This window comes from Cetorhinus maximus, chromosome 8 (genome assembly GCF_964194155.1).
Source record: "Cetorhinus maximus chromosome 8, sCetMax3.hap1.1, whole genome shotgun sequence".
NCBI classification, from domain to species: Eukaryota; Metazoa; Chordata; class Chondrichthyes; order Lamniformes; family Cetorhinidae; genus Cetorhinus; species Cetorhinus maximus.
In genome coordinates, this window is record NC_135886.1 from 19,823,776 (window position 1) to 19,884,723 (window position 60,948).

At 41.4% G+C, this 60,948-nt stretch overlaps 1 protein-coding gene across 1 annotated transcript; it reads right to left on the reverse strand.

Annotated features, from left to right (window-relative positions):
• Positions 1–35,838: 35,838 nt before the first annotated feature.
• Positions 35,839–60,378, reverse strand: LOC144683498 (uncharacterized). The gene is made up of 4 exons (XM_078546558.1): positions 60,191–60,378; positions 52,759–52,960; positions 42,830–43,034; positions 35,839–38,405 (listed from the first exon to the last, which is right to left on the reverse strand). The coding sequence occupies exons 2-4, from the start codon at positions 52,882–52,884 to the stop codon at positions 36,979–36,981; spliced, it is 1,758 nt and encodes a 585-aa protein (XP_078402684.1). The 5' UTR covers positions 52,885–52,960; positions 60,191–60,378; the 3' UTR covers positions 35,839–36,978.
• Positions 60,379–60,948: the final 570 nt, after the last annotated feature.

A 60,948-nucleotide genomic window follows, 5' to 3' on the forward strand; every position in this document is an offset into this window, starting at 1 on the left:
CCTAGTCCTTCCATCAGGCACTGAGTGCCTTTGAACAAGGAAGCCCCTGGAAACATGCAAGCAAACCCAACAGAGTTTACTTATCAGGGTCCCCATGTGGCAACTCCCTGCCCACCGCTGGTTGAATACCAGTGGCAATGGGATGAGGCCCTTAAGTGGGCATTAATTGCCCACTTAAGGGCTTCAATTAGCATCCACACAGGAAGGCTGTCCACAAGCCTTCCCACCCCAGACTTTATTGGGCAGAGGTGGGTACGTGGCAGGGTCCCCATCCTGCACCATCCAGCATGATTAAATGCCCACCCGCCTCTAAACTCACCATCAGGTGGCCATTAAATTCCATCCCATTTGTTAATCATTTTCATGTTTAGAAATGCTTGAGAAGGACATTCAAAAACATTCCTCCAGTGAAGCATGGTGGGTTATTGAATTTCCAAATTTATGAAGCAAGATGGCAGTAGGCAATACACAGGCACATGCGTAATACTAAACAATTGCTCTCCACCAGACAAGCCCATTTCCCTTCTTTGTTGTTATTAAAAAAAGTTGTGGTGTAAACTCCTTGCTGTTCCAGTTTGTTCAAGCTGTGAGTGATTTCATCAATCTCTGTGGGTTCTCTAACGACTGAAGAGTCCAATGCGAGATTGGCATAGGTGTCCACAGGACTGGAAGCTCATGTTGTCATTGTTGGTGCTTGTGGGAACTTAAGCAGCTGTGCATGCCGTGGCCTTTCTCTGGGTATGTTGGATGTTGCGAGGTTGGCATAGATGGTCCTCGGAACATGCTGAACCAAATTTCTGTGTTTGAATTTTAATGCCATGCTGATTCCATACACAATCACGGAGTCAGCCATAGGTAGAACTTGCTTTCTGGAAGTGTGTACGGACATTGTCCACCGGTCCCTTAAAGTAGCGGGACAGGTAGATAAGGTGGTTAAGAAGGCATATGGGATACTTGCCTTTATTAGCCGAGGCATAGAATATAAGGGCAGGGAGGTTATGCTGGAACTGTATAGAACGCTTGCAGAATTGCGTGCAGTTCTGGAATCCACATTATAGGAAGGATGTGATTGTACTAGAGAGAGTGCAGAAGAGATTTACCAGGATGTTGCCTGGGCTGGAGAGTTTTGTTATGAGGAGAGATTGGATAGACTGGGGTTATTTTCCCTGGAGCAGAGGAGATTGAGGGGTGACATGATTGAGGTGTATAAAAGTATGAGGAGCATAGATAGGGTAGACAGGAAGGAACTTTTCCCCTTGGTGGAGGGATCAATAACCAGGGGGCATAGTTTTAAGGTAAGGAGCAGGAGGTTTAGCGGGGATGTGAGGAAGAATTTTTTCACCCAGAGGTGGTGGGAATCTGGAACTCACTGCCTGAAAGGGTGGTAGAGGCAGAAACCCTCATAACATTTAAGAAGTATTTGGATGTGCACTTGCGATGCCATGGCATACAAGGCTATGGGCCTAGTGCTGGAAAATGGGATTAGAATAGTTAGGTACTTGTTTGACTGGTGCAGACTCGATGGGCCGAAGGGCTTTTATCTATGCTGTAGACCTCTATGACTCTATAACTCTATATTCATCAATAGTGGCATCTCTAGAGACCACACTACCAAAGAATGAGAATTTTTCTGAAAGCTGACAACTGATGAGGAAAGGTAGATTATTAAGGGCAAAGACCCATTGTGCAGGACACCACCAAGACGGAAAAGACTAAATAGGAGACAGTGTGAAAAAACTTGATATTGATGCAGAGAGGTGGAAGGCCAAAGAAGCCTGCTGAGAAAAGTATTATGATAGTACCAAAACCAAGAAAGATCATCAGCAGAGAGCACATTTTTCTTGTATAATGTCTAGAAGTATAGTAGTATGTAAATATACTTTTACTCTTGTACTCTTTATCTAATTGAAACCTCTGTAACCTCATGGACTAGTATATCCCATTGTCCTCCACCACATTCAAACCAGATGACCAAGCCTGGTTCAATGAGCTGTGTGGAAGAGCATGCTGGGAGCAGCACCAGGCATATATGAAAATGAGGTGCCAACTTAGTGAATCTACAGCACAGGACACATGCATGCTAAACAATGGAAGTAACATGATATAGGTAGAACCAATCAATCCCACAACCAACGGATTAGGTCAAAACTCTGCATTCCTGCCACATTCAATTGCTTAATTGTCCAAGACCATTTGCAATCAACAAAGAAGGAGGCTCCATGATGGCAGAGCACAAAACACGAGTGCAACAGACAAGGCTGAAGTGTTTCTTACCGTCTTCAATCAAAGTGGCGAGTGCATGATTCACCTTGGCCTCCTCCTGAGGTCCCTAATTCAATTCACAATGATTTACAGTGTTCAGCTCTATTTATAATTTCTCAGCTAATTAAGCAATCCATGCCCACATGCACAAAGACCTGGCTAATATCCAGGCTTGACCTGAGAACTGGCAATTAATATCCATGCCACAGAAGGGCTAGGCAATGACCATCTCCAACAAGAGAGACCCTAACCATCTGTTCTTGATATTCAATGGCATTGTCATTGTCGAGCTCACCACCATCAATATCTTGTGGGTCACCACTGACCAGAAGGACATCCATCACTGCCACCACCAGCATACCATGGCTTCTGTTTGGGATGCACAGCAACTTCTCGCCAAGGCTTCTGCGGATGCATATTGCAAACCCACAAGCTCCACCACCTGGAAGGAGAAGGGCAGTAAATGATTGGGAATACCATCATGTCCAAGTTCACCTCCAAATCATGCACCATCCTGACTGGGACATATATCACTGCCCCTTCCTCATCACTGAGTCCAAATTCTGAAACTCTTTACCCAACAAGAATGCCTTCACCATAAGGACTGCAGTGGCTCAAGAAGAAAGCCCACCAACACCAAGGGCAGCTAGGGAAAGGCAATTAATGCTGTCCTTGCCAGTGATGCCCATATCTTGAGAATGGAACAAATATTGTCAGAAATAATTCAAATTAAACCTGTAGCAGGATGTGTTTATTGTTTATATTCATAAAGGTTCTATAGCCAGCATGCCTAGAAATAACTTTCAAAAGATTTATACTTGGGTTAGAATAAATTTAATAAACCTGCCTGAGTGAGTCAGGATTTCAGTAATGTGAAAGCTACTGGGATTATCTTTTTAACCCTTGGATCAGGTATCAACATTCAGATCACTGGGTCAAAATACCTGAACTCCCATCCTAACAACATTGTGAGAGCACCTCCATTACATGGATTGTGATGGCTCAAGAAGATGGTCCACCGCCGCCTTCTCATGAATAATTGGGGTGGTAATAAGCGTTGGCCTTGGCATTGACACCCACATCTCATGAATTAATAAATAAATAATTATCTACCATTTCTAAAGAAAATTACACTAAGCATTTCAGAAATGCACCTAATTACACATAAACAACAAACAGGCCATGTCAGGTATAAATTCAGAGACATAACATGCCCTTCAGTGGACCTTTGACTTACCTGGTTTACGGCAGTTGGTGCTGTAAAAAGGGGCCGTGGCTCATTCCCTTCAACTCAGCTGCACTTCGTCGCTAGGCCCCGGGGACGTGCTGTACTGCTCTGGTCTCGCCCAGCCTGAGTTGGAAGGTTGGGAGAGATAGGATCGACAAAAAAGTTAAGGTAAGAAATTGGGCACGGACTGGCAATCCAATACTGATTGCCACTCCAAGGAAGTTTAGGCTTGATATTTTTAAAAGGTTTGACTATGACATTTCAGCCTCTACCATGTGTGCATGTGTATGTGTATGTCCCAATCTGTTATTTTGTGCTGTTAAATTTGAACTAAAAGTGAAAAATTCAGTGCACTTTTTTTTTCCTGGTTTGCTGTCTGTGAGAATAGTTCAACATGATTGGCCCTGCTTGATGATTTCATGATTGTCGCATGCCTAGTGATCCCCTTGACTTGGTGCCACATTCAAACTGACATTGGGAAAGGAGAAATTCATGGTGCAGAGGTGGTTCGATCTTTGTGTGGACAACTTTCTTCAAGGTCAGCGGCAAGTGCCATTGCTTTGCTGCTGACTGTGAAATCGAGGCCAACACACCTTAACTCATCTCATTACTTTTGCCTTGCATTTGTCAGAACTCTTGTAATAAGAGCAGTGTGCATTCCACTGAACGATTCTGCTGCGTAAGTGATTTTTGTAAAAGTCCATTCCCCATGGTAAGGGTATTGTCAGAACTGGTGAAAAAAAGGTGATTTTGGACCTGTGGTTGCCAAAACTCTCCACCACATGGACTTTCCTTGTTTCATTTCTGGGTCTGTTGTAGACTAATCAGTAGAGTTGGATTCCTATGATTCATCACCAACTCAATTATCATTGTGTCACGTAAATATTAAGATGGTAGATGCGAATTAGATAGACCTTGGTCATTTTTCATCTGCCAATTCTGACATTCCTAAGGTGATATTATGATTCTAATCTAGGTTAGCAGACCAGATCGCCAGTTTTTTAAAACGTGAAACTGGTTTGTTATGCTGCGTAAACAAAAAAAGAAATGATATTAATTAATGTAAAAAAAATTAAAAGTTGGAGAAAACAAGACAAAAAGAACCCAAAAAATAAAATGGTTCAATTGTTCTGATCCTCAATCTGCCCTAATCATGGCCCCTTACAAAGGAGGCAACATTGCAGGGGAAGGGACTTACCACCCAGGAATGTCCATGGCCACTGACTGCATTATGCTAGACAGCTCAAAAATCTGGAAGCAACAAGTTGTACCAGCTCTCTGGCAGTATACATGAGAACTATCGAGAGGGAGGTCAGACTTGGATCCTGACCTGAATCCCTGAAAACAAAAACCCAGTTTCCCTCACATCCTTCAAAAATTTCCGCTCGGGCTACAGCTGCTCATACAAACATGAGCAGTTGCGCAGTGCCACATTACCCCCTGCTCTGAAAGATGCTCGATAGGTACAGATGGTAGTGCAAGTGTCCAACCGCAATATTTAAATTAAGGAACCTTCCCCTGAGCCTAAGTTGCTTGGCTGAGTTAGCAATGGCGTTCTTGTCAGACATCTCCCCTTCTCGCAGCTGCAGTGAACACCAGGGTGACCAATTCTGAGGAAAAAAATAAGGGGCACTTCGACCCGAAAGGGAAGGTGGTGATCCGAAGAAGGAAACAGTAGATCGTGTGCCCAGAAGGATGGTCAAAGGGTTGTGTTTTAAGGAGGTGAAAGGCTTCAGGAAGGGGAATTCCAGACCACAGGGGCTAGGCAGGTGAAGACTTGGCTGCCAGCATGATCTGAAAATCTGTGGGTCTTCAATGAGGGGGTTGAGGAGACTGAAAAATATATTATATAAGGAATGTTGCAAGTTGCCTAGTTCTGTAGTTGGGCTGGGTGATCTCCAATTTCCCCAGAAACTCTGTTGCTCAAGCATGTCATTCTTGTTGTCTTAATCTTAGAGCATGGAATGCCAAGGGAGCAGCACAGACGCTTGAGCAAGCACCAGAGAGCATGGAGAGAGCAGTGGAATGGGTCGAGGGAGCAGCACAGGGGGTTGAGGGAGCAAGGCAGAGCATGGAAGGAGCATTGCAGAGGACTGAGGGATCAGCGCAGAGTGTCAAAGGAGCAGCGCAGAGCATTGAGGGAGCAGCGCAGAGTTTCTAGGGAGAATGGAAATCACCCTACAGAACTAGGTACCTTGTAACATTCCACATTTAATACACTTTACAATCTGCCACCACGATGCTCCTCATGATGCTCCCTTTACATTCTGTGTGGCTCCCTCGATGCTCCACACTCCATTTACAAGGGGGCCAACTTACAGGTTGGCTTTCAGAATATCATTGTATCTTATTTTAGGACATCCTATGATGCAAGTTCCCATGCTCAGCTGGATGTAGGCTACTGTCTTTGGTGGGCAGAAATTCTCCATGCAAACCACAAGGCCAACACAGCAAAGCTAAGACTGTTGAGCATGCTCTGGGTATACTGGGTATCTGGCACCTTGCAAAAACTTCGGGGTTAGGGATTTTGTGCTGCCACTTAATGTTGCAGATAGAGGTTAAGCATCTGGAAAGCATCTAATCGCTTTATGTGATGCTGATATGTTGTCCATGCCTCACAGCTATAGAGGAGCGATGTGAGAACCGGTGCCAGATCGACTTTGATCTTTGCAATTGAGACAAACTCCACAATCTCTCAGAGCCAGTGGGTGAGTCTGCTGAACACTCAATTAATTCTATTCTGGATGGATGCGACTGTGGTTGGAGTTTGGTGCTGAGGAGACCAATGCTCTATGATGGAGCAGAGGCCTCAGCACGTTTTAACGGAGAGATGGTGTCAAAGTTCCTGGAAGCAGATTCCTCCAGGTAGTCCTGGCCATGGACATTTAATTCTTTTTTTAAACACCTTTCCGACAGGGGTGAGAAGTGATGTCTGGAATGGTTGCAGATGAAGTGCAGCCCGAATGGAGGGATTAACCTGGAAATGTCTGAATCTCTCGGTCCAGAGCCGCAATAACAGCGTGTTCAATTCGGAATTGTTCGCCGGTTTATTTGTCTTTTTATGTAAATGTGTCAGCATCTGATTCAGTAAAACTTGGGAGTGAGAGGAGGGATAATGCACAACAGCCAGAGTCAAAGAGAATGTTACTTGGTCATTTTTTAAATGAAAATATTTTGCAATTATTTGTTTTTAAGTTTTATGCTTGTCTGCCAGTTTTGAGGTGATTTTTCTTAAATGAAGATTGTCTCTTTTTAAAATTTTCAATACATGTTTTGGATGTTAAAAGAGCAGGTGAGTCTGCCTTTGGATTCTTTTGTTGCAACATTGAGCTCAGAGTCTCCCCCCGTCTGTGGTATAACTACATATTTGCTGTACAGTAACTGCACAAACCAAAGCTGTCCTTGCATTGCTGGAACCCATCTGATTGACTCCCATTGTAACACATGTTCATTGTTCGTGATTTCGCCGTTTGTGAAGTTTCACAGGAACATAACCCCTGCGAATGGTGGTACTTTACTGTATTGTTGGATAGGATTCTCCCAAGGTAGCAGAGCTTATGAACTAAGTTGAGGTGTGTATTGTTGATTGTGACTATAGCGTCTTGAAGTTTGTGCCCTGGAGTTGGTTAGTACAAAATACACTTGGTCAAATACACTTTTTCTATCTTGGCAGAAAATTTTAACAGTGGATTCTTCCAAGCTTGCCTGTTATGTGTAATATTATCTGTTCAATGCACATTGCATAGTGGGTACCTTTCTAAATCTAGTCCAGTTTGGTCACACTCTCAAGCTGTCTATATTGATGACGAGACACATGCAAGAATTCCAAGGCGAGTATCGGCTTCAGCAAACTTTGAACAAAATGAAGAGAAGTAAGTGTGCCTAACAAACTGAAAGTTTATAGAGCAATAGTCCTGCCTAATCTGCTCTACGTTTGTGAAACTTGGACTGTGCACCAGCGTCATGCCAAGAAGCTCAACTGCTTTCACAGCTGCCTTCAGAAGCTTCTGAAGATCAGATGGCAGTAAAACCATATCCAAACTATAAGGAGACAGTCACAATAACTGAGTTGGCTGGTCATGTAGCCAAAATGCCTGACGCTCGCTTACCAAAGCAAAGCTTCTATGGAGAGCTTGAGGCTGGGGCGCTCTCTCATGGCGGTCAAGGACACTCTGAAGGCTTCACTTAGGAGTTTTGTCATCGACTCCAGGTCCTGGGAGAAGCTTGCCTAGAATCGCTGCACCTGACGCAACCAAATAAACTACAGTGCAGCCTCCTTCAAAGGCAAGTGCATGTCAGAGGCAGAGAGAAAGCACATAGCAAGGAAATTCCAGCAGCAGCTCAACCAAACTTATTCCTCTACAGTATCATGTCCTATTTGCAGCAGAACGTTCTGGGTGCAGATCAGGCTTAGCAGTCATCTAAGTACCCACTGGGACCCTAACAAACACCCTAGATGATGGAAATGGTCATCTTCACATTGAAGGACAAATTAAGAAGCCAGTCTGGATAGTCACTTTAGCAAATATATTACTGAGATTCATAGTCACAGTATTGTCAGGGTTTTAGAGTCACAATGAAGTCTGATGATAGGACTACTGAAGGCAAGTAGTTGTGGTAATCTATGTTCTTTCAAGTAAGGGATATGATCACTGCTGAGAATACTAAACATTTAGAAGCAACAGACACAGGTAGAAACATAAGAACATAGGAACAGGAGAAGGCCATTCAGCCTGTCAAGCCTGCTCCGCCATTCAATATGATTATGGCTCATCGAACGCTCCAATGCTTTATACCCACTCTATCCCCATAACCCTTCACGTTATTGTTAATCAGAAATCTATCAATCTCTACCCTAAACATACCCAATGACTGAGCTTCCATGGCCCTCTGGAGTTCAGAATTCCAAAGATTCACAGCCCTCTGAGTAAAGAAATTTCTCCTCATCTCAGTCCTAAGTGGCTTCCCCCTTATTTTGGAATTGTGTTCCCTGGTCTACATGCCCCAACCAGGGGAAACACCTTGACTGCATCTATTCTCATCAAGCTAACTAAAAAATTCACAAAATATTATTCTCTGAAAGGAACCAATGGCATGAAGCCATTGATATACACATAAAGATTGATAGAACTCATTTGTCATCCAAGTGAATGATGTTGGACTAGTCATAACTCGATCATACGAGCATGTTGTCAGAAATAGTGAATTCTAATGATATTTTTAAAATTCCAGTAATTGAACAAAAGGTATGTCTTTATGGGGGTAGTTAGATAGGTGTGAACAGATTAATCAATATAATTCTCTAGTCCAACGACCAAGGGATTATAATTTTTTAAATAAAAACAGAAAACGTCGAGATACTCAGCAGATCAGGCAGCATATCTGGAGAAAAAAAAACGTACTTAACATTTGAAGTCTGTGAAGAAGAAATGTACTGAACATTTTCCTAAAACTATGACTTATCATTCCTCAATTTATTTCTTATCAATCCAGCTCCTTGAGCAGTATAAGATTGAGCTTTAACCCTTCAGAACCACTCCTACAGTTTTTTCATGCCCAGCAAACAACCAGAAATATATTTCATTTTTCCCCTCTATTGACAGAATGTGACAACTAATCTGCAAATGATGAAGAAATGTCTTTTTTTTCCCAACTTTGCCTTTTAATATTCAGCAATGCACTATTCATGTTATTGTAACAGTAATTACCTGTTGTAGGTTAGAGGTCTCATGATGAGGACATGCACTACACTATACAATCAAGAATTTTTTCTTATTTTCCAATAAAACATGCAAATTGTCAGTATATATTTTTAAAGCCTCCTCCCATCGCAGGGACTTTTAAAGCTTATCCAAAACCTCAGTTGTGTTGTTTCATCAAATGTAATTACACCATGGCAATTACTTGGGCAGGGCATGGGTCACCCACTATTTTTAGAATATATTTATGAGTTTCGTAGTTTTGGGAGTGTCATGCATGGAATCAGTATTGACAAATAAGCTTAAGCAATGCCATGTATCTGTACCGGATTTGCTCTTTGGACCTTTGAGAGCTATGACAATGTTATTGTACTTAACCTTCCAATCCCAACCTGTGACGCTTCTATTGCACCTTGAAGTCAAAGCTGGATCTTATGAAAGTGATGTGCTGTCGTTAATTCTAAATAGAACAGTGAGTCGGTAACCACTCTTTCAGAATTATCTTTGAAAGCATTAACTCCCAGACTGCCTCCATTTCCAGGGAAGTTCTGTTTCCCTGTGGAAACCAAATTGGATTGCTTCCAACTCTTTCACTGAAAGAAAGCTCTCGTCCTATATAATAACATAATAGTATTACTCAAGCATCAAAAATTGCTATATTGCTATAACATTAACATTAAGCCAACCTGAGACACAATTTTGCATGCTTTCATGTTGCTAGAGCTGCTATTCCTTTTCCTTCCTATTCTATCTTGCAGTTTTGGTAACTTCTAATTTTTTCCTGCTTCTAATACACTATATTTTAAACATTTCTAATTTATTTTGGAAATTTTGAACGCTTTCATTAATGTTCATTAATGCCTCTTTGCCGCCATTGCTGGATTTGAAAATTGGAAGAAAGTTTTTCTGAAAAGGATTTTCTTAGGCTAAAAACCAGCATTAATGGCTGGTTTTAAACAAATCGAAGGCTGAAATTCTGAAGATTAGTGGGATCAGAAGTTCACATCAAATCTGTAAAGCCTGCTGTTTACGTGTATATCCTTCAGCAAACACAGCGCCCAACAGCAAGTTGAATTTATTCCATTCATAAATTGTGTCACAAAATGACACTGAGGCCCGCCACATGAACATAACACTGGCCATGTAATTTCCATGAATTGTAAGGATAATGCCACCATTTTCCATTCAGGTTAGTTTTCAATTCGTGGGTTAGTTAATATATACCTTAAGTATGTTTATTGATTGCTTAGGCAAATACAAACTGTATCAAAAGTGAAGTAATGTTATCTGATACTGGGTTGATTGCTCTTTGGGAGTCTTTGTGGTTAAAAAACAGACAGTAGTCACATTTTACTTTTCGCAATGTTGAATGTTCAATTAAATCTTCATAATTTCATCACACTTCTGTGTTGTTACTGCATTTTGAAAGTGAGTGTGATTCCTTACAAATGGAATTTGGTTTAAGAATATCCCTTTCCCACTGCTCCCCCACCAACCCCCACCCCCGACCCCGCCACCCCCGACCTCACCCATGTGAGATTTTTAAACATTTTATACAAATTGATTACAAATATTCCACAGATGTTTTAAAATTATCGTCCTGACTCAGTCAAAGTCTGATGAGCTTTTAAAGATCTATATTCTGAACTTCTCATTGCCTAAGAGGTGACATTACAGCATTTTTGAATACTCTTTGGCCACAGTGCTGACTAAGATGTTCACATTATATTCCGATTTACCTGTTCCTTTCCCTTTACTGATTCTTAAAAATGCCTATGTTGCCTATAATGGTGAGGTAGAAAAGAAAGAAGAAAAGCTTGCAGTTATTTATGAACACTACTGGATAGTGTTAGTAATATGCCTTGTATCCTGATTCCATTTAAGTGATATTTAAGCAAGTGGTGGAATTGGCTGCCTGATTAATCCTATGAGGATCTAGTGATTGTCGATGGAGGGGTGGAAGGGGTGTGAGTCCACAAGAGGCAAGGCCTGCATGAGCTTTCTTTGTGGGATCCGGAAGAGAACTCCCATTCCACTGTGCCAACAAGGAAAGTAAATGAAAGTTTAATAGTTTATGGTACTAAACTGTGTAAAAGTGTCAAATTCAGAGCCACATTTAGCCCATATATCCACCAACACAGGCAAAAGATCGCTCTTCAAAATTAGATCAAATATATCTCTATTTTAGGAAAAGTTAATGGCCTTATTTAATTCTCGGCCAGTTTTTGACAGGTGGACAGTCATTTTTCCGGAAATGAGGCCTGGGGTATTTTAATTCCTTGGCATCATTTAAATTAGTTTCCCACCTATTCTTGCTGGAATGGTTTGGGAAGGGGGTGGAAAATTGCACAGCCCAGAGTCCACTAATTCTTTAAGCTCCTATGATGTCACTGGGATCTGACTGCAATTCTAACTCGGTAATCTTAGGTGAAAGCTACTGTGAGTTTCTCACCAGACCCAGTCAAGCGGTGAAGTAAATCGGGGCCAGAAGTGGCTCAAGAGCGTAAATCTTTTAAATTTCCCCTTTATGATCAGGGGGAGTAAGAGTGGTCCACTCAGCCCATCAAGGGAAGCTTAGGCCTTGCTTCATGCAGAATCACACTATTTCCCTGGCACCCCCAGCAATTGCTTGGCCCTTGTGGGTAAGGTGTATCAACCAATGCCACCACTTCCTGATCTCTGCTTGAAAGAGTAATTATCACTGACATTTTAGCCAACCACGTATACACCTACAAGCTGTTAATATTTAATTTGTTGACCATTTTGAAGATGATTTGATTTGCTGTAACATTCTTCAGCTAAAGTAGCTGGGAAAACCTGTTTATATACCAATGCAGATCATTCCGGAGCACTGCCAGACAAACAAGCTGCATTACTGTCATGAGATGACCCTACCATGACCTCTTGTGCTACAGGTGAGTCTTACTGATTTATTTGTTCTAATGTTTTATCAATCAAGTGACCTAAAAAAATGAATTTCTATTTCAAACAATAGGTTATTGACTTAGTTTTAAGCTTTGATTTTATTAGTATTAAACATAGGCTTGTGCAAATTTCGTCTTTGAGGGTGTGATTTTGGGCCTGTCACCATCCGTTTAGTTAAACAGCATAGAAATAGATGAAGTCACGTATATATGTGCTTCCAGCAACCGTGGGAAAGGTAAATTAAAATTAAATATTGCCTCTTTGTCTATGGTGCACCTGGATTTTAACTACCACATCAGCCTGAAGAAATTAGAAAATAGTGGACACAGAAGACTGCAAGTTATATTGGTCTGTACTACTTCAGCTGCCTATCCATGTTGGTCAAATGTTCATGATGCATAGAGTCACAACTCTACAGATGATCACTGACAAAGTCAACCTCTGGTATCATTGTCAAAAATTCTAATCATCATACAATGGGCCGGATTAAATCACCCCTGGAAATGCGTTTAGAGGCAGGAGGGCATTTAATCGGGTGGAGACATTCAGGGTGGGTACCCTGCCATCTTCCTGCCTCCGTCCATTTAAGCTCGGGACAGGAAGGATCTTGGATGACATTCCCGCCCAGACTTTAATCAATGCCCACTTAAGGGTCTCATCCCACCGCTGCTGGTATTCCCACCATGCGGGAAGCCTGAAAAGCAAACTCTGTGGGTTTGCTTCTGGGCTCTCAGGAGGCGACCCTCGTTCTAAGGTACTCAGTGCCTGATTGAGGGACCTGGCATTGGGAACACATACTGTGTTCTCTTCGGAACATCATCCTCCCCTCCCACCCATCAGGCCCCCTCCACACTAACCCCAATCCCACCTTCACTCACCTGTGGATTGGGTCCCTCAGTGATCCTAGGTCTCTGGTGGGTTTATTGCTGGCAGCTGCTACTGCTCCCGGTGGTGCTGGCAAGCAATTGAAAGCTTCCAGCCTCTAAATTGACGGCAGACACCCCGGGCGGGGGGGGGGGGGGGGGGGCGGGGGTGGTGTGCTGGATTTCCCTCCAGGCTTTTAAATCCCAGGGAACACCCACTGCTGGCCTGTTAAGTGCCTGATGAGTGCTTAATATGGTGGGCGTTCCCCAACAGAGGTGGCGCGGTCTCTCACCACCTCTCCAGCCAGCGGTCAAGGCCCCTATTGCCTGGATTAAATTCCACCCAATGTATATATATGTTTTCACAGGAAAGAACATGCAGATTCACCTTTCACGTCTTCAGGATATTGCAACCTGCTGGACATTTGGAAGTGCAGTCACTGCTGTCATACTGTTGTGAATTTGCACTGTCATGCCCAGTCAAAATATCATGGCCAGAATTTTATGACCCCGCCACGGCGTGCCTCTCCCCCTCAGTGGATGCGGCGAGTCATTTAAATCTTCATTCAGTTCAGTGGGCCAGTACTATCCTGCGAGGTGGGAAGGGCCATAAAATCCTGGCCTATATTCCTAACTTTCAAGATACAGACTTTATGCAATGTGAGCTTTCTGAAATTGACTTTAAAAAGTGAACAATGTACTGCAAAGATGGCGGCCAAGGGTCAGGTGGCCTTTTGTAATTTCAGCACAGACAAAGAATTAACTCAGGTTTCTGGAAAGTTCTTAAAATATAAATGACCATGGGTGGAATACCCTCTCTTGAAAGGACGCTCAAAATGTGAAACTACTTGTGAATTTACACCTTCTATTGGCTGAGGATTTACTAAAACTCCAAATCAATAGCACCCCCCCACCGCCCCAGATATGCAGTGTCTTAGAGCTCAATGCTTAACAAAGAGAGGGATGGAGAAACCAGTTTATCACAAGCAGGTGTGAACAGCCATGTGGTGACATGATCAAAACTGACTTCAGATAACAAATCCTATTACTCCAAGAAACAGCCAGAGACAAGTCAGTCTGGAAACCAACAAGACAAGAGGAACCATTATTCCTCCAGCAAAAAGAATAGAACCCTGCCTGAATAACCAGTGAACCCAGGCAGTGAGAGAAGGGGGCTAATTTGCCTTCACCTGAAAAGAAGTGAAACTTGGCCATGACTTAATCTGGAAATCGAAAGGCTTCCAATTTCCATTCATTCAAAGAACCACGAGAGAGAACCCATCCACGCCTACAAACTGTGCATCTTAAAGGACTAAATTTAAACAAATGATTAGTTTCTTGTATTTCTGATAATAACCTAAATGCATGCTTTGACTTTAGAAGCCATCTTTACTAGTGAGTGTGCGTGCCTATGTGCATGAGGGAGTGTGTGTTTTCATTGCGTTTACACTTTGGGGTCTTGTGTGAATAAACGTTATCTTTTCTTCTGATTTAAACTTACCTGAAAGCCTCTTTTGTGTTTATTACTAAAAGTCACAACACTCAAAAGGTTTAATACACTCCTCCTAAACACACACCTTGTTCCGTGGTGGTGTTCATCATTGCACTCAAGTTGCCTGGGACACTGAAAGTTAGACCACTTCCCTCAAGGCCTGATGCATCATTTGCCTGAATACCCTTCCATCATTCGAAGAGAAGAGTACCTGTATGATCTGAGCTCCCACATGCTCCACTAGAACTTCTAATGTTGAACTTTGGAATTCTATTGGTGGAGGCATCTCTCAGCCCAAATTGCAAAACTGCACAAAAATTTCAAAATTTAAGAGACGTGTCACAAATCGCACCCTCCAGCAGTGAACTGTCGGTCATGGGGAAGATCTCATAGGCTGCTCATCTATAACATTTAAATGAGGCCTGATTGTTAAAATGCTTCAGATTTCTTGCTGATTGTAGTGGGTGGGTGGCCCAATCGAACCACCCACCACCCGCACTACGCACCAAAATCTATATATTAAATCAATAATATATTTTTGCAGAGCAATGATTTAATCCTTATAGTTGAGCTTTTTTTTAAAAAATGAAAGAAAAATCCTAGCTCCCAAAGAGGGAACTGAATTTGCCCTGTTTTCATTAGCATGCAATATTCTTGACCAAATCAACTGAAACTCAAAACTCAACTTTCTAATAATGCAACATTACAAAAAACTAAAGAGAAGGAGAAAGGTAAGAGTTTTCCTGAATACACACTTGACTGCCATCGTCAGGATGGACCTGGTCAGATGTCTTTGAAGATGCACATGCTTCTTTGCTAGTATCAAGCGAATTACATGTTCCAAGCAAAAAGAGAGGACATTGCCTTAAATATAATCAATGTTTCAATTTTGTTTACCGTTTGTTTATTTGCCCAGCCAATATGCCTGCTGGCAGTTCCTTATCTGGATGCAGAGTTTCCCCTTCAATAGATCACATTGACTAGCGCCCAGAAGACAAACATCATCAGCAAAGTGTATAAGATGCTACATTTCAGTAAGAGATGCACTCACTGGGCCAATCATCTCATAGTCTTTATCATTGATTAAGTCAAGGTTGAACTCGGAAATAGATAATAACGAGATTTACCACACAATCTAATCGCATTCTGGTGAACATCGGTCTGATTGATGTGGCATGGGTAATCTATTATTTATAGGAGCAATATTTCTATCTGTATGCTGATCGGGGCTTCATCAGATCCTTGACCTGGAGGTAGAATTCAGGAACCTTTAAAAATCCTCAAATTCACCACTATTGAGCAGCAAATGCACCCTGCACCTGTCAAGTAGATGCACTGTGTTTGGGATGTTATAGCAGAATCATTAGTTTCCCTCCTTATTTTATCTACACAGGTGCTCACTTAGGCACATATGGCTCAGCAGAAGGTTCCACCATTACAATAAAAGCAAAAAACTGTGGATGCTGGAAATCCAAAACAAAAACAAAAATACCTGGAAAAACTCAGCAGCATCATCTGTGGAGAAGAGCACAGTTAACGTTTTGAATCCACATGACTCTTCAACAGAACTAAGGAAAAATAGAAAAGGGGTGAAATATAAGCTGGTTTAAGGGGGAGGGGGTGGGGCAAGAAGAGCTGGATAGAGGGCCAGTGATAGGTGGAGATGACCAAAAGATGTCACAGACAAAAGAACAAAGAGGTGTTGAAGGTGGTGATATTATCTAAAGGAATGTGCTAATTAAGGGTGGAAAGCTGGACGAGCAAGATACAGATAGCCCTTGTGGGAGTGGGGTGGGGTGAAGGAATTGAAAAAGGCTAAAAGGTAGAGATAAAACAATGGGTGGAAATACATTTAAAAATAATGGAAATAGATGGGAAAAGAAAAATCTATATAAATTATTGGAAAAAACAAAAAGGAGGGGGAAAATCAGAAAGGGGTGGGGATGGAGGAGAGAGTTCATGATCTAAAATTGTTGAACTCAATATTCAGTCCGGAAGGCTGTAAAGTGCATAGTCGGAAGATGAGGTGCTGTTCCTCCAGTTTGCGTTGAGCTTCACTGGAACAATGCAGCAGGCCAAGGACGGACATGTGGGCATGAGAGCAGGGTGGAGTGTTGAAATGGCCTTCGGTCTGTCCGCAAGCATTACCCAGACCTCCCTGTTGATTGCCATTTCAACACTCCACCCTACTCTCATACCCACATGTCCGTCCTTGGCCTGCTGCATTGTTCCAGTGAAGCTCAACGCAAACTGGAGGAACAGCACCTCATCTTCCGACTAGGCACTTTACAGCCTTCCGGACTGAATATTGAGTTCAACAATTTTAGATCATGAACTCTCTCCTCCATCCCCACCCCTTTCTGATTTTCCCCCTCCTTTTTGTTTTTTCCAATAATTTATATAGATTTTTCTTTTCCCACCTATTTCCATTGTTTTTAAATGTATTTCCATCCATTGTTTTATCTCTACCTTTTAACCTTTTTCAATTCCTTCACCCCACCCTACCCCCACAAGGGCTATCTGTAACTTGCTCGTCCTGCTTTCCACCCTTAATTAGCACATTCCTTTAGATAATATCACCACCTTCAATACCTCTTTGTCCTTTTGTCTGTGACATCTTTTGGTTATCTCTACCTATCACTGGCCCTCTATCCAGCTCTTCTTGTCCCACCCCCTCCCCCTTAAACCAGATTATATTTCACCCCTTTTCTATTTTTCCTTAGTTCTGTTGAAGAGTCATGCAGACTCGAAACGTTAACTGTGCTCCTCTCCACAGATGCTGCCAGACCTGCTGTATTTTTCCAGGTATTTTTGTTTTTGTTCCACCATCACAATAGGTTTTATTGTACACAATATGATATTATCTGCACAAGATGATATATGGGGCAACAGTAGATTGACTGGTCTCACTCACGGTCATATGATAGATTGACATAGCAGACAATCATGAATCACAAGTTCAAACTTCAATAGTTACAACCATTAATCGCTCGTCATGCAGATACCACCTTTCCATGAATTGCGCTCTAGTGCAATGATTTACTTACTGGCAGGATGCTTCATCATTGGCAATCACCTGAAGTAACCACAGGCTTGGAAGGCAGTAATGCATAGCATCTGTATGAATAGAGTAGCTGTCTCACCTGCCGAGCTCCCAAAGCTGCACAATGTTTTCAATAAACTCATGCTTGAATGGATGATTTTAAAGTTGAATGACTTTTACCCTTCATAAATATGATGAACAACAAAGTGTTTGTAAATGCGCACAATGGTAGCACCTCGTCACTTTGGAACAAAACCAGATGGGTACTTTCAAACAATATTTTAAAACCAAGTAGAATTTTGGGGGGGGAAAGAGCACGGGAAAAACATTTTAATCTGTGGTAGGTGGAGCATTTTCTGCAATGTAAATTATCCCCTCACAATAGCCTGCTGATGGTGACTCCAGGAAACAAATTTATCTAACAGCCTCTAATATGATGAAAAGTCATTTAAAAATCGAATCTGCAATTCCTACAATTTTTAAGATTCCATTTCCAGGCGTTTTTCAAATTAATCCTAACTTCAAAAAAGCCTAAAGCCTTCAATTCTCTTTTATTACAAGATATAATATTAGCCTAGTAATGAATGCTCTTTCTGTTTGTTTATAATGTTATAACATAACTATATGGATGTCTAAGATTAATGACATCGCAAGTCGCTCATCACACAGAAATAAATATATGTAATTACTATCAGTAATTCAATTAAAGAGATTTTTTGTAGCAAGTTTATTTTTTCAATAAATTTGGAATTAATTGAACAAATTGTGAATAATTAAACCTACAAATTACTGTTTATGATATTAAATTGCATTCTTGTGTCCATTATTGTAACAGGTGATAATAACTTTAATAAAATAGTGGGCAGAGGAATGTTTTATGTATAATTTAAGTATTCATATACTGTTGCACAATATGCGCTAATACTGCCAAAATGAATTTCTAGCTGTTGTGGTTGTAAATTAGATTCCAGTATTTTAATTCCTGTACAGCTCTAACGTTATCTAACGTTATACCCGCCTGCCGCACCCCCCAACCCCCGCAAAATGGGTCCATTTCCAATACATATGGCTACAAACAGATTTTAGGGATTTTTGAGTTTAAGTGCACTGTTTGCTTATAATTTTCACAGGTTAACTCATTGGCATAGATCCAGATTTAGATGCATGCACAATGGTGGTGTACATGCTAAATGGAGTCTAAATGAAATTTAAAGGGGACTGTTACAACTGGGTGACAAAAATTCTGCAAGTCTTTTGAAAGCCTCAAACAAAATTCAGGCAATTACGGGGATTAAGAATTGTCAGGAAAATGTGAAAGGGCAGCAACCCAAGGTGCAGGCATTTGTCTTCACTGCCCCTAACATTCTTCCTGTAGGCATCTTATTGAGATTCAGGGATGAAAATGCAGTTTTTGTGCATAATGACAAATAATAATTTTGCTGTCAGTTGAGAAAGATTGATTACATGAATTTTAACTTTGATTCTTCAAATATTTGAGTTCTGTCAACACAGGTCAAGCAAAAAATACAGTCAAAAGCATACAAACTCCCCCTACTAATCACCGAGAGGCAGTTGTGTGTTCACGGATGTTTTAATTATTTGTTTTTTATGGAATAAATGTTGATGACAGTTAAATCTTAAAATGAACATATCACAACATACTTTGAAAAATGTTTATTAAAAAACGGCAGTACTGAGCTGATCTTTGATTGCTTTGGTCAAAGACAACATTCCAACTGGAATTAAAAACAGAAAATGCTGGAAAAACTCAGCAGGTCTGACAGTATCTGTGGAGAGAGAAACAGAGTAAATGTTTCGAGTCTGTATGACCCTTCTTCAGAGCTAAAGAGAAGTAGAAATGGGAAATAGAAAAAAGTAGAAATCTATTCAACCTAGAATTGACTGATCTTTATGCTTAAAAAGGAAAAAGAAAATATTTTTAAAAATGACTGTAAAGTATTTTATTTCAGCGTGTGGTCATTGCTCCCTGCTACCTTCACCATTCCACAGAGGTTGCTGAAAAACAACGAACAGATCAATTCAAATCACAAACTGATCTACTGAAGAAAGACTTTAAACAACAAAATGGAGAAAATCGTGGAACTGGTCGAAAATTCTAAGCTCCGCCTCCAAACCCTGCATTTCCTATCTTTGCTGGGGCAGGGCCGGAGTTGGGGTTCACACGTGCCCAATTCGTGGAGGGACCTAGCCATTTAAATCACCAGCTGCCTCTACTGAAGTGGGATTCTGGAAGAACAGGAGTGTCGCATTCGGAACAGGTAAGAGGAGGTCTGAACTTGGTGGATTTTTATGGATAGCCAGGGTACACCTTTGGAGAGGTAAGGTACCTCTTTGGATTAGGTCCTGGGACAGCTTTGGGAGAGGTAAGGCACCATTTGGGATTGCTAAAGGTGAACATGATTATCCACTTTTTACCCACAAGCTCATTGGAACTGTCAAGCTGTAAAAGAGCTGCCCAACTGTCACGGAAAGAGTAAGGAGCTGTCCAGCTGTTAAGGAGCTGTCCAGGAACTGTCCAGCTGTCAAGGAAATGTCCAGTTGTCAAGGAAATTTAAAGGAACCATCCAACTGTCGAAGCTGTCAAAGGTATCCAGGAATTGTCAAACCTGTCAAAACTGTCAAAGCTATGGAGGACGTGTCAAACTTATCAAAGCTATCCAGGAAGCATCAAACCTACCAAAGTGGTCAAAGCTAGCCAGGAGGCAATGTTTTTGCTTTATTAGTATTTTCTATTTATTTCGCCGCAATGCTGGGGCACAGTGGCAGGCTTTGCACCCAGCCCACCCCCACACCCAGCAGCCTGCGGATTCATTCTGGAGTAATTTGCCCCGACTCCTGTTTCAGCTTTCACCCCTCCCCTGCAACAGTAGGTCCCGCCTGCGGGCAGCCATTTCTAAAGGCCATGTTTGCTGAGCCAGGAAATCTCCCAGCTCGGCATACCCGACATCGGGACGAAAGCCTGGGCCCAAGGTTGTGAACGGTCTGGTTCAGCCTGGGACACTGACCAGGCAAGGAGATGGATCGGTGGTGAGGGAGTGAAGTTTATGGAAGGGGCAGGAGGCAACGACTTTAGTCTTTGAGAAATGGTGGCTAATTAAATATAAAAACCTGTCTATTCAGCAAAGAATTGGTGACACTAACAATTGTTTCAGGTTGGAAATGGCGAAAGCAAATTATTAAATCTGCAAAAGTAGTTGTCATAAAAGTATTACTCCATCTTAAATTAGATTGTTTTGTCGATGTAAAACTGGGACAATAATTTTCATTTGCTGTTTTGTCCAATTACACACCTGTGAAACACCGTGGAATATTTTTATATGGGTAGAATTTTCCGTTTGACATGTGGGGGCAGGCCCCGCACGTCCACATGTAAAATGACGCGTGGTGATGTTGGACGAATGTCCCGATGTCACCGCGCGCCATCACGATATTTCGCTGGGCGGGCACGCGATGAAGTCCAATGCACACCTGCCCATCATTAATTAACGGGCCACATAAGGCCCTTTAGTCTTCAAGGGACACCGAGTTTCCGGCATCTGTGCAATCTCCAAGTCGGCACACGGGCACAACGGGCAGGCGGGTAGGACACATTTGTATTAACCCCATCCACAGGCGGGATAAGAGGGCTCAGTGGGGTCCTGAATCTGCCCTGTGAAGTATTTATTGTTGAAGGTTTTTCAAACTTGCCTGTATGATCTGCAGTACTTCAGAAAGCATCCCAGCTGCTTCTTCTGGACTCTTAACCTTCAGGTCAGCACTCTGCAGTGAGGAATCTTTTCCAGGCCTGCAGGTTTCAGGAAGCCTTCCCTTAGCCTGGGAATGGGAGCTGATCTGTCCACTGGAGGCAGCTCCTCGGAGGAGGAAGGGAGGGCTAAAGGGAGAGGAGGCCAGGAGTGCACAATCAGCCTCCAGGGGAGCCACCCTTGGGAGTATAGGTGCAGGCACAAAGGGCACAGGGCCAAGAGGTAGTTCAAGGTGGAAGGGGCTGCAGAAGACGCCACTATCCTGCTGCCAGGGTATACAGGCAGCGAAACAGTTACCTCAATATGCCTGAGGTGCAGTGCCAAAGGAAGCTCCGTCTCTCAAGGGAGGCAGTCAACTATATCTGTCAGATGATTGGCCCTGAGATCTCCCCTAACTGTGTGGGCAGACACCCAATGCCAGTGTCTCTGAAGGTCCCAGCTGCCCTCAACTTCTATGCCTCTGGCTACTTCCAGGGCTTGGTGGGTGATCTTTGTGGTGTCTCGCAATCAGTTGTCCACACTTGTGTCAAGCAGGTTACAGACGCTCTGTTCAGGCGTGCATTGACCTTCATCCACTTCCGTTGGGACCAGGCAAACCAGGTACAGCGAACCAGAGGCTTTGCGGCCATTGCTGGCTTCCCCCGTGTCCAGGGTGCAATAGCCTGCACACATGTGGCCATCAAGGCGCCAGCAGGTGAGCCCGGTGCCTTCGTCAACAGGAAGGGCTTCCACTCCATGAACATGCAGATAGTGTGTGATCACAGGATGTTGATTCTACAAGTCTGTGCAAGGTACCCAAGCAGCTCCCATGATACCTACATCCTCAGACACTCTCAGGTGCCGGGGCTCTTCAGTGCTCCAGCCCGGCTTGATGGATGGCTGCTGGGTGACAAGGGCCATCCCCTCAGAAGGTGGCTCATGACGCCTCTCCACCACCCAAGAACAGAGGCTGAGCAGCGGTACAATAGGAGCCACGCCTCCACAAGGGCTGTGGTGGAGAGAGCCATCGGTCTTCTCAAGATGTGCTTCCGGTGCCTGGACCTCTCAGGGGCGCACTCCAGTACCCCCCAGATCGTGTCTCGGTGATAGTGGTTGCATGCTGTGCTCTCCACAATCTTGCGCTGGAAGGGGGGGGGATGCAGTGGACGACGAAGACGTTGACACAGTGGCTGCGGCTGCACACGATGATTCCAGCAGTAAGTCTGAGGATGAGCAGGCACAGGGAAATGCTGAGGGGGTAGACACTGACCCGGGACTACTCCAGGGAGGCAGGGACACCTGGGATGCTTTAATCCTTCAGCTAACACAACACAGATAGACTACCAGGACAAGCCTGGGCTGCCACCTCGAAAATCGACACCTAAGTGCAAAATCTGCCAGGTCAGCAGCACCAACAAAGGGCCTTGTAAATGAAGCTGAATGTCCAACAAGTCACTCATTACACTTTTGTTAACCATACACATGCAGCAGAAATAAGACACCCTCAGCCATGGTCACATATCTGGCATCTAATTTGTGAAGCAGAAGAAATTATCACAAAGAGAAAACAATAGTGTTAACAATCAAAAAGAAATCATAAGGATCTCATCTCGGGCCAACACAAAAGCACCAGTGAAAAACTCGTAATGTGTCTAAGGTGCTTTATGCTTTTGTTTCCGGGTGCTACATCTTGGTGCTGCCCCATTGCTTGGAGTGACATCTGAGACAGCCTGCTGACTCTGCTGTCCTGTTGGCCTTGATGGCCTCGGCGGTCGTCCTCTGGCCCGTGGAGCCTGTGTTGGCCCTGCCTGGGAGGGAGCTGCCAATTCCACAGCTGGCATCTCCCCAGTTGTCGCAGCCTCACTGGATGATATGGTCACTGGGAGAGGGGCGGAGGAGCTGGTACCCTCATCCGGAGCGCCCTGAGAGGAGCCCGCAGGTACGACAGGCAGCTGCTGCACCGACGTAAGGTTGCTTCGGACCTCCCTGCTCACCGTGGATGGATGGGCAACGAGCTGGGAAGCTTGATGCCCACACCATCACCCACACTGGCAGTGACCAGCTGAGGTCAATGCCGATGTGAGGGCTTGCTGGTCAGAGCGCATCCCCTGGAAGCCCTGGCGGGTCTCCTGGAGTAGGCTCTCCACGAGAGTCGCCACTCTCTCCATGGAGGATGTTTGGCACTCAGACATGTGGCTCATTGCTTTGGCGAGCATCCGTGTGGACCCCTCCAGCATGGAGACCATGCCAAGCATAGCCTCATGTATCTCCCCCAGATGCTACCGCAGACCCGGCCGCATTTCCTGCACCTGCTGCATTGTGGACGACTCCAGAGGCACATCATCAGGCACCAACTGAGCATGTGCCTGGTCCCCTGCAGTCCTCCAACTGCTGGCACCATGGGCACTCTTTGTCTCTGCCAGCTCCTCCAGCAAGTGTGAAGTGCCCTCACCACTGTGCCCTAGGATACTAGCCGTTGTTCTAATTCCCACCGAGGTGCTAGTATCTGTGCTGGTGCCTGCCTCGCAGAAATGTTGTGACGCTGGTGAGACTTCAGGCCCCTCAGGTGTGAGAGGGGGCATCTGCTGCTCCTCCTCCCGGACGTGACCTGATGATGCTGAAAGGAAGGACAAGGAAAGTGGATCAGTTAGCGTGCAGACAATGACAAAGTTCATCCCTGTCCCCCTGGCTCATTATGCGCTCAACCTTCCATAACCAATGGCCCAGCAATGTTGCAACAATAACTAATTTAACAATCATCAGTGCTATGGCTGTTGGGAGGACAATGCGGAACTCACTGTTGGGCTTAAATACCTGGCCGTGGCACCCCAGCCTCACCAACACCAGTAGACCTGGGTGCATGGTGCCTCTCCAGTTCAAAGCGGTTTAGTATGGAGAGTTGTGCCTGGCCGCCTCCAATCCTCGCACGCTTGGCCGTGTTATGAGCCTTCTTCTCCTGAAAAAGAGAAAAGCATTGATTAGGGCAAATTGCACATGGACTCTGTCCGCGCACGGCCCACCCCAACCAGAGTGGGACATATCAGGCCTCCAGCACCTCCTCACCCAGCTGTTGCCGATCACCCAGACAAAGATGCTAGGCCTGCTCCCCACCCCCCCACTGCCCCCATGGACACATGCTGCCTACATCACATTAGAAACCACTCGGTATTTCCTCCTATAGCAAGAAGGCGCAAGCACGTGTAGCATAGAGGGCAGCAGATGGTTCGTTGCTACGCCACCTTGAAGCTCCCCTTCCACCATCTCATCACCCTGACTGGGACATGTGCTGGAGTTCTGAGTCTGCGCCTAGGTGCAGCTCCTCCAGGTTGCCCCCAAACCAGTCATGTGGGGCTCAGATCAACACATGCTGCGAGGGAAAACCCATCTCATGACCCACTCAGGCTGACCTCAGCATGGGCACTATCTGCTTGCCCACCCAGCAAAGGAAAAATGCCCTCATTGATTCAATGAAGTTATGACACTGAGACTTGGGGGGTGTGGGACTAGGTAGAAGGCTCTTTCAGACTCAATGGGCCGAATGGCCTCCTTCTGCACTGTAAAGATTCTGTGATTCTATGGTGCATTGTAGACTGCCATGTAGCCATGCACACGCGTAACTTAACAGGAAGGTTGCTTTCTTTGTTAAGCTCTGTGGGTAGAAATTTATGCTAGGCGTGTGGGCGCATGCCCGACATACCCGAGCGGAAAATGATGCACGATGACTTCAGGCATATATGCCCGGAGTCGGCTGTGCATCTGCTGATAATTAAAAGGCCTATTAAGGCCATTAACAAGATAATTAAATTCAAATTTATGCTGGCTGTCCAACCTTATGGTTGGCGGGCAAGAAAGGCCTTTACATTTTTTAGGAAACCTCATCCACGATTGGGATGAGGTTTCCTAAAGCAAATAAACATTAAATAAAAACTTTATTTTGGAATTAAAAACATGTCCCATCTCATGGGACAGAGTCACACAAAGGGACATGTTTTGTTAAATTTTTACTGTCTTTATTCATTTTTTTAAAAAGCGCTTCAATCTCCAAGGCAGCTCCGTGCCTCAGGGAGATTGAAGCGCTCGTTCGCACACATCTGCGCACCAGGCCCGCTCTTCCCTCCTCCCCCCTCCCGCAGAGGCCCGGCCGTGTGAATTCACGGTGCAGAGCCGATCGTGGGTGGCGTTGGCTTCCCGATCGCCCCCGCCCGCTCCTGCAGAGCCCACACGAAGAGAGAAAAATTCTGGCCTCTGATTCTATAACTATGTAAAGTCACTGGAAAGTAAAATTTGGTGGGGTGTTAAACAGGTGGCCAATCCCACCCCATCCGTTTCACTGGGAATGTTAGGGTAAAACTACCCACCCCCACACCTCAGTGTTTCTGCTGTTTGCAACTGCTGTAATGCCAACATCTTCATTATGATTTAAAACTGCTGGATAAGTTACAACAATAAAACAATAAATTTGATCTAACTTTCTGATCTCTCGTCCTGATTGCGTTGACTCTTGCTACCTTACAACTCCAAGCCTTACTCAAATGCCAATAGTTTTATGGCCCATTAGTGTTCATAGGCTATTTGATCATTATGGCGTCAGAGCTAAGGAGAACCCTATCTTCACCCAAAGTTCACACCAATAAAGCTTCCGGTGGGGAATCACCTGTTAACAATCAGGAGCAGGAATGAAAGCTCATTTCTCCCTTTTATAGTCCAGAAATGAAGACGTCGTGAATACCAGCCTGGCTCAGATCAGCTAACTCAAATTGAACCAAGGACCAGAACTGTTAACATTCCTGATCATTATGGTTCTGCACCACACAAGGTTGTGTTTACTCTTTAAGCCATTCGGGCAAAACAAACATTCTGTAGATGTTTTATTAGGCAGTTGCAGCACAAACAATGACTAAACAGCAGATTATCCTTAGACACTCCTGAATTTAGTTGGCTTTTAAATCAATCCACTCCTTCAAGCATACTGAATCAAACCTCTCAGCTCACTATTTCATAGATTTTTTCTCATGTCTAGCTTGGAGCTTGCCCTGGTTTGGTCTTGGTGAGGAACCACTCTTGCTGGTGTCCATGCTCCCCTTGCTAATGGCCATGTACTGTGTCTGTTGCATGTTCACTTGCTAATTTTATCAGACAGTGTGATAGCCCAATACTCTCTTGCCAGAGTAATTATTTTTATTGGGATAAAAACAAAAAACTACCGCGGATGCTGGAAATCCAAAACAAAAACAGAATTACCTGGAAAAACTCAGCAGGTCTGGCAGCATCGGTGGAGAAGAAAAGAGTCGACGTTTTGAGTCCTCATGACCCTTCAACAGAACAGTTCTGTTGAAGGGTCATGAGGACTCGAAACGTCGACTCTTTTCTTCTCCACCGATGCTGCCAGACCTGCTGAGTTTTTCCAGGTAATTCTGTTTTTGTTTTTAATTATTTTTATTGATGTATATTGATAGTTGGAGTTGCAATGGTAGATGTGGTCTTACCTACCCAGGATGCAGTTGCTGCAGTAACGTAAATAAGTTCCGATAATACTGCCATGTACGCAGCAACCTATCAGGTGACACTTTTTAATTTACACCTAAAAATATGTAAATAAATATGATTACAAGGTCATAGAATTGTGAAATATATTTCCTTAATCTTCTCCCTTAATTGCCATAGAAGACTTGGTGACTATAATCGTCATGTAGCTGTAACCTGTTGAGGTCAGATCCAAATCAGTTTGAGATGTTATCAGGTTGGTTGCTGCCTTCTCACTAGGATCATAAATCCTGTAAAATTGGTTCTGCACAAATATGACCACATAATTTACGTCCTCAACAGTAAGCAAATTTTATTTAAAGAACTATGGCAGTAAGTGTTAAACATAGTAGTTTCCAATAGTTAGAGTACATTGGAGCAGCTGGCAGAATGCGAAAAACGCTCAAATCTCTTTTATGCAAAAAACTTTAAAATATAGTAGCACACTCATGATAGGCTGAATGGCCTCCTTCTGCACTTTCAAATTCTATGAAAGCTCTGGGATTTGACTTTCAAAACATGTGCATTTTAATTCATATCTTGCTAAAATACCCGTTACATTTCAGCATCATAAGTTTGTGGATCAGAATTAAGCACCCTTCATTGAATCTTGTGAAGTGAACATATTAGCGACCACTCCAGCATTTTCTTTTAGTTATTTAGAAGTCTAGATGCAGATCTAAGGAGTCAATCAAGGTAGAAAAAAAAGGAAGTAACTAAGCTGGGTTTTTAAAACCTGGGGACTGTGGGTTGATGAGGAGACTGAAGGAGGTAGGGAGTGCCACCGTTTGATACTGTTGAATTCTTTTTTAAGTTCAGTTCAATCCCCACATTCTCCATATGCTAGATAGCACGGGGCAAAAAGGGACAAATAGCTTCTGAAAATATCAAATACCACTCAAAACCTCCATTTGATTTTTTAAATCACTTTTAAAGGTGTCTCTAAATTCATCACAACTTCTCAATTCAGGAGCATGTTTATGCCAGAGGCCTACAGAGGAAAAGATTGCTGTATACAATTAAAGCTTATAGTGATCTGTTTGAAATAACAATTGTCATATGATCAAACCCACTAAAACTGTTGTTAGAAGATCAATTTATAAGTTAAGGAAACATTAAAAAAAATGGTTATTGCTTTTCTGTAGAAACTCCAGGTAAGACCACGTGAAGTGAATCGACAACATGAACACTATTTTATAAATTTTCATAAATTTTTCCACCATGGTTGAATTTCCTAACTAGGCAAAGTCATCTACATGAGGGAGAAATAAGCATCTTGTAAAATAATGCATTCTCTCATTTTTGAGTGAAATTTTCAAACAAGTTTCATCAGGAGCATTAAGACATGTCTCCCTGCCAACTGACAGAAAAGGAAGCTGTCAATAGGAGCCTTTGTCAGAAAAAAATAAGGCGTAAGTTATTATAAAATATTACTAATTGTTTCACCCCCCCCTGAAAAAGCTCTTCATCTGTTCTAGCACTTTCATTTGTGAGTACTTAGGTAGGCCTTTGGCCTAACCTCTTCTCATTTTCCATGCTGGTTTTTCTCCATTCTTGGTAGATAACTTCCCTAGGCTTTAGTTGACCTTTACATCTTCATATTTTGAGATTCTAGGGATCTTCATCTTAGTATTCACATTTTGGAGACTCGCAGTGTCATATCCCCCTTGACGATGGTGTTGGGCAGTAATTTTCTTGTTTTTGTGACTTCCAGTTCTGAGTTTTGTTCCATTCTGATTGTCGAATTCCTGTTCTTTTTAATCTTAATTGATTTGTAATTTTTGCTGCCTCTGAATTGCGCGAGCAGCTATTTTTTGTTGGAAGAGTTGAACTTTATAAATAAATAAGAAAAAAAGTATTACGAAAGATAAATATATAACAATCATTGCAACTGTCCTGTTTATCAGTGACACTGCTCCCTGAACTCAGAAGCAAGCCTCTTCTAATGAACAGAAAGATATATGGAATGTTTGCTCTGTTTCCATGACAATGGTTATCAATAAACATTCCATTTTGGGTTTCAACTGGCAAAACCATCAGGAAAAATATTATAATATTCGAGGTTCAAATTCTTTGTTAAACTTCTGTAAAGATTCAATTATGTACTGATTTTTATTTTAAGACAGTAACCCCTCAATTCCTTGTTTAAGAAATAGACCCTTGAAGTCCCATATAACGAGGAAATCTTTGAAAATCATTTCTGGCATAGAGGCAAATTAATCAATTAATAAGTTAACAGTTAGTTAATCAATTAACAAATTATATATCAACTATTCCAAAGAACATTATAAATTACAGGATTTTAAAATCTTAATTGTACAGTCTTTTTTTTAAACCAAGTCAGCTTCATTTTTAATTCACTTAAAAGAAAAACAAATAAATAATTTGGACTCATATTCCACTTCAAATGGCCTCAGGATGTCCCAAAGAATTTCACAGCCAATGAAGTACATTTGAAGTGTTGGATATCTGATAAGGATGTTAGCTGTACTATTCCTGTATATAGAGCTTAAATTATCCTTAACATCTGTTTGTCTATTCTAATATAGCTTATAACAGGATATCAATATGGTAAGAACACATTACTTCAAGTAAAACTATTCAAATCTGAAATGTAGTTTACATTATTGAATTGATTTTGGTATCAACTCTTAATAGCGAGAAGGCAAAATCCTAATCAAAGCAAGTTCAAGGAATGTTTTTTGTACAATTCAGCTTGATTTGACGTGTTCCATTATTTAGTCCTCCACTCTCTTCCCTAACCAAGTGCCTTGTGTGATTTTGTATGTTAAAAGCGCTACATAAACGGATGTTATTGTTAAGAGAAATGAAATTTTTTTCAATTTATCAGAATAAAATTCAATTTCTATTAAAACTCGCTGTTGCATTAAAATATTTGTGCAGTACTAAATGAAATGTAATTCATTAATGTCTTGGAAGTGCAAAGACAGTACCTGTAAGAAGCTAGGACAACATTCAAACCATTAATGGGTGTCACTCATATTTAGATCTGTTGTGAAGTGAAGTTATCATTTTGCAGATTATTAAGTTATTTGACTCTTTCTGCAAATATTGATCTTAGATTAAGGCTTCAACGAGTTTTAGCAGTGTTTTGTGATTTATAAAATCAATTTATTCCAGGAGAAAATACATTCTGGCTTAATTCCCTATGTACATGTTATAGAAGTATCCAAATACACTACTGTGTAGTATAACCTATTGTCTTATTATTATTAACTGTCATAATGGAAGAGGAACTGAAGCATGTTTCTATTCAATTTTCACTTCACAATAGCAATTGTTGATTATAATTAAAGTTTGATTTCCTCTATCCTCCAATAGCTGCTGGAAAGTGCAGTGCTCAGTGCAAATTTTGTTTTATTCAATCACAGGGTGTGGGCATCGCTGGCCAGCATTTATTGCTCAGCCCTAATTACCCTCGAGAAGGTGTTGGTGAGCCATCTTCTTGACTACAACTCAGTGGTTTGCTAGGCCTTTTCAGATGGCAGCTGAGATTGCTATAGGTCCAGAGTCATAAATAGACCAGACACAATAAGTGAATATGGCAAATATCCTTCACCACTACTGAAACTAACATTTTCCTCCAGATTTCATTTAAATACAGTAATTGAATTTAAATTTCCAGCTGGCATGTTGGGATTTGAACTCATTTCCAAATCATTAGTTGAAACCGCTAAATTACTAGTCCAGTAACCTAACCATTATGCTACCACACCTTTAACTGTGCTGCTCAGGCAGGAACATCTTACTTAAGTGTCTGTACCAGGTTAGCTGAATTCAGTCAGCACAGCTGTAGTAGGTGTACTACAATTTGCCCATTGACCCCTGGACTAGACAGGTGAAACTGGCCAGTTTTCTGTCCTGTTGCCATACAGTTACGCCTGCTGAAAAAGTGGGTATGGTAGTAGTTATGCTACTGGACTAGTAATTGTAGCCCACTGTGCTAATTGGGATAGATTCAGGGCAGATCTAGCAACTCATGGAGGTGCTGAGGGCCATCAACAGCAGCAGAATTGTATTCCACAACAATCTCTGACCGCCAATCTATGACCCTGCTTATCCCTCACTCTAGATAACCACCAATCCAGGGAACCAACCCTGGTTCAGTAAGCAGTGTAGAAGAGCATGCCAGGAACAACACCAGGGGCACCTCAAAATGAAGTGCCAACATGGTGAAGCTACAACACAGGATTTCAAACATGTCAAACAGCAGAAGCAACATGCCATTGACAGAACTAAGTAATCCCACAACCAATGGGTCAGATCAAAGCTCTGCAGTCCTACCACATCCAATTGTGAATGGTGGTGGAAAAGGAAACAACTAAGCAGATGAGGAGGCTCCATGAACATCCCTATTCTCAATGATGGCGTAGCCCAGCTTGTCAGCGCAAAAGACAAGACTGAAGCATTTGCAATTATCTTAGCCAGATGAGCTGAGTGGATGCTCCATCTCTGCCTCCTCCAGTGATCCCCTACTTCTCAGAGGCCAATTAAATTCACACTGCGTCATATCAAGAAATGGTAAAGCACTGGATACAGCAAAGGCTACAGGCTCTGACAACTTCCCAGATGTATTATGGAAGAATTGTACTCCAGAACTAGCCACACCTCTAGTCAAACTGTTCCAGTACAGCCACAATACTGGCACCTACACAAAGTGGAAAGGGGCCCAGGTACATCCACACAAAGCCAGACAAGTTACATAAATACTATGCCTTCAGGAGATGGTCAGAGGTTGGGTATTCTTTGGTGTCTCACTTCCTGACTCTCCAAAGCCTGTCCACTATCTACAAGGCACAAGTCAGTAGTGTGATGAATGCTCTCCACTTGCCTGGATAAGTTCCAGCAACACTCAAGAAGCCCTACACTGTGCAAAGGAGACCACTTGATTGGGGACCCACCCATCACCTTATATATTTACTCCCTCCACCACTGGCACAATGTAGCTGCAGTGCACACTGTCCACAGGATACATTGCAACAACTGACCAAGGCTTCTTTGACAGCAACTGCTAAACACACAACCTCTACCACCCAGAAGAACAAGTGTAGCAGGTGCAGGGCTCACCACCACCTCCACAAGTCTCACACCTTCCTGGCTGAGAAATGTATCAGTTTCTTCACCTTTATGGAGTCAAAAATCCTGCAACTTCTTCCCTAATAGCATTGTGGGAATACCTTTACCACCAGCATGGCACCATTATCTTCTCAAGGGCAATTAGGGATGAGCAATAAATGCTGACCTTACCAGAGATGCCCATATAGCATGAATGAATAAATTTTTTTTTTAAAAAAGTGTATTTACCCAAATTCCACATGCACAATGTCAGGCTTGGCAGGGATGTTCCCCATATTTGAATAAAATGTTGATACTCACTAAGTAGGATTTTCCTCTGTCTTACTCCCTGATTTTAGGTGATATTGAGGAAGCAGAAGAGGGAAATGGATCAAATTCCCATCCCACCAAAAATACCCAGTTCTGAGCCCTGTCGTATTTTCTGGTAGGTTGTTGTTAAATGTGCCAACCTTAAATGAGTGGGCTGCTCATGTTCAGTATGTAATTATGGGTATATCACATCGATGTGCCACAATTCCATCACTTACCACTGGACAGGTTAGGTTAAAATCAAGAGATAGAGTGGACTATCAAAAAATAACTTGCAACAGGCATCGTGTTAATAGATTACTAATCATACACAATTCTGAGTTACATGAGGCAGACATCATAAAATACTTAGGCCGATGCAAAAAAAATCTAAGCAAAGATCTTGGAAGAACACTTCAAATGGAAAGTCAAAAGTCAATTATCATGTCCATGATTACAGTATAGCTAGAATTGGAACAGTATCACTGCACCTGAACTTATACAGCAAGAGCTGGCAGGTTATGGTACTGTGTAGCATCAGGGCAGACCTAAACTCTACACTATTCTGCATCCATGCATTTTCACTTGGGAGTCACAGAAGAGTGATCTAGGTTGATATTTTCTCCTTTATAAAACCCAAAGTGTAGAGGCCATTTAAGCACCCCATTTCAGTCACTGGCATTCACCCAGTGCAGGGGCTTTTCCTGTTCAAATTACCCATTACATAATGTGTTGGCCCATGCATCTACTGACTGAACTATGGGAATGGGGTATCCTGCTTTCTTTAAATATGAAGGACTTTTTCCCCTAGCTTGCATTTTGTTGTTAGTTGGATGCCGCACCCTTGTTTCTCTACCAGTAGCCTCAATTGTTTCAAGCATGTAAGCTTCAGGATATGATCAGTGGAAAATTTACAAGTTCAAACAGAGGTCTTGCCATTGTCGGTGGAAAGTAGATGTGCCACATTATCTTCTGCCAACAAGTCTTACTGTTCACCAATTATAGTTCCACCCTTTTTTAATGGTAACATTTACTATTTACATTTATTATCAAAATGCGTAAAGAAACACTGTAAGGGAAATAGGAAAATTAAAACTCAACCCAAACCAAGCAAGTTAGTGATCCATTTGACAGGGCTCAAATTTCCACTCAATCACACACATACAAGTTCTCCTGATCACCAGGGACCACCATTTTACAACATTAGTTGCGCAAAAATTGCACTTTATTTTCATAAAGCAGCGACAACAGTCGTTTAATGCGAAGTGATCAGAAGTTGCCGTTTTTCTCCATATTGAGGGGGTTGCTAATTAAAGAAGTCAAGCTCCTCAATACTGTTTTAGCGAGATTGTGAAACACACAGGCCAATAGAATTTATTGTATGAAGCAGAATCTAAATAAAGTGGTGATTTGTGCCTCTGCTCATCTATTACTGGAACCATACAGGCCCAGTTTGTTGAATAATGATCTCAATCGATATATTGTGTAAACAGAACTCATGTGTCTAATTGTTTAGATAAAAACAATGCACTTGTGACCCTTCCATTGGGGCTTATTTTGAACAAACCTCTGCCCACCCCACGCACCCAAAGTGTATACTTCATTCAATCATGTTAGCGTCGTGTTACTTGGTTTTCAATAAATTAAAAACCAATGTCACATGACAAATTTGTTTTTCAATGTCGCTTTGTACAAAGAAGCTTAAGTGTCATTTGTTTACCTACATAATTTCTAACCCCAGTCCCATTATCCTTTCTTGTAAATTAATAGGACAAATATCTTCTTGCTGCTCAGCTAAATAAAGCTTAATACTTTAAATGCATTACTTTGAGATTATAGCAAACATTTCTATGGTTTATGGAACAGAATCATACATCCTGGTCAGAAAGTGTCATATTACTTACATGATCAGAGTGCTCGAGATCTTTCATCTCACTCCCATACTCCATGCATTTAAAAAAAAAGGGTTTTGCATTAGGTACTCCCTTGAGCCTAGAGCCTAGGAAGATTAGATGCAGCCACTGACAAGCATCATTGAACTGTCCTGATTCTACTAGTCAAGTCTTTTGCTCTTTAACAGATTCATGGTCACTAAAAAAAAACTCACTTAAATTATGTTTTTAACCAATTCAGATGAGTTTTCCTTACAATTGTAACTCCTCCTCCAACCTTCCAGGACTATCCCGAAAATCTCTAGGAATGAAAGATTACTCTGCCAGGCATTGCTGCAAGCAAACCAGGAGAAAAATCATTGGGGGTGGGAATCAATAAATAAGGTGCATTTTTTTCATTTTATTTGAACACTTATTTTATTGATAAAAAATTGAGAATGAGGAATAAAAGACAACTTGAGCATTGGTCAAGAACTTCCAATCAGATGAAGAGGACACTCGCTGTCCAACTTGCCATGGGATGGTGGAACGTCAAAGGTGGATATGTCAAGCTACCAATGGTGGGAGCCTGGGAGAAAAGGTGTCATGTGATGAAACCCAAGTTGGCAACCCTACCTTGGTGACACAAACACTAGTTCCCCTGTAGAACCTCAGCTAAATGACCATTGAGTGTCAGCAGAGTGTCAGAGGCCATTTGACCATGCATGGCAGGCAGAATGATGTCTGAGCACTATTCAGCCTTGAACTGAAGTATGTACATATACTTCTATCAGGATAGTGATCAGGCCTAGGAATCTTGGCTTAGTTTTCGCTCCCTAAATCACAGGCAGAGCTAACATAGCAGCCTTATCAGTGCTTCAACCAAGCACAATTAACTCCACCACAGATCTACTGATTGATTCTGGGACATTCCTGAGCTGCCACAGTTCATAGGGAGGCAAGGGGGGTTGTGGGGTGTGAATGGGGAAAGAGAAGAGAGAGAGCCCAAAAAAAAAGTTGTTTTTCCTGTCTTTGTGGGGTTGCGTCATGTTGGTTTAAAAACTTAAAAATACAAATTGTGACACTGAGCAGTTGCAGCTGGTTAATCTAAAACTCAGGCCGGTTAGAACTATTTGCAAACCTTTACCATTGGCTTGCACAGCTGCACTGTTTCCCAACCTAAAATTGAATAGCTTTTCAATTTATCTATATAAGCAATCTATTCCTCCCACAAAGGGCTACTGCTCTCTGTTTTAGCTAAAGTAGCCTCTCTTACTTCTCTATTCCACATACTCAGTTGTACATTAACAAATGGTTCATTTCTATATTCCAGTCTAGCTAATATACTGAATACAAACCTCCCAATGGAATCAATATATTGGTAGTCATGCGACATGTATTTGGACATATAATGCAGCTTCACAGATATCCCTCAGGGTTAGACAGTATGCAGTTAGTTTTAGTTAAATACTCTTTAAGAGACCAAAGCATTATATGCCTGTTTGCCAAGGGAACATAGTTCAGACAAATGTCAGTTGACAGGAAATGGCCTCAGGAGAACAGAAACTAGATCATGAGAAAAAAGGGAAGAGCCCAAATGTTGGTGTCTACTGCTTACTTAGCAGTTGGTATGTAAAAGGATTAGTTTTAAGGGACAGAGAAAGAAAAAAAAAAAATGCAGTCACAATATTCCTCATGTTGGCATCTCCTAAATTCAGCAGTAGATAACAATACTCTACCATTTTATCAGTAAACTAAACAATGAATAGTTTAAAAAGACTGGAACTTATGCTAAAAGACGTACGTATTACTGTTTTGGAAAATGCTTTTTTTATTCAACATTCATGGCACACTATTCAAAAGAACATGTAAGTTAATAGTTCATTTACAAATATTTAACTGAAGTGTTAATACATGCGAGGTTTGATGTTGATACACAATTACTTTAGCCAGAATTAAAGCTAACTTTTAAATAGGTTTAATAGTACAATATATGGAATTTATTACAAAATTGTGAAGTAGGATGTTCAGCTGGAAATTTAACCAGATGCAAAAACAAGAACTTATATGGAACATTTCACATATAAAATAATTCAGAGTGCATTGTATAATTATACATTTAAAGTATCATAATTAAAACAATCTTTGCAATAAAAACTAAAATTCCTTCTCTGAACAACAGCCACATTTTAAGTCACTGTTTTAAAAGAGAGTGTTTGAAACTGTCATTTCTACTGCAAGCCACATTCAGAAAGAAGTCTTTTGTCGCATATAGGTAAAAATAATGGAATAAAAGCAAATACTGCAGATGCTGGAAATCCGAATCAAAAATGGAAAATGCTGGGAGAACTCAGCAGGTCTGACATCATCTATGGCGAGAGATACAGAGCCAATGCCTTGAGTCTGTATAACACCTCCTCAGAGGAATAATGGAATCGCTTCCATCAACTAGAATAAATAGCTGTCATGATAATAGAATCTCTAGTCAAATTTCAGTTGTTACGTCTACACTGTAGGGGGAAGAACCCAATTTTGGATGGGGGGGGTGGGGTGCACAATCCTGGACACACATATAACATTGAAAACTAGATGAGGCAGAAAGATGACTTGCTTTGTATACCAGACGTTCGGCAGTCATATCTCAAACAGAATTGAGGTTAAAAGGTGAAAAAAAATAATTATGTCCCAAGGTGGAAAATTTGCAACTGTTATATTCATTTAACTAAATGCATAAAATAAGACTGCACATTTTAACTTGATATATTTAACCAAATTCTAACTCTACAGCTTCATAGCCAGGCTGGAGATTGCAGTGTGTTTTCTCTATGGCTTCGTGTAGTATGGCAGTTAGTTGTTATTGTCCATTTTGGGTACATTTCCTTCCAGCAAGTCAGTGGAACTGCCTCAAGTCCATGGGATCTCGCGCAGACTTCTAAACTTCTTTTTACTCTTTCAGAAGGCCAAGTTTTCTCAATGCTTCTTTGTGGTCTTTACTGGTTGGCCCCTGTGGTGTAACTTGCACATTAAGCCCCTTTGTTGGAGATTTCTGAAATTTGGCTGAAATATGGTTTATCTTTATTGGAAAGGACCTCCTCCCTGGTTTATCAGGTGATACAGCCTCTAATGTAGATCCGTGCCTGTCTGACAAATCTTTTTCAGAGCATACTGACACGGGTCTGGGCCTAATGTATTTGCTCAGACCACGAGCAGGAGCAGCAGCAACTGAAGTGTTTTGAGTAATACCAGAATAGAAAGTGGGTTGGCTATTGTCACTGGCTGTGCCAAACCTCTTTAAGCTACTCGCCTTTGTGGCACCCAACTGCCATTGTGCAGTGTTTATATTTTTCACTTGTCCTTCACTTACATTTGTTGATCTTCTGGCAATAGGGAGCGTGTTGCTCATGCCAGAATTAAGAGCAGTGGTGGCTGAGATGTTTCCGGCAGACCCTAGGCTCACATTTGGAGGAATGCTTACACCAGTTGTGGTAAACCTTTTTAAGCTGCTCGATTTTGTGGAACCCAACTGTGTTTTGTTCATATTCCCCACGGTCGTATTTGCAGTGCCATTCTTGCCGGGGTCAAGAGAAACGGCAGCGGAATGGTTCAAAGAAGGGCTAATTTGGATACTTGGATGTTTCAGGCGGTTTGTTTTATTGTCCTTCATTGTCACTTCTGATTGGTTGGTTTTTATTTCGTTATCAACTGTGACTGTCTGACTGATGGATGTTGGCTCTGTTTTCGGGCTTTGAGAACTTGCAGAGTTGCTTTTCTGGCCATCTGGTTCTAACAGCAAGCCTAGCTTGGTCAAAGCTTCCATTCGGATCTGTTGCACTTCTCCTTCAGTGCTGTTATCCCTAGATAAATTATACCCATTGTTTCGTGGAGCACCTTTTGGTACCTTGAAGCCATTCTGAGAGTTTGTAGTAGATACCATTGGACCATCGTTCTTCTGGAAGCTTTTCAGGATTATGTTGGATGGCAGTTTCCGGGGTTTAGGGGCAGTGGGAGGACCTAGCTTGGCCTTTTCATCTTTGGGTCCCTCCAACTGATGCTGAACTGTTGCAGTATGGGATCTTTGTCTAGTATCTCCGGAGAAAACAGGACTTCTGCTGGATTCTGATACCCGACCGGATAGCGTGCTTTTGCTTTCAGTGCTAAGCTTTGGGTTATATTTAGGCAGAGTATTTGCTCCAAAGTTGGCTCGCACCATCTGTGGGGATGCGGAATTAGTGCTGTTCTTATTGATCTTTGGTGAAACAGCCCGTGGGATTTTATATGTTCCAGATTTTGCTTGCACCATCTGTGGGGACATGGAATCAGTGTTGCTTTTGTTATTTGGTGAAACTGCCTCTGGGATTTTTCCATCAGGTTCTATTAAGGAATAAAAAACACAAAAATAAAATTAGCAGTGCCACAATAATTCAGGGAATTAAAATAAGAGTCAACAATTCTACAAAAATCCAAAACTAGAGGGAAATGCAACACAACCATTTCAAATATCTGTTAGGATTTGGACAAAAACTATTAGGAGTTTAGCAACGTTAAACATTTTATTCCCTTTTTATTAAGGCAGGGGCCTTAATAAACCTTGCAATTCACCATATGGCTGCTGAAGCCCAGCAATGTTTTATCTAGCCTGTCTTTTGTGTCTATTTACAACAATTACACTTTCACTAAGGCCACTTAGACTTCAACTGATGACAGTGGAAGATTGAAGGAGATTGTAAATTCCAGCTGCAGTCAGGAAAAAACCAACACAAATTAAAGGTTTTATACAAATGCATTTTTTGACACTTAAGTACGATGCCTGCAACACAACAATTAAAAATTTATACATAGACAAGTCAATCGCTGCTGCATTGATCACAGTTAAAAATACTCAAATTTGAAAAGAATAAAAATAGACCCCATTCATGCATTATATAATCTTATCAATTTATATATCATTGTATAGCTTATCAATTTAATTTTAAATGCCTTCTTCCTCTGATTACTTGCAAAATTTTGTAATTGAAATCCTCTTCTGGCACTCCTATTGCTTTAAATTGTTAATTTGTGCAAAGTTGCATTTATTTCACGTTAAAAATAGACACTGTTCAATTGTGTAATTATTCCTTAATATAAACTGGGATTGAATAGGACCTTTTTTTATTTAAAAAAAGGCAATCAATATGCCTACTTAAAAGGCAGGGGGGGAATGAAAGGAAGGGTTTGGAGTGAGCAGAAGCAGCTGGTGGTATTACAACTGGTACATTAGGAGACCTGGAGTTCGGGGAAGCAGACAGAAGGACTCACATTGGGACGGAGAGTAGAATGAAATGGGGCGGTGGAGGGGAGGTTAAAAAAAAAAGCAGAGGAACAAACTTGGAAGTGGGAGGTAACTAAAAAAAAAATAAATTTGCATTTACAGATCACCTTTCGTGACTGATATTTCAAAGTGCTTTTAGAGTAAATTCCTTCAATATAAAGGAAATCTGTCATCCTGACCCAGTCTAGCCTAGTGTGCCTCCAAACCCACAGCAATGTGATTAACTCTCGACTGCCTTCTGTATTGGCCTAGCTAGTCACTCAGTTAAAGAACAAAACCGGATGGATCACCCAGCATTGACATAGACACTGAAAACTTTAAAAAAGCACACCATTTCTCTTTGGCCCTGCAAAGTCTACCTCATGAACAGTAGGATTCCTTTCATCGTGTTGTGTGACACTACCAGAGTGCTAAATGGGATAGATTCAGAACAAATCTTGCAGCTCACAACTGGGATCAATATTTAAACACAATCTGTAACCACATGGCCTGGCATATCTCTGACTCTATCATTGCTGTCAAGCCAGGGAGCTCCCTGGTTAACTAAAGAGTTGGAGAGAATGTCAGGAGCAGCACCAGGCATACCAAAAAAATAAGGCACTAGCCTGGTGAAACTACAGGACCAGCACCATTCTACAGACAGCAGTGATCCCACAACCTCAGAATTACAGTCCTGCCACATCCAGACATGAATGGTGGAGGACAATTAAACAATTAACTGGAAGAGGAAGCTTCACAATTATCCCCATCCTCAAGATAGCAGAGCCCAGCATGCCAGTTCCAAAAGGCAAGGCTAAAGCATTTGCTACCATTTTCAACCAGAAATGCTGAGTGGATAATCCATCTCCTGAGGCCCTCAGCACCAGATACCAGTCTTCAGCAAATTTGATTCACAACTTTATCATCAAGAAATGGCTGAAGGCAGTGGATACAAAAGCAACAGGCCCCAACAACATCCTGGCTGCTGTACTGAAGACTTGTCCTCCAGAAAAAGCTGTGCCCATAGTAATGCTACAATACTGGCACCATTCATGACTCCTCAGATACTGAAGCAGTCCATTTCCATATGCAGCAAGACCAGGACAACATTCAATCTTAGGCTGATAAGTGGCAATTAACATTTGCACCTCCCTAACAGCACTATGGGTGTACCTACACCACAGGGGCTGTAGTGGTTCAAGAAGGCAGCTCACCACCACCTCAAGGGCAATTGGGGATGGGCAATAAATGCTGGCCTAGCCAGCGACACCCACATCCTATAAATGAAAAAAAAAAACGAGAATCCAACCACCACCACTTGACACTCAACAGCATTACCCTCAATTAGAAACTGAACTGGACCAGCCATGTAAGTATTGTGGCTACAAGAGCAGATCAGAGGCTAGGAATTGAACAGTAAGTAACTCACCGCCTGACTCTCTCCAAAGCCCTTCAACCATCTAAAAAAAGTTCAAGTTCTTGAGCGTGATGGAATATTCTCCACATGCCTGGATGAGTGTGGCTCAAACAACACTCAAGAAACTCGATATCATCCAGCACAAAGCAGTTCACTTGATCAGTGTTATTCACCATCTTAATCATTCACTCCCTCCACCACTGATGCACAGTGGCAGGAGTGTGTACCAGACAGAAGATGCACTGCAGCAACTTAACAAGCCTCCTTCAACAGCATCTTCCAAACCCCTGACCTCTACCACAAGGGCAGAAGGTACATGTGAACACCACCATTTGCAAATTCCCCTCCAAGTCACAAACCATCCTGACTTAGAACCATAACTGCCATTCTTTTACTGTTAGTGTGTCAAAATCCTACAGCCGCCTTCCTAAAAAGCACACCATTTCTCTTTGGCCCTGCAAAGTCTACCTCATGAACAGTAGGACTCCTTTCATCGTGTTGTGTGACACTACCAGAGTGCTAAATGGGATAGATTCAGAATAAATCTTGCAGCTCACAACTGGGATCAATATTTAAACACAATCTGTAACCACATGGTCTGGCATATCTCTGACTCTATCATTGCCGTCAAGCCAGGGAGCTCCCTGGTTAACTAAAGAGTTGGAGAGAATGTCCAGCACTGTGTATATGTACCATATAGACTGCAACAGTTCAACAAGCGGCTCAGCACCATCTTCTCAAGAACAAATAGGGATGCACAATAAATGGTGGCCTCGCCAGCAACGCTCACACCACATGAATGAATGAACAAAGAAAGAAAACAAAGTACTTTTGAAGTGTGGTTACTCTGGCAATGTGGGAAATGTGGCAGCCAATTTGTGCATAGCAAGCTCCCACAAACAGCAATGAGATGATCATATAATCTGTATCAGTGATGACCAAGGTAACAGGGAGAACTCCCCTTCTCTTCCTCAAAATAGAGCCATGGGATCTTTTACATCCACCTATGATGGCAGACAGACCCTCAATTTAATATCTCATTCTAAAAGCAGCACACCTTTGACCTTCGCAGCACTCCCTCGGTACCCTACTGGAGTGTTAGCCTAGATACTGGAGTGGGACTTGAACCCACAACCTTTTGATCAAAGGAAACTAATTTACAGCCAACAGACAAAGGTCTAAGTTAAAGCTGGAGTTAGCAATGAACTGTGGGTCTTCTGCAGAGGAGCATTTGGAGAGGAGGGAATTGCTTACAAGGCTTGGAATTTCAAGAGGCTGAGATGCTAAGACAGAAAATTATCTTTAAGAAACTTTGTTCAAACATGAAGGGAATGGAAGGTCACAAATGTCAGAGAGAGTTAAAAAGGCCAAGGATAAAAATTGCAACCAAAATGGTTAAAAATCTGCAAGAGAAGCAGGATTTTCTTTGCTGCATTGAAGGTAATGGTAGTTATAATTGAGTCACTATCTTGCAAGAACTGAAAGTTGCCAAAACCAAGGCATCTGAACTAAAAAAGGAAGTTGCAGAGTGGAATCATCAGCAAAAGAGGGAACTGTGGTTGATGAGTCATTATATAAAAATAGGATATTAGTCAAGGAGCAGAATCTTTATGGCGAAGGGGGAAAACCAGGAATCCACTGACAAATGCAATATCAAAAGTAATTATTTTACAGCATATCTTATTTCCCTTTATCTATTCATGTCAAAGGAGGTTATTCAAGTTGTCTGCATCAGCTATCTGCACTGCAAGCAAAATTAACCGGGAAGGATTCATCTGTGCCTCACCTATTGTGTGGTTAAAAGAAGACACAATATTTACAATTATCAGGTGTTATTACTCCAGGGCATGGGATCCAGGTCCATCAAATTATTTTATACCATAGATATAGGTATTTAAAGTACAAAAAGGAGGCCATTTAGCTCATTGGGCCTGCACCATCTTTTGCTGGTACTAATCTAGTCGCACTGGCCTGTTTCCTCCTAGAACTATACGTTTCTTCCCTTGTTTCAAACATACTTTTACCCACAGTGAAGATGTGCAACAATTTATGTAAGAACATAAACTATTTAATCAATCTCCAGAGTCTTACCTGGATTTTGACTATATGCTAATTCAAGGTGTGGCAGGGTAGATTTTTCACGCATACTCCCAATTTTCGCGGATTGTTCAGTTCGTTCCAGTTTATCAGTGGAAACCCCATTGTTTTCTTCAGTATCTAATGAATCAATTGTTTCTTCAAGAAACATGAGACATTCCCGCTCTTCTGCCGAGAGATAGTCCAAGTGCTCATCGCTCTGTTGAAAGAAATCAGTGCAAACGTTTAGTTCCATTGTGCTCTGCAAGAGAAAGCCACAAGTGCACCTGGAATGTTGTTTTAGCAAGTTTGAAATTTGAGAGTCAGGAATCAAAAGTACTAACCCACGCTGACCAAAACTGGCTTTATGAATGGCTGCTATTCACAAGACAAACAGCTGACCTCTGCTCATTATAAAGGACCTCTTACATTTTAACGCCAACTCTCATACACAAATAGTATCCAAATTGGGAGCAATGAAACTTTATTATCGGGCTCTGATTACTTGTCTTGGTGATTTATAGTCCTATATTTTAATTCCACATCCATCCTTTGCACCAATGGGCTGACTTTCACTCCAAGGAAAGGACAAACATACCTCACATTCCACCTCCTCTGAGCCATGACTGTTTTAAATTGGTTTAATCCAATATTGCAATCAAGCAGCAGAGCAAACCCAAACATCCATAGGAGGGTGGTGGTTCCGAAAATGTATTACTGTATGTTGATGACATTCCACAACATTAACTAATTCCACCACCACACAAAGATTAGTAGAAATTTAAGGTGTCAAACTTTTTAGAAATCTCTTATATTATTTCAGAATGGAGAATCTGAAACCTCATACACGTTATCCCTGTATCCCCATTATTCACTGGTCATAATCATTTGTGTGGTCAGGGATGATCAAATACCATGGAGCAATAGAAATTCTCCCCTGTAAATATGGAAAATAAGAGAATTCCTTTCTTTGAGTTAATTTTGTCAAGGGTAAAGTTGAGCAAGATGGTTCAGCCATCATGGTGCAGGGCAGGTTTTGATAGGCTAGTTGATCTTAACCTGCCCATCAAATTTAGCATATTTGTAATTCCCTAATTCATTAGCTTGTGTAGCCTAAATATTATCCCCCACCTCCAATCCTGTCAGCATAAATGCTGACATAAAACAATCAATTGCCCAGATCATGTTTGAGGGAGGGCATGCAAGCTGTTTACAAATCCCAAAGAAAACATAGACCAGAATCTTCTATTCGGCATGCAAGTGCGGGCCCCGTACATCGGCACGTAAAATGACGCGCAGTGACGTCAGGCGTGTGTCCTGACCTCACCGCGTGTCATTCCGACCTTCCATTCAGAAGGCACGTACCAGAGTCGACTACGCACCCACCGAGCTGTCAAAGGCCTATTAAAGGACATTAATAAACTAATTAACCAATTTGACAGGGCTGTCCGTCCAACCTTAAGGTTGGCGGGCAGGCGAAGAGCCCAGGCGGCCTTCGCATTTTTCATGAAACCTCAGCCACAGGCAGGATGAGGTTTCATGAAGGGTTTATTAAAATTAATAAATATTTGTTAAACATTTGATAAACATGTCCCAGCTCATGTGACGCTGTCACATCAGGGGGCACATGCAAATGATTTTAAACTTTTTTTTAATTGTGAGGTTTCAAATTCAACTTAATCTCCGAGGCACAGATTTCTGTCGATCTTTCGTGCAAGTGCGTGAAAGAACGCAGGCTCCAACTCTCCCCCCTGCCCGCACAGGTAGCGCTGAGTGCTAACGGGTACGTGTCACGCTGGGCTGGCCTTAATTGGCCCACCCACGTAAAATGGCAGTGCACAGCCAATTGGGGGTGGCGATTGGCTCCGTGCTCGCTGACCAGCCCACCCGATGGGGAGAAAATTCTCCCCATAAAGTAGTGATGCTAGTGAGGTGTTCATACACTAAGCCTGGGAAAAGGTCTATGAGTGCATTAATGTTGCAAGTTAACATTGGTGCCAAAACTAGTTTTGTTTCACAACACTACTAAACTGGCAGAGTAAATTTAATCAGAGCCCATTTCAACCAAGTTAAGCGGCAGTTTCTTCCCAGAGGGATCAGGGCACACCATTTTGTTTCAACAGTACATGGAGTACAACTTCAACATGGAGCCAAACTTGCTATGTAAATATTTAAACCTCTTTGTCATGCAGTTTTGCCCATTTTTTGTATCTGGGCATGTACAGAGCTCACACCCAAATGGCGCAATTAAAACTCCAGATTAGCAGATTAAACACAGATGCTGACTTGTTGGAATTTGGCCTCTAGTTACCAATCTCAGACTGATAGTGCCAGCACAAGTGCTCCTTTTCTCAGGGCCCATCATCCTTTGTTCCTGCAAACAGATAGAAAGGGCATTTCCCAAGCGTTGGTAAATCTAACATGAAAAAAGGTGGCACGAACTAGGCTCACATACTTACATGGGCCAAAGTTTTTGTCTGTTAGCTATTGGAAGTAAATATCACCACCTCACCAGCCTTATAAATAACACCATCTCCAAATTAAACATTGTCTTCAAGATTCTTTAATGCTCCAAAATGTTTAAGTATATGCAGACCACCTGGAACTATAGCCCAAAAGAAGTTTCTTCATCCTTTGCAAAATATTCAGTTTTGTTTCAGAAATTCTAAACCTCAAAAGTGTTTTGACAAAAAAAAAAACTCTGGCACCAGCTGGCAATAAGAAGAAAAGGCAGATACTCACAACCGCAGACATGCAGAAGGTGCACAAGGGCTTTTACGAGATAATATTAGAGCTTATCATGCTCAGATTGATAGTTCAAAGATTGCAAACAAAAATATGCACCACTACATATATTCTAGCCATGTTCCTGTATCATTATGGAAAGCAATCTGAATAACTACGGAGAACATGGTACGGTTTAATCCCATAAACATAGGGCTGCGAGCATTGGAGTTGTCCACCAAGGAAATACATAGGTTAGCATCATCACTTCCTGTGCAAGAAGTCTCTCTCTCCCTCTTTCCAACTGTTCCATAAATGTATTCTTTATAGAATTTTACAACTTTCAATATATTTCATACAGACTTTCAGCAGAATAGTGGGAAACAAAACAAAAAGGTAAATTGAGACAGTACCATGGGCAGAATGCAAATAGAGAAAACATGAAACCTCATCCACAGGCGAGATGAGGTCTCATGTATGGTGTTAAAAATTTTTAAAGTTTTTCTGTAAATTATGAACATGTTCCATCTCATGTCACATGAGGGGGACATGTTAGGGAATTTTTTTTTTGTATTTTTAATATTTTTCAAAGTGGAAGCGATCTCCCCGAGGCTGCACTTAGCCTCAGGGAGATGTGCGCTCTTTTGTGCGCATGTGCGAAAGAGCGCACTCTCACTTTTAGGGAATCCATCCCCCACCCGCACAGGGAGCGCATAGCGCTTCCCGCCGGACGTCACGCTGGGCAGGCCTTAATTGGCCCGCCCACATAAAATGGCGGCGCGGCCCCAATCGCAGGCAGGGATCAGTGCCCCGCCCACGGGAGATTGGGTCGGGCCCGCCCACCCAACAGAAAGAAACTTCTGCCCCATCTTTATTGGGTTTCCAGTCAGTTTCATTTGTTTCACTCAGAACATCTTGTGTTTCATCATAATGCAAATAATAAATTTAGGATGTTGCCTTATTCTGTCAGGAACTCTAAGAAGTTGCTTCCTGTAGCTATATAATAGCGTAACCCAAAGATGTCACAATACTACCCCTTCACGACCCAAGCTCAATATTGAGGTTGCTCAGACATGTGGTTCGTCAATCCCTTGGCCAGTGGAAGATCCGGTAGGACGCATTAAGCTACAACACACACACACAGTAGTAACAACCAACATTCAATCAGTCCAATTCCTGTTTGCATAATAACAAAATATTAAAAAAAATATTGTGCTTCATGTTAATGGGTTGTCTTACTTCACTTGAAGGTGGTCACTTCAATATTATAGCTCTAATCTGAAATTTAGCAAAATACCTGCCATCTTTCTTTTTAAAAACTTGATTGATCACCTGTGTTTCTTCAATCTCCCATTCTTAGGTTTTAATTCCTTATGGCTTTCTGATACAATGGAAATGAGGTGCTTATCAATTGGCAGCCCTGCCTTCAACTAGTGAAGACCCCAAGCTATGGAATTTCCTCTTCAAACCTCTCCATCTGTCTTTTCTTCTTTAAAATTCCCCTTAAAACTACTTCAACTGCACCAACATCAGTGTCAAATTTTGTTTGATAATCTGTGAGAAACACCTTGGGATGTTTCATCATGCTAAAAGGTGCTGCATAAATGCAAGATGTTGCTGTCATTGAGTTACCCAACCAATTTGAACAAGTTGCACAACATCAGTTAACGAAAGCAACATTGATGATGGATGTGGAAAAATGCTAATTCTAGCCATTCTCACCCGCTAGCTGAAATTTGTGAAATTGAATGAATGAATATGAACAAAGTAAAGCCTAGGGGATTCCATGGTTAGGGGGGGGGGGGGGGGGGGGATAGAGAGGCATTTCTGCAAGCCTGCATCAGAAAAAATAGAGAAAGGAAAAAATGAGATGGTGTGGCAGGACTGATCAGGGAAGATACTGTAATGTTAGGGAGGGGAGCGAGAGTGCACAAGAACATCCTTGAGGGACCAAGGACTGAATCTATTTGGCTACAGTCAAGAAGGAAAAAAAGGGTATGAGCACACTACTGGGTGCATTTTATAGGTCTCAAAATAGAGAGCAAGTTTGCAGGGAAATCACATGTGGCAAAATTATACAGTAGGGATATTGAGCAGCTTTAATCATCCAAATATCAATTGGAAATAAAGGGTAAGCAGATGGAGGAATTTCTGAAACGTGCTCAGGAGAACCTCCTTGACCAGTATGTTCAGTCCAACAAGGAGGCATTGCTGGATCAGGCATTAGATGAGGTGGGAACATTTGGATAAGAGAAATCTCCATAAAGTTTGTGACAATAGAAAAGAGCAAGGAATGATCAAAAGGAGAGCTAAACTAGAAGAGGGCCAACTTCAATGGTATGTGAGGGTATCTAACCTTGGTAAAATAAAAAAAGACTGACAAGAAAAACTGTAATGGAACAAAAGGCGATCTTTAAAGGAGATGTTTCAGGTACAGGCTAGGTACATTCCAACAAGGTGGAAAGGCAGGGGAACCAAAGCCAGGGCTCCTTGGATGATAAGAGAGATAGATAATATGAAACAAGAAGAAAGCTGTATGATGCATGTCAGCTGAACTCTTTAAGCCAGAAGAACCAGGCCAAATACAATAAGTTGAGAGGGGAATAGAAGCAGAAAACGTGACTGGCAAACAGAGAATTGAATGGCAGTTAACAAAAATGAACTCAAAAATCTTCTCTCCCAGCATGTAAATAATGAAGCAGTAAGAGACAGAGAGGAGTCTATTAGGGACAAAGTGTGATATATGTCTAGAGGAGCTGGACAAGTCTATAATATATAGTAAACACTGATACAAAGTGCTCATTAAGGAAGAGGATGCTGACAAAATATTGGCAGAAGAGGAAATGGTAGAGGTATGGATGAGGTGAAAATTGATAGGTAGGGCATACTGGAAAGTCGGTCTGGATGGCTTGCATCCAGGTTGCTAAAGGAAGTGGGGGGGAAGAGATAGAAGAAGGGCTTGCCAATCTTCCATAAATACAGGGAGGTGCTTAGATCTTTAAAAGTGGCAGGACATATTGAAAGTAGTCAGCAAAGCATATTGGATCTTGGATTTTATAAATAGAAGGAGTACAACAAAAGCAGGGAAGTTATGCTGCACCTTTATGCAGCTCTGGTTAGGCCACAACCACAGTACTGTGTCTAGGGATGGGCAATAAATGCTGGCCCAGTCAGCAAAGCCCACACCCCGTGAATGAATAAAAAAATAGTTCTGGTCACCATTCAGGAAGTGAAGAGTCCTCAAGAGGATGCAGAGGAGATTTACCAGAGTGATTCTGGTTACAATGTTAGGTTGGAGAAGCTGTGATTATTCTCCTTGGAACAAAGGAGGTGAGGGGAGATTGGAGAGTGTTGCACAAGATTATGACCACTTTAAAATAAGGTGGACAAAGAAAGCTGCTCCCATTAGCTGATGGTACAAGGAGTCCAGGACACAGATTTAAGGCTTGCTGGGTTTGGGGGTGCGGGGGGAGAGAGGAAAGATGGGGAATGATGCGAGGAACAACTTTTTAAAAAAAAATGAAATGACTTACTGCCTGTGAGGGAGACGATCAACGTTTTCAAAAAAGGGAAGTGGATAGGGACTTAAAGGAAATAAACTGGTAGGAGTACAGAGATAGAGTAGGGGAATGGGACTGACTGCATTGCTCGACAGAGAGCCAGCATGGACTCAATGGCTGAATAGCCTCCTTCGCTGCCGTACTGATTTATTAATCCTTATGTTATGTCCTGGTAAACTTATGTTTATTTTAACACATTATTTTGCCATTCAAACCTTCAGCTACTGAAATCCAACAATGATCCTAGGATTTGAATATATCTTTTGATGAAAGAGGAAGAAATCTTCTGACATTGCACACTATTAGTTAATAGCAAATGGTAGCTCAGCAGGCAAGGTAGTGCCTCACCTACGATTGTCACAGACTTTCCTAATCGAAACACTTTACCATACAGGTTTTGTTTCATTAGTTAAGCTTTATTAACAATTAGTGAACGTGCAAAAAATATTAAAATTTAAATCTGTTAAGTTTTTACATTGAAAACATGCAGCGCTCAAACTAAAGATATTACACATGCAAGAAGAACTCGGTAACCACAGTAACAAAATATTTTGGTTAGACAACTTCAGATTGCTTAAGGAGACAAGGATATAAATGGAAAATAGCTACAGTCTCAGCCAATAGTAATATTGTACATAATCTTCAATAAAGAGGGTTTTCCTCTTAAACTTTGAGAAGAACACAGGAATTGGAGTAAGCCCTCAGTCCCTTGAGCCTGTTCAACAATCAATTATCTCTATTTATCTGTTATGATGCCATATCCCTTACTGCTCCTGCCTAACAAACATTTATCACTCTCAATTTTGAGATTTTAAATGTTCTAGCCCTAGCAGCATTTTTGGAGTGTGTGGGGTAGGGGGTGCTGGTGGAGATGGTGGGTGAAGCGGGATAGTTCCACACAAGACTACCTTTAGCACGAAGAAGTGCTTCTGAATCTAATCCCTGAATGGCCCCCAACTCCAACAACAAGGTTATGCCCACTTGTTCTGGACTTCAACACCAGGGGGGAAATTAGAACCATCCATCAAATCCATTATTTTTGAAACACCTCAGTTAGATCCCCCCCAACCTTCTATACTCAAGTGAATACAAATTAGTCTGTAGTCTGTCCTCCCTCATGTCCAGTGTCACTATTAGTCTTGCCCCAACTCCATTGATTTGAGTCAATATTAGGAATCAGTAGTCACAAAATCATAGATGTATGTTGCTGTGATTTTTTATTGGAATCAACTATTTTATAAATAAATGTGATTCTATTCACCACAAGAGAAACATAAAAAAAAGAGTAGGCTGTTTGAAAATTGAAACCCCATTGGCGCAATACAATGCAAAAACCGAGTGCAATTCAGGTGGGTGGCTAAATTTTAAGTTACTGCATTCCCCAAGTGGAACTTGCTAATGTAAATGCAGGCTGCTGCACATTTTTATTTACTGTGATGAACCCAAAGCTATTTAATCTGCAAAAACTGACCCAGCAGTGGACCAGGGGTGAAACACAGTTAATCTGCAAATGTAATTTCTAACTGGAATTACTAGTTTCAGTGATTTGAAAGGTCATTAAAAGCACTTTCTTCTACATTCTTAGGGTAGAAGTAATAATCAAAAGGCAAGAGATTGCCAATTGTTCCAAAACTAAATCTACAGGATGTTCTAACATCTTTCATGTAAACAAATGAAAACAGATGTTATCTAACAGGGTTCCATTTTTAACTTGCTCAGAAATGCCATCACAAAAATAACCACACCTACTCCCAACATGAGCAAGGAAACTTGTGACTTGCCAAGCACTCTGTTTCATACACTGATTGGCTATGATGAATCATACAGCACAGAAGGAGGAGGTCATTCAACCCATCATGCCTGTGCTGGCTCTTCCAAAGAGCTATCCAATTAGTCCCAACTCCTTTTCTTGCATGAACCCAAAACAATATTCACTAATTTAACCATCTGGGCGGATATGCCTTTGGTACTTGAAATCCACGACCATCTTCATAACATATGCACAAAAATATGATCTCGCTATGAGTCAAAATAAAAACCACAGGAAACAACACTCCAGTGTCACTTTTGAAGTGATTCTTTGTGCTCAAGTTTGAATTCATGAATGTGTATTTCATTAGTAAAAACATTAATAAGATTGCAGTCCAAACTTTGGTATTAAAATTATTAGAATACTGGAATTTAAAGAAATGCTACATAAAATGTCTTCCGTTGCGATTCATAAGATGTATGGATCCAGTATCCTGGCTTATAAACTGTCAAATCTGGCCAATTGTTTCACATCAGTTATATAGTGATTGAAAATGGTGCCCCATCACAATTGATTGAAAGCTTATATGATTAAAATAAAAGCATTTCCAGTCAAATTTTCCATAACATCCAAGATAGGCAACAAGCTATGATCTATTTGGAAAGATGGCTAGCTTATCCTTTGAACAAAAGATGACCACCTATTTCCTAACTGCCTCCAACTCAGTTCTGGAACTATCTATTGGGAAGTTTGCAAGAGCAGCCTAACAATGCCTTGCCCTCAACTTTTCTGATCTATCTCCTTCCCTTCCCTCAAATGGGGAGGCCTGCCTTCTGCTCAGTGTCATTGCATAGGTGTCAAGGTCAACTTGGTAGAGGGGAAGAATGGAAGGGGTTGAAGCATTGTCCTTCACTTCACAAAATTGTGCATTGGTTCTGCAATGCAGTATAGTGCCATATTAAACCTGGTGCTGATGAAAGACTCGAGGCTTTTTCTCTGCAATGAGATATGTAGGTGGTGATGAGTTACACAACTAACCTAGTCAGAATTTGGAAGCTGTAAACCACAAAAGGAGATTTGAAACCTTTTATGGATATCAAAAACCCTGTTCCCTGCCCTTTATAGTTGTTGGTCAATGCAACAAGCTATTAAGCTATTCAAAAACTTTAAGTTTTTTTTTAAACTATTTTGCCTTCGGGGACCCAGAATGCAATTGCAAAGTAAAACATAACGTGCCATACATGACTAGGAAATAAGCACCCGCACCAGAAAAAAAACCCAATTAAATTCAGTGAAAGGTTTCATTCAGCAATTACACAGGTTTAATTTTAATGAATCCAGAATTGGGAATGGATGCACAGCGTTTAAATTTCACTGCAGTCAAAATATATTTAAAAGATTAAGTATTTAAGTTCTCATTTATTAAGTTCTCATTTATTAACCAAAACTACTTTTTATCAATGACATTACTTGTTTAATGACACAGGGAGGTGATCCATTATATCAATTAGCAATGCAGTGAGATATTTTAGGACAATTCAGACTTTATGAAAACGGTTAATAGGACAGCTCACTGATAAAGTCACAACCTATAATTATGCTTAGATGAAACTTTTGATTTCGTCCCACATTTGCATTAATGCGTTCTAAATTCTGAAAAAGTGATCAAGATATTAGTTTGCTACTGACAAAGTACTGACATAAATTCCATCTTTCAAGTTAGGTAAAATATACCCTTACCAAAAACCTAAAAACTACCAAAGAAAATATTAGTAAGAATTGTTCAGTCTACTGTGTGATTTTCTAAAAAAAAAGTCATGAAGTAGACAGCATCAAATTAACTTGTTTGGTCTAATCACCAGATCCAACCGGAAAAATTGCTACCTCTAATTAAAATATGAAAGACTTACAAAAGTAGAGTTACTGCTTGCTACATTGTTGCAGCTTCCATCAATATTGTTGCAGCTTCCATCAATATCAACACTGGCAATGGAATCCATGGGAGATTGTCCAGCCCACGTATCACTTGTGGGCATTGCACAGGGGCCTTCTTATTGTGATGAGTTCAGCCAAGGATGTAAATTGGGGAGAAGCAGAAAAATCCAATAGAGACTGTAATCAGAGAAAAGCAATTGGCAAACAAGAAAATGCTAATCATTGTAAAATGGAATACACTGTGTCACAATATACTCCATAAAATCACATTACTTAAAACTTGCTGTAAAAAAAGCCAAGATAACATCATGAGATGAACTAACACACCTCCTGTAGCCAGTGTAGTAAATCTGGTATCACCCTGCTCTAAACGATCAGGTGCATTATACCATGGAATACAACAGGGTATAATTTACTGTAGAAAAGAATCTAACAGTGTCCAGCATTATTTAAAGTTGTGTGTTTAATTGTCAATATTTTGTGCTACAAATTGCAGGAAGTGCAAGCTAATAATGGCGCAGCAGGGGAAACAGGGCATCTGGGGCCTGGGTGAACAGGGTAAGCAACTGCGTATCATCTTAATTAGACTGAAGCATTGTGAATAAGCAGTACAAGAATGGACAAGGGAGTGTAAACCAGAGTGGGCGAACTTAATTCCAAATCACATATAGAGAGAAATTGCATTGAGACAGAAGAAAGAAAGTTAATTAAATTTCACACACTTAAAATATCAAACAATTAAAACCAGAAGGAATGAGACTCCCCACTTGTAATAGTGTAATGGTCAGTGCCAAAAAGCTTGACTGACAGTAACTAATAATTAGCACATTCTTAAAAGAATCTGACAGATAATCTAAGATTAAATTTAGCATAAAGCAAAATACTGCAGATGCTGGAAATCTGAAAGAAAAAAGGAAAGCACTGGAAATACTCAGCAGGTCTGGCAGCATCTGTGAAGAAAGAAACAGAGTTAACATCAAGTTGAAGATGATTCTTCTTCAGGAGACCTGTTTTAGAAGTGGACTGTTCAGGGATAAGAGTCATATTTGACTCAAAATTGACTGTTTCTCTCTCCACAAATGCTACCAAACCTGCTGAGTATTTCCAGCACTTTGCATTGTTTAATTTATTATATGAAAATTTAAAAATAACACCAAAAGAGCAGTACCTCAAATTCTAAACCATCAGTGATGAATTTAGTTAATATACCATGCAAATTCAGCAGCTTCGCAACCTCAATGCATTTCAATGATGAGCCAGAAAGCAATATGCCACTTTCACAAAGCTAACCACAACAACTTAATAGTATTTAAATTGCACTTGTTAACATAATAAAACATCAAGGTGTTGCATCGGAGCATTCTAAAACAAAATTTGACATTAAGCCTCATAAAGGGGAAATTATGGCAGATGGCCAAAAACTTGGTCAAAGGGATAGGAGCTTTAAGGAGCTTCTTAAAGGAGGCCAGAGTGTTAGGGAGGTAGTGAGGTTTAGAGGGGGAATTCCAGGGGCAGGGTCTTGGCAGCCAAAGGCACAGCCACAAATGGTTGAGCACTTAAAATGACAGACATCTAAACAGCAACCTTTGGATTTCCAAATTTAATCACACATCTGTACTCACCTGAAGTTGTTGCAGCATTTGTGCATAAATAAATGGTAGGCTTATTTTGACAATGAACTATGCACCAATGCTTTATTCTGCTGAAAAGGACCAGGTCTCAAAATTACAGCTAAATTAAATAAACTCAGATCAGCAAATTATATAGAATAAAAAGTGCTCTGAACAATAAACGACCTTTCTCCTTAAATTACATTGTTACAGATGCAAAGTATGATATCTGGCATGTGAAGGATGCCTGGGTGGCATAAGTAGGAGAGTCAGATGATGGCACATATGAACATATGAATTAGGAGCAAGAGTAGGCCACTCAGTCCCTCAAGCCTGTTCCACTATTCAATAAGATCATGGCTGATCTGAATGTAACCTCAACCCCACATTCCTGTCTACCCCCAATCACCTTTCATCCCTTTGTTACTCAAGAATCTATTGAGCTTTCCCCTAAAAAATATTCAAAGACTCTGCTTCCACCACCCTTTTCAGGAAGAGAGTTCCAAAGACTCTCAGCCATCTGAGAGAAAAAATTTCTCATCTGTCTTAAACAAGCGACCCCTTATTTTTAAACAGTGATCTCTAGTTCTAGATTCTCCCACAAGAGGAAACATCCTTTCCACACCCACCCTATCAAGACCCCTCAGGATCTTAAAGGTTTCAATTAAGTGGCCTCTTAGTCTTCTAAATTCCAATGGATACAAGCCTAACCTGTCCAGCCTTTTCCCATAGGACAACCTGCCCATTCCTGGTATTGGTCTCACAAACCTTCTCTGAACTGCTTCCAATGCATTTAGATCTTTTTCCAGTATTGTACACAATACTCCAGATGTGTTCTCACCAATGCCCTGTACAACTGAAGCATAACCTCTCTACTTTTGTAATCAATTCCCCTCACAATAAATGATAACACTATTAGTTTTCCTAATTACCTGCTATACCTACATACTAACATTGTGATTTATGCATTAGGACACCCAGATCCCTCTGAATCTCAAGAGCTCCTCAATCTCTCACCATTTAGATAACAAGCTTCTTTTTCATTCTTCCTGCCAAAATGAAGAATTTCACATTTGCCCATATTATACTCCATTTGCCAGATCTTTGCCCAATCCCTTAACCTGACACTTTGTAGCCTCCTTACATCCTCTTCACAATTTACTTTCCTACCTATCTTTGTCTAATCAGCAAATTTAGCAACCATCCCTTCAGTCCCTTCAAACAAATCATTTATATAAACTGTAAAAAGTTGAGGCCCCAGCACTGATCCCTGTGGCACACCACTCGTCACATCCTGCCAACCAGAAACAGACCCATTTATGCCAACTCTCTGCTTGCTGCTAGCTAGCCAATCTTCTATCCATGCCAATATGTTACCCCTTACACCATGAGCTTTTATTTTCTGCAATAACCTTTGATGTGGCACTTTATTAAATGCCTTCTGGAGATCTAAGTACAGTACATCCACCGGTTCCCCTTTATCCACAGAACATGTGACTCCTTCAAAGAACTCCAATAAATTGGTTCAACACGATTTCCCTTTTACAAAATCATGTCGACTGCCTGATTGCCTTGAATTTTTCTAAGTGCCCTGCTATAGCATCTTTAACAATAGCTTCTAACATTTTCCCTATGACAAATGTTAAGATAACTGGCCTATAGTTTCCTGCTTTGTATCCTCCCTTTTCAAACAAAAGGAGTTATATTTGCTATTTTCCAATCTAATGGAACCTTCCCTGAATCTAGGGAATTTTGGAAAATTAAAACCAGTGCATTAACTATCTCACTAGCCATATCTTTCAAGACCTTAGGGTGAAGTTTGTCTGGACCTGGAGGTTTGTCAGCCCACAACCCCAACAATTTGCTTGATACCACTTCCCTGGTTATTGTAATTTTCCCAAGTTCCTCCCTCCCATTTCCTGATTTACAGCTATTCTCGGGATGTTACTTGTGTCCGCTATAGTGAAGACCAATGCAAAGTACCTGTTAATTCATCCACCATCTCCCTGCTTTCCATTATCAATTCCCCAGATGCATTCTCTATTGGGCCAACGCTCACTTTGTTAACTCTTATTTAAATATTCATAGAAACTCTTACTATCCATCTTTATATCATTAGCTAGCTTTCTCTCATACTCTAATTTTTCCCTCCTCATTAATCTTTTTGTCATTCTTTGCTGTTCTTTATATTCTTTCCAATCTTCTGACCTGCCACCCGTCTTTGCATAATTATATGCTTTTTCTTTAAGTTTGATACTGTCTTGAACTTTTAAAAATTAACCACAGGTGGTGGGCCCTCCCCTTGGGATCTTTATTTCTCATTGGAACGTATATATTGTGTATACTGAAATATCCCTTTAAGTATTTGCCACTGAACTTCTATTGATATATCCCTTAAACTCATTTGCCAGTTCACTTTAGCTAGCTCTGCTTTCATGCCCTCATAATTGCCCTTATTTAAGTTTAAAATACTAGCCTTGGACGCACTTGTTTCTCCCTCAAAATGAATGTAAATTTCAATCATATTACGATCACTGCTACCCCATGGTGCCTTCACTAGAAGGTTATCAATTAATCCCATCTCGTTGCTCAATAGCAGGTCTAGTATAGCCTGCTCTCTGGTTGGCCCCAGAACATGCTGATCTAAGAAAGTTTCCTGAAAACATTCTATGAACTCCTCATCTACACTACCTTTGCCCTTCTGATCTTTCCATACTATATGTAGATTAAAATCCCTCATGGTTATCGCTGTACCTTTCTGGCAAGCTCCCATTATCTCTTCTTTTATGCTCTGTCCTGCTGTGTAGTTACAATTAGGGGGCCTGTACACCACTCCCACAAGTGACTTCTTGCCTTTATCATTCCTCACCTCAACCAAAACCACTTCTACAACAAAAACAGAATTACCTGGAAAAACTCAGCAGGTCTGGCAGCATCGGTGGAGAAGAAATCAGTTAATGTTTCGAGTCTTCATGACCCTTCGGCAGAACTGAGTATAGTTAGGAGAAAGATGAAATATAAGCTGGTCTAAGGTGGGGGGGGGGGGCGGGGGGAGAGAGAAGTTGAGGGTGTGGTGATTGTGGAGATAAGCAAGCAGTGATAGGAGCAGATAATCAAAAGATGTCACAGACAAAAGGATCAAAGAGGTGTTGAAGGTGGTGATATTGTCTAAGAAAAGTGCTAATTAAGAATGGAAGACAGGATACTCAAGGTACAGCTCTAGTGGGGGTGGGGTGGAAAGACTAACAAAGTTTTAGTTTTAGATTTAAAAATAATGGAAATAGGTGGGAAAAGAAGAATCTATATAAATTATTGAAAAAAAAGGGAGGGAGGAGAAACGGGGTGGGGATGGGGGGGGGGAGGGGGAGTTTAAGATCTAAAGTTGTTGAATTCAATATTCAGCCCGGAAGGCTGTAAAGTGCCCTGGTTTCCTGAACTTAGGTCATCCCTTTCTCATGTGCTAATACTATCATTAATTAACAGAGCCGCTCCTTCACCTTTTCCTAACTTCCTGTCCTTTCTAAAATGTCACACTCCCTTCAATATTCTGGTCCCAATCTATGTCATCCTGTAGCCATGTCTCTGTAATGGCTATCAGATCGTATTTATTTATTTCTATTTGTGCTGTCAGTTCATCTGTTTTGATTTGAATGCAACGTGCGTTTAGATACACAGAGCTTTTAGTTTTATCCTTTTATTATTTTTGTAGTGTCTAGCCTCATCTGCTGATTTACTCTTAGATTTATACTCTGAGCCTTCCTGTCACAGTCTATCATTTCCCATATTAAATAGCTGTTTCTCTTCATTGGTTTACCACATCTTCCCAAATTTGATCCCTTGCCCCAAAATTTCAGTTTAAAAACCTCTCTACTTCCCTAGTTAGGTGGCTCCCGAGGACACCAGTCCCAGCACAGTTCAGGTGTAGACCATCCCAACAGTACAAATCCCACTTTCACCAATACTTGTGCCAGTGCTCCACAAACTGGAACCCACTTCTCCTACACCGGTCTTTGGGCCGCACATTCATTTCTCTAATCTTATTTGTCCTATGCCAATTTGCAAATGGTTTAGGTAATAATCCAGAAATTACCACCTTTGAGGTTCTGCTTCTTAATTTGGTGCCTAACTTGTCATACTGACTGTTCAAAGCTTCCTTCCTTATCCTGCCTATGTCATTGGTAGCTACATGGGCCATTACCATTGGAACCCCCACAAGTTCCTCTGCTGCCCTGAGCAGATGCCCTGAGCCCTGGCATCAGCTAGGCAACAAAGCTGTCTGGACTCTTGCTCTTTGCTACAGAGAACATCGTCAACCCCCTTTACTCCACTGTCCCCTACTACCACCACATTCCTTTTTGCTCCTCCCACAGGTGAATGCAATTCCACTTTGCTATTCTAATGAGCATACCACCTTCAAAATGTGAAGATACAATTTAGAAAGCTGTGTGTGAACTGCACTAAAATTTATTTAGGAAGACAGCAAAGAAAACCGTTTAGTGCATTCCTCAAACGGTGTTTTTAGAAATGTACACGAAGCCTGTTCATAAACCCCAAGAACTGTTAGAATTTAATCAGACTAATAGTATTAACAGTTTGAATATTGCATCGTAATTTCCGAAATTGACAAAGACAATTAACAGGGAAAGGAATTCAGCTCAAAAACAATCCCCTAATTGAATTGCTTTAGCAGAAAGTCTAAAGGGATATATTTATTAGAAAAAGAGAGAGAAAGAAAATGAGAATATTTCACGTGGCAGTTGTCAGTTATGACATTTGCTTTTGGTCCGAACTCCAATTCCAACATTTAGTAAATGCTTTCTCCATGACGCGAGGTTATTCAACTTGTCTATCCCAGAGCCAGATGTCACTCACTTTTCTTTCAGCCAACACCTCAATAACAGAGAGAGCAAAACATGCTCAGGTATGCACTAAGGAGACAGTGCTGTATTTTTAGCAAACAGAATGACGAAACTATTGCTGCAATATCAGGTTAGTCAGGAAGAGTGGCATTCAGTTAACCTATTCAGACAGGTCATATGATGTTGTTGACACAGTAGGTGGGGATAAGATTCAGCTCAACAAACTAGATATTATACACAAACGGAATATATACGGCATAGGATTGGCATTGATACAAGGCTCCGGCCAATACCTTTGGCCACTTTCGGGGCCCAGAATGATTTAGGAACATTCCAGGCATTTCCCACCACATTACTCAAAACGTCCCAATTATTTCTTAACAGAAAATAACGAAACTTTTTTTTTAAAAAAGCAAAGGAACTATCACTCCTTGTGAAAGTAGGTGAAAACATTTGACTGGTTGGTAGGGATAGTAATTCTGATCTAAATCAGTTACAAAAGTCTCCGGAATTCGTTCCATTGGATTAAAAACTAACCCCCCACCACCCACACACACCAATCGGTTCCGAGACCAACAAATCCCTTGAAAAGTTCTTCCAGCTCCAGTTTCTCCAACTGGTTTGGATCACGGCAAACTTTCCTTGAACCAATTAACACACAAACAAACAGTCAAACACAGCCGCAGCTTATTTCGACGCATAGTCCAGACTGGGATGCACTTTAAAAAGTTTTGCTAAATCTTAAAAACGTGTTTCCCCCATTGTTACGAGTTCCTTGGTGTAAAGCGGACAACGCTGTTCCTCTATTCTACCAGACTTACCCCAGACCAGCATACTTTCACTCAGGTCCGATCTCAATCTGAGAATTTCAACCCACAGCAGTCTTTAGTGTCCTAAATGACATTGAAAAGGGATCCCGCGTTTAATCATTCACTCACCTGAACACAGCCAACTCCGAATCATCCAGTTGGATTTCGACAGAGCCCCAGTGACAATTCGAAACTGATTAATCTTTCTCCCAGTAAATTGTCGTGTTTTAGTGTTTAGTCGTTAGTATATGCCCTTTGCAGGTTGAGATGCACCCTTCCGCACCAGCCAATAAGCTTTGCCTCTGCCTTTCTACCTGCAATGAACATACCACTTCCCCCCCGCCCTCGTTTCTCTCACCACGTGACAAATCAGGTTCCTTCAATTTTTTTTTTAACCTGTCCATCGAATTCCTCTTACTCGCCCTGTAAACAGACACTGGCTCGTTCCAACCACCAAGTCTCATCCATCCGATTTCATCTTCGTTCAGCTGCTCAATTTGTCGTAGCTTTCCATTAGCGAGATAGATGAGAATGCGCCGCCTCTTTCCACCAGGAAATGTTCAATAAGCTTTTGCCCATTATAAGAGTGGCCAGCCTATTCGTATGTTTTCTTGAATTAATGGAATCCCTCCCCCCACTCGCCCCCCCCAAACAGTATAGACCGTTACAAATTCCAGACTATCCTCATTCTAAAACGGATGTGAAAGAAGAACATTAAAATAGTCCTAATATCCCTAGTGGTGCAACATTTCATTTGTTAATTGAATAGGGCAGGAACAAAAATCTCAGAAGTTCATTCATATGCCCTTCAATTGAGAAACAAGAAATAGCAGGAGGCCTTATGACCCCTAGAGGCGGCTGCTACACCATTCAATAAGATCATGATT

What these genes read in the sequence shown, in the direction of transcription:
- LOC144683498 (XM_078546558.1), bottom strand. Translation starts at nt 52,884, where the DNA reads ATGCCCACAAGTGATACGTGGGCTGGACAATCTCCCATGGATTCCATT. An exon ending in CAAGCAGTAACTCTACTTTT is followed by an intron (nt 43,035 to 52,758) that starts GTAAGTCTTTCA and finishes TTCTTTCAACAG; the next exon opens with AGCGATGAGCACTTGGACTA. An exon ending in AGCATATAGTCAAAATCCAG is followed by an intron (nt 38,406 to 42,829) that starts GTAAGACTCTGG and finishes ATTCCTTAATAG; the next exon opens with AACCTGATGGAAAAATCCCA.